Consider the following 60,948-nt stretch of genomic DNA (forward strand, 5'->3'; position numbering starts at 1 on the left):
CTGAATGCCTGAGGAGAGGTGCACATACTGTTTGCCCCCTGTTGTCCTCACACTGGGGCACATCTACCGAAGTGTCTGCTCAATTTTTTTGTCATATTCTCTCCTTGATAGCCTTTTTTTCTGTCCACACAATTTATTAACATTGTTGCTCCTGTTTTGTTGTGTTTTGCGACGCCTGCGCCATTTTAAGATTTTTTACAACAAATTCTTAAGGCGCACTTAGGTATGCTTTTTTTGACGACACATTTAACATGTGTACCTATTTGTTGGTCCTTTTTGGCGATCAAAGCGGCTTAAATCTATGACACTCTGTCCACATGTGTATGTTTTGTGGCACAGTTGAGAGTTTTTGGCACACTTTTTCAGATGTGTTCTACAATGTAATATTTGAACTTTTCCAAGCAGCTTTTTGTCTAATGAACTTAAAGTTAACTTTTTTTTTTCTAATAGGTAGGGACAGGGATAGGAAATATTTTTCTAATATACTTTATTTAGGGAAAGCCTTGATTTGTAGGAGAAAACTAGGGCAGAAATGTCCCTGCAAATAACTTCAGATGCAGGAGCAACTGGAGCCATGACCAAAGATGTGAAAACAAAATTACATACAGTACGTTGCAGAAAAACAGTTTGCAGGAAAGACGGGACAAAATATTTGTCCCACACAGAAGCTGCCTTCATTTGGGCAATGGATGCACAAAAAACAACCTGGACCACATAGACACTTGGCAGCCTGCGCCACAATAATACACTTAGGTGCAATAGTCTCGCATCACAATTGCTAAGAAATATCAGGGGTAAAACACCTGCACTGCAGACACAATTTAAGAACAGCTGTACGCCAAATAATAAATCAAAACCTAAATAAAAAACAAAAAAAATACACATCATGGGTATTGCCACATGTGAAAACGCCCATACTATAAAAAATATAAAAATATCTTACCCATATCGAAATGAAAAAAAAAAGTCAAACTGGTCAATTTGTAGTTTTTGGCCGCTTCGTTTACCACAATTTTTTTTATAAAAAGTGATCAAAAAGTCGTACACACCCCAGAATGGTATCAATGAAAAGTACAGATTGCCCCGCAAAAAATGAATGCTCACATTCTGTACATAACTACAAAAAGTTAAAGGGGTCAGTATATGGCGATGAAAACATAAAACTGATTTTTCCCAATGTTTTTTAAATTTTATCAGTATCAAAGCGCAATAAAAACTGTACATATAAGGTAATGCCGGATTCGTACTGACCTGTAGAATGAAAGTAACTGTTCAGTTTTATCACGCATCGAACATTGTAAATAAAAGACCCATAAAACTGGTGAAATTGTGTGTTTTTTTCAATTTCCCCCATTTGGATTTTTTTTCCTGCTTTGGATTACATTATATGCAATATTAAATGGTAGCGTTGGGACATACAACTTGTCCTGCAGAAAACAAGCCCTCATAAGGCTATGTGAGCAGAAAAATGAAAAGATTGTTTGCGGACCACAATACGGGCATGGACCGCAATACGGGCATGGGCCACACACGTTTGTGTGCATGATTCCTTATACAGTCCTTATTTTTTGAACCTGTGAATTATGCAGTTCATGGGGGGAATTAGTGGAGGCCTGTGTCACAGCGCGTGTGAGTAGTAAACTCCACACCGAATACAAGAGGGAAGTGAAAAGGTACTAGGCCTAGAACCTAGGGAAAGGGGAAACGTCACCACCTAGTGAATCCCTAAACCGATCCCGGACTACTATCAGTATGAACAGACCTCGATGATAGGAATGTTCATATGCAGGAAGCTAGAGCCCTATATGACCCTAAAGGGCCCTGGAAATAGTGTCAGGACAAAAGATGACCTGTTCCTTCCCAGCTGAAGGAACAGGAGACTCCCTCAGGCCTAATACCAAAAGAGAGGGGAATACAACAAAAAGGGAAATAGGGAAAAGACACTTAACTCCGAAGTACACGGACGAGCAGGAACTCAGAGGAGAATAAAACACCAGCACCTCCACAACCAGAAATAAGCTATCAAGCGCATAGCATGATGGGTGAGACCAGACTAAATAGAGGAGTTGGAATGACCACCTAAGCTACACCTGAGATAAGAGGTGTGGTCATAACCAGCAACAACACAGAAACAAGTGAAACCAAAGAGGCTGTCAGATCACATCATGTGCATCCAGTCTCAGATCTTCTGACCCCTGTCACGGAAGAGATTGTGACAGCCTGTTGCACATTTTGTTGCAAGTAGGTGGGATAGTGGGTGTGGTTAACTATGTTCATGACTTTCTTTAGATTAATTTGTGTATCGTTTTTAAAAAGTTGCAAACAAAAAATTGTAAATTCTATCTGGGGATGAAGGTTTTTTTTTTTTTTGAGGGGGCAGCGTCAGGGGTGAGATGGTGAAGAAAAACTAGAATACCATTTCTAGACAAAAGTGGTAAGCTGAGCTTAAACAGGGCAAGCCTAAATTGACACCAGGGATAGTTGTATAGTTGTGAAATATTGTTATTTTTTTCACGTAGGATGTGAGTTTTTCTTCTTGTCTTCTTGTCCGCTAAGGGAATGTATCACATATATTTTGTGCTATTTAAAACCAGATAATAAAACTTATTTTTTTCTAATTTCATTTTATTTTCTGATGGTAGATTTTTATATTTTATTCTGTCTTTTTCTGTATAAGATTACATTGTTACTGTGCCTATTATGCATGAAAAATGGAAGCTCTTCACGCACATTTTTGATCAAATGTGTGTCGGGCCCATCTACCAACATCAAGGTGGCATCTGCAGATGTGTACCTTACACTAGCAGAACTGCTTCTCCTGAGCCTAACTTAAAGGGGTTGTGCAGCCGTTAATATTGACGACCTATCTTCAGGATAGGTCATCAATATCTGATCAGGTTCGACAGCCGGCACCCCGCCAATAAGCTGTTTGAAGAGGACTCGGTGCTCCATGCGAGTGCCGCTTCCTGTTCATTACACTGCACTTTGTCTCAGAAATGCAGTGTAATACAAGTACAAGTTAATGGAGTGGGTCCTTTTAATCACACTATGCCGCTGCTACACACTATATGTGGTGTAATGAAGCAAAGCTCAGATAGACTGCTGCCTCCTCGTCAAACAGCTGATTGGCGGGGGTGCCTGGTGTCAGACCCCCGGGTGGTCATCCATTTTAACGACTGCAAAACCCCTTTAAGCCTACAATGTTCAGGGCGGTGTAGGAACCAGCTATATTTATACTCTGCTTAGGCTACTTTCACATCTACGCTTTCCCTTTCCGCTATTGAGATCTGTCATAGGATCTCAATAGCTGGGGAAAACGCTTCAGTTTTGTCCCCATTCATTGTCAATGGGGACAAAACTGAACGAAACGGAATGCACCAGAATGCATTCTGTTCCGTTTGGCTGCGTCCCTATCACAGTCAGAATAACTCTGCAGGCCGCTTTCTCAAACTTACAATGGTGTTCATGACGAATCCGTCATTACTAGTTTAGATGCAGACGGTTGTAATATCATGTGATAAATGGGAGACAGGCACACAATCTATGGAATTACAGATATCTCATGATTCCCAACAACTACATTTATTATAATAATGTATACATACAACATAAAACTATAACTTAATAAAAAGAAAAAAGATGCAATATGCAAAAATATATTGATTAAAGATATTGATAGATATCCAGAAAATTAGGCCATATAATCCTGCAAAAGGAAGATTTCTATAATCCTTCTATTAGCATATCACGTATAGTCCTACAAAAAAGGAATTATTTTAGCAGCAGTCACCTTTTTCTCATATAGCATCGGTGTCCAAACATGTAAAATTGGGAGTTATTTTTAAAAAATAGTTCTGCAAGAGGGAAGATGTACAGTTCTGCAGAAATGGAATAGAATTGTAATGGTCCTTTTACAGTGAGCACCGCTTTTTTATCACTATCCAGACATCTGGACATGAAGATAATTAACTATCCCACTTCTTGCGCTTCTTCTGGATCCGGAGCACACTCTCTATTCAGCATACATGAAATCAAAGTGGTTTACTTACGGTTTGTCTGTCTCCAACTGTGGCATCCCACGTTAGTGGGAGAACAGACTTACCAGCCCCGGCCGTATGTGATCTGCCGTGGGTATGCTTTTATATTTGTTTGGGCTCGGCGTCCCGCTTGGTTTGGCTGCGTTTCCTGTACTGTTCCGCTCACACTGGGTTTACTTGGATCTGCCGATCCACGTGATTTTGCAGTGTCTCACGTGTCTGGTCAAGCAGTTGCGGTCTCTCACACTGTAGTCTCTTGCGCTGTAGATGGCTCTATTATAACTTTCCGGGAGCGCTCCGCTGAAGCTATTTAAACATATTTTGTTATTAACAATTTGGTATACTTATTTCACCAAAGTATACCAGCTCTTTTTATTAAGTTATAGTTTTATGTTGTATGTATACATTGTTATAATAAATTTAATTGTTGAGAATCTGTAATTCCATAGATTGTGTGCCTGTCCCCCATTTATCACATACAATAGTTATTTCTGACTGGGTGAGTCAGCTTTGGACACGAGCACCAAACTCCATTGTTACCAGATAGAGAGCCATCTAATTCATATTTTTATAATTGGTTGTATTATCATGACGGAAGCATTTTTGCTGATCCATGACAGATCCAGCAAAAACGCTGGTGTGAAAGTAGCCTTAGAAGCCCTGGGCAGATGGGCAGGGAGTGCTCAATCTAAAGGAGTGAGCTAGCCTCCAAACATACTACAAGAAAAAGCATGAACAAAGTGCAAGGAAAAAGGCGCCATCCCAGAGGAGACACATAATGGGTAAATAGACTCTGTATATGATATGTATTGGACATTTATATGCACTATGCACTTGCACTTTATTATTATGTACATGTGGGATTGAGTCGCCTTTTGTGTCTCCTGATGTGGATCTCGCTTTTTTCCTTGCACTTGGTTTTATGTATGGACTGTGATTTATAAATTGTGTCAATAAATTATATTTATATTTATGCGGTCTGGTAATTTTAAATTGGGACATAGGTATATATTCTTTGCCACAGGCATGAGTGGATTGTGTTATGCATGGTATTGATATATATATATGGGAGGTTGTTCCATTTTGTGATGACTATTGGCTTACAATTCCCTTGGGTGTACAAGAAAATTTAGACATAATTCAAAGTTACACATCCAAAGTTACAGGTGTACATCCATAAAGCTAACATACAGACAGCAAACTAAATATAGAAGCACACTGTTAAAAATGCAAACAATTGAACTAGAGATTAGAGATTACTCTGGATTACATTGTTACTATACCTATTATACATGAAAAAATGTAAGGTCTTTAGTGCACGTTTTTGATCAAACGTGTGTCGGGCCCATATACCAACATCAAGGTAACAACTTTCAAAGATATGCTTTACAGCAACAACATGGGTGTCCAGACAGGAGATGTTCATTGTTGTCTATAGGAGACTTTCTTAGGTATGCTCTGTGACCTGTGCAGAGGTCATTGTGTGGATATTTAGAGTAGATACGTTTTGAAAATCACATATTGTGAATAATGGATCTCTTATTATCTATAGAGAGGTGGTATCTTTCATAGTAATCCTGAACATGATGATAATGAGATGACTACTGAGAAGCATATTTTAATTCAGATGGTGACATGAAAAATAAAAAATAAATCACAAAAAATTAATAGAAATATGTTTAGCATAAAAACTTCAGTGAAGGTAATTTTTAGAATTTTCCTTAAAGAACATTTAACTAATAAAGCTGATATCCAGTGAGGTATAATTCAGCCAAATACATCACCACACAAATTCAGAAAAAATAATAGCTTTAATGGACTATGAATAGTACTGCTTAGGAAAAAGGGGTTTTCTTGGACTTTTATACTCATGGACCTCTGGATATCTGATTAGAGGGGATCCTACGTTTAGGACCCCCACCAATCAGCTGTTTGAGAAGGCACTGGCGCTTTCAGCAGCCCCGCGGCCTTCTCTCAATTTAGCCTAGGCTATGTGATGTCACGTTCATCGATCACATGGCCTAGGCACAGCTCAGCCCCATTAAAGTGAATGGGGCTGAGCTGCGATACAAAGCACAGACCCTATACAATGTACAGCGTTGTGCTTGGTGAGCTGTCACGGGTGTCGGACCCCCACTGCTCAGATACTGATGACCTATTAAGAGGATAGGTCATCAGTATAAATTTCCCAGAAAATCCCAAAATGCGTTGGCTATGCATTCAAAATAAAAAAGAACATATTCTTAAATAAAAATCCATGTATTGTGTATACAGCTTCTATCCAAGCCTGAGTGACTTCGGATTTATAGAGTACACACAAACTCTGTGTGTAGTCTAAAGTGGCAATCATATTTTAGTTCACCCCCATATATACATTCTTGTCAACCTACAGACAGCAGAGGGGGAAGATGAAAGGATGGTACTGATATTTTGAAGGAACATGACAAATATAAAAGCTTTCTATTTCAAAACTTAAGTCATAAACATTATCAAAGCTTTTGAGAGAACATATAAGACATATTGTGCCTGTTGTTAACTAACAACCAACTCTAATTACCTAATAACTAATCACCTGTATCTAATTTGCAGTATAAAACCAGACTTCAAGAAGAAACAAGGACATCTCTGAAACTATGGCTGCCATCTTCATTTTCACCCTGGCTGCTGTCTTCATGTTCGCCCAATGTGATAGACATCCAGTGATTGTGGGTAATGACGTTATTGCTAATTACTCCTACTGGGAACTGACCACTGTACCAACAAATCTGTCCTCAGAAATTACTGTGCTGGATCTATCACACAATTACATCCAAAAACTGGAAGCAACAGACTTTGGCTATTTGTTGGTCCTTAGAGTCCTCATTATGTCCCATAACCAAATCTCTGAGATAAACTGTAATGTTTTTGACTCTAACTTTTACCTGGAATACTTGGATTTATCCAACAACCATCTTCAAAATATATCTAGCACTTTTCCAGTTCACCTTCATCATCTGGATGTTTCCTCTAATAATTTCACAACATTGTCTGTTTGTAGAGGCTTGAGGAATCTCTTGCAACTGGAATACTTAGGTCTTGGTGCAGCTAATATTCTTAAATCGGATTTGGAATCTGTTTCACACTTACATTTGCAGCATGTATTCATTGATTTGAATGGTTTAGATAAATATGAAAATTCTAGCCTTTTGGTGTTGAATATAAACCAGTTACACCTTTCCTCTCTGTATAATCAAAAAGAACTTTTCAGTGTACTTTTTGATGCTGTTAACACATCAACGTTTTTGGAACTATCTAATTTTGGTAAATGGGAAGCAGTCCATGATGAATATATTTCGGCAATAATTAATAACTCTCGGGTTACCCATTTAACAATGAGGAACCTTGGCTTACTATGGGGTAATCTTGTCAACATTCTTCAGAAAATATGGTACTCTTCTCTGGAGAGTTTACATGTATATAATTTCAAGATTCAAGGATTAATATATAATGTACAATTTGTCTATGCTAACACTTCGATGAGAGAACTTTTATTTGACCATGTTGCTGTAGAAACATTTATATTCAATCAAATCAACTTGTACAGGTTGTTCTCTGAAATGAACATTAAGAATTTGACAATTAGTAATTCCAATTTACTTTTTATGTTATGCCCTTCTAAACCTAGCATTTTCGAGTACATCGACTTTTCCAATAATGCAGTTACAGATGATCTTTTTCTGAACTGTTCGACGCTGACTATGTTGAAAACTTTAAAACTGACAGGAAATAAGTTAGAAAAGTTGTCTAAAGTAGGCCTCATGACGGAGAGGATGACATCCTTACAATATCTAGATGTCAGTCAGAATTCTCTCGAGTACAGTGAAAATAACTGCCGCTGGTCACCGAGCATAAGAAATTTAAATATGGCATCTTGTTCATTGCCCAGCTCTGTATTTCAGTGTTTGCCAAAACACGTCACAATGGTTAACTTGCAGAAAAATGAAATATCGGTTGTCCCATCCGAAATAACACATTTGACAAATTTAGAATATCTTGACCTTGGATATAATAGACTCTCCGATCTTCCAGATTGCCTGTTATTCCCCCATCTTAAGATGATAAGTGTTGAGTACAACCAGTTTCCATATCCATCCCCTGAGTCTCTCAAAAACTGCTCAGGGCTGGAACGAATGAACATCGGAAACAACCCATTCCATTGTTTTTGTGAGTTAAAAAAATTCATAAATGAGAGAAACAAGTCCCCAGCAAAATTTATTGGTTGGCCGGATCAATATGCTTGTGAAAGGCCTGATAATTTAAAAGGGCTCATGTTAAAGGATTTCTACCTGCCTGAGATTTATTGTAATGTTTTCCTAATGATTCCAGTTATTGTTGTACCAATCATTATTGGCCTTATTTTAGTTTTTGGTCTGTGTAAGTATTTTGATGTACCTTGGTTTTTGAAAACGGGTTGGCAATGGGTAAGCAACAAGCATAAGTCTGGGAATTCCAAGAAAGGCTATGAGGAACTCAGGAGAGATTACACCTTCCACGCCTTTGTCTCCTATAGTGAACATGATGCATCTTGGGTGAAGAACATTTTGTTGCCCAACGTTCAGAGCATGAATAATATGCGTATCTGTCAGCATGAGAGAAATTTTACCCCAGGGAGAAGCATAGTGGAAAACATCATAAACTGCATTGATAATAGCTACAAGTCTATCTTTGTGTTGTCCCCACACTTTGTTCAGAGTGAGTGGTGTCATTATGAACTATATTTTGCTCATCACAAGCTTTATACAGAGAACACAGACAACCTTATTCTTATTCTACTGGAACCGATCCCACAATATATTATTCCTTCAAAATATTTCAAATTAAAAACTCTCATGAAGCAAAGAACGTATCTGGAATGGCCACAGGAGAAAAGTAAACATGCTCTTTTCTGGGCAAGTTTGAGGGCAGCTATCAACATTAATTTGCCCACAGAAGAACCAGAGAGCTCTGCTTCTGTCCCAAGTGTAAGTACGTAATTGATTGGCCAGTGTGACCATACACAGTGCAGCCTGACCATGGGATCCACATGTGGATTACTGATAGTTGCTGGGCTGCTCCTCTATGGTATAGTGGATCCCGTGGCCAGGCCAGATTGTTTATGGGCTTAAGCTTCAGTACAAAACATGGCCAATGGAGTGGGGTCATTTCTAGTCAAAACAAGTTTGGCATCTTAATTCAACTCTTTGGACTGGACTGAACACTGGACCCTGGGCAAAATGAGTAATAGAAACGGTACATAAAGTGGTATCAGATATCCATCCATGGATCTACTTTTTTAATATATATCAGTACTCATGGCAAAAGTTGCTTATACACTTTGTGCTAAGTCTGAAATAGATTTCATATTCAATATTATTGCTGTAACATAAATGAATTTACATTGTGTCAGTAATCACTATGAAAATATACTCTGTTCTCTTTTTCAGATTTTAATTTGCTTTATTTTTATATTGTTTGTCTATTTTTATATGTTCTTTAGTGCCTTATAGGTTTAGTCTGTAAATTCCTAGAGTTATATTGTTGAACAATTGCTGTTATGGCTTCAATTAAAATTGTGTTTTACTTGCAATGCCTTGCTGTACTTTTAAGTGTGAACCTACCTATGCGGAACATATTTCTCAAGTACTTAATATATGTTACTCTAAAGCTCCCAGCCATTTTGTGACCAGCTGTGCAGGAATCAGATGCCTAAGTAGCAGTCAGGGGCCACTGAGATTTTTAAATATGCTGTATAAACATGATATCTGGAACATTTAAAGGAATCATATTTGACCTTTACTCATGACAAGGTGGCCACATGATTACTACCCACCTTTTTGTATTGTCTTCTTTCCTATCCCCCTTCCTCAAAGAAGGAAAATGGCATATTCTTGATATCCCAAATGAGTTTAAATTTTTTTTTTTTCAATCTTCCATTGTTTTGGAGAAGTAAGAAAAGCAAGGCTCCTATGTTTCTGTTGCCAGCTGAGTCTAGTACCATTGGCGTTACTTTCTCAGTGTATTTGGGGTACTCAGTGCTTTGGGGTACTTTAATTGGCAATAATTAAACATGCTTTTTCTCTTGAATTGATTGTGCATGTATGTGTGTTTCTAGAAAAAGAAAAATACTAATAATAAGAAGAATATTATAATATATAATAATTTATAATAATAAAAATAAGATACAACTGATAATATAGTGTTAGTTTAAACACAGAGTATATCTAAGGCTACTTTCACACTAGCGTTCGGGGCTCCGCTTGTGAGCTCCGTTTGAAGGGTCTCACAAGCGGCCCTGATCCGTACTGCCCCAATGCATTCTGAGTGGACGCGGATCCGCTCAGAATGCATCAGTCTGGCAGCGTTCAGCCTCCGCTCAGCAAGCGGACACCTGAACCCTGCTTGCAGCGTTCGGGTGTCCGCCTGGCCGTGCGGAGGCAAACGGATCCGTCCAGACTTACAATGTAAGTCAATGGGGACGGATCCGTTTGAATTTGACACTATATGGCTCAATTTTCAAACGGATCCGTCCCCCATTGACTTTCAATGTAAAGTCTGGACGGATCCGTCTGAAGCTACTTTCACACTTAGAATTTTTTCTACAATATAATGCAGACAGATCCGTTCTGAATGGATCCCAAGTCTGCATTATATGAGCGGATCCGTCTGGTCAGACCCCAGACGGATCCGCTCTGAACGCTAGTGTGAAAGTAGCCTAATAGAGAATATGCAATTCTAGACAGATTCATTGTGTTTAATATATCAAATTGGGAAGTACGAAAGAGAAGTGAAACCAGAGTGAATTTGCACGTTGATGAAGGAAGTACGTAAATCATTGTTCTATCTAGTAAATAACCCTTTATTGTAAAATGTTTTATGCTGGGCTTAGCAATTTGCTTAAAGTGGTTGTCTTATTTCAGAGACAATATGATATGCCACCAAAGTCAGATAGGTGCGGGTCCCAGAGATGGGATCCTACAGAATGGGCCCCCAGAAGGGATGGAGAGGGCATAATGCACCAGTGATCTGAAGATCACTTATTCAAGCCCCCAGGGAGGCTCAAACATCTAAAAAAAAGTTTATAAAAATATAATAATTCTAATCACCCCTTTTCTCCATAATAAAAATTATTTCAAAATAAAGATCATATGCACCGCTGCATCCCAAAAGACACAAATATTAAAAATATTAATGTATTTGTCCCGTGTGGTGAACGCCGCCACAGAAAAAATAATAAAAATGGCCGTTTTTTTCGTCACTTCACCTTGCAAAATAAAATTTATGAAAAAGTGATCAAAAAGACATACAAAAGGTGAGCCCATACACAGCTGGAAATATTAAAATGTTAAGGGGGTCAGAATGTGCCGATGCAAAGAAGAGAAAATTTCCCAAAAAGATTATTCTTTTTAAACACAAGAAAAACTATACAATGTAGTCATACTGGCCAGGAAGACTGAAGAGAACAGGTCAGATTTACCACATAGGGAACATGGTAAAAATCAAACCCATAAAACTATGAAGCAATTGTTTTTTTTTTCAATTCCACCCCATTTGGAATTTTTGGTTTTAGCTTCCCACTATAGCATCCAATATTAAATGGTGCTGTTAGAAAAGTGCAACTTGTCCCACAAAAACAAGCCATCATATGTATATCACATACATCTATGTGAACAGCAAAATATAAATTTATGGCTCCGGGAAGGCAGGAAGTGAAAAGTGAAATGGAAAATCACCATGTCTTCAAAGGGGTAGTACTTCAGATAAGGAGTCCAGACCACTATTTCTTTATTCCCTATTCCCCCTCTGCCAGCTCTCAAAGTTGCACTAAAATACACAGTCTGGACTGCTGTGCTTTGCCAACATAACAAAGAGGACTCCTGTGCGCATGCACAATGGTCCCAACAATGCATTTTAGCATAGCTCTGAGCGCTACCACTGGAGTAATGGGGGGCAGTTGGAAAATAAAAAATAGTGATCTGGAGTCCATATCTGCAGTTCTACTCAAGTATTACTGACTATGCTGATAGATTCCCTTTAAAATGTTAACTTACAAGTTACTTCTTATGAAACCTATCAAGACTGGTTTAGGAGTGGAAGCCCTTTCATGGTGGTAGTGGTGGTGGGGTTTCACAAGAACTACATGCGGAAAAGCAGTGTGGTCTTTGACTGGGTTCCAGATCTCTATGTCCAGAGGGGCAATATCCAAATAAGAATATATAGCATCCAGGTCGAAAAACAATGAGTGAACCTGCAGCCTGAATTAGAGAAGGATATCCCAAAAGGGAAGGTCCAGCAGTAAAGAATCTTCCTGAACAGAATCTTCCTAGAGTATTGGCACCAAATCTTGAAATATTGCAGTGTCTGAGTCCTTGAACTTAAAGGGACACTGACAGGCCCTATAAACATATTTAGTTATTCCTATGCAGTCATAGATCTATTAAAGTGTATTCCAATGATATAATCAATCGGACAATCTGTGCATGCGCCGGCACCCTCCCAAGCCTGTAATTGAATCCAGCGCTCTTCTCTCGGATGCTGGATTCAATTACAGGCTTGGGAGGGTGCCGGCACATGCGCAGATGGTCCGATTGAGGCCGATGCCCATAAGTATCTATCGGGCATGCGCGGCAACTGACAGGATCGGGGAGTGTAAGAGCCGCCCAGCGCAGTGAATAATAATGAGCTGGGTGGCGCTAGGAATCGACAGTTGAGGCGCGGCTGGGCACGAAGGTAGGAGAAAAAACGCCCCTTGGGCATAAAGAAATGTGAAAAAACTGCATAGGAATAACTAAATATGTTTATAGGGCCTGTCAGTGTCCCTTTAAGTGGAGTGGCCTTTCTGGCTTTAAACAAAATAAACTCTTTCTCTTTAACGTTCAGAAAACAACATACAACATCCTTTGGCGGATCTTTAACTTTAGGGTGAGCTTGAAGGCAAAGAACTCTGTGAACCCTCTCAATAATAAATTCCTCTTCATAGTCAGAGCCACCAGCGAGCGACATACAGTGGCAGGAATATTCTTTGGGGAAACAGATTCTGGAACTTCACAGACATGCAGGTCATTCCAGGTTTCTTGATCATCCAAAGCTCTGAAAGCAGCATTTAAATGTGATTGGCATAAAGTAAAACACTAGGTAACAGTCTTGTTATATTCCGCCATGGAGGCCTGAGTAGTCTCTATAGCTTCATCTCTGTGGCCAATCTAATATCCTGATGTCCTGTTTAATATTAAATAACTCCCTAATGATAAGCTCCAAAGACTTAGTAGTTGCTTAATGAATGCTCTGGAGATGGGAAGTTCTTATATTGCTGAGGTGCCTTCAGCTTCTCTGTCTTGCACAGAGGCATCAGAGTCTTGTTTCTCTTGTGTAAACTGCAGGGCTAGTGCCATCTTGAATCCTTGCAGTCCTCATAAAGCTTCTGGCTTCTTGAAGAACTTATCAAGCTCTTTGCTTGTCAAGCATACGATTTCATGATTCTCTCAGATTTTAACCATCTTTTAGGTTTGTTTGGCGAAAAATATCTGCCTTATTGCAATGTCTGTGCTAGATCTGCCCCATGAGAACTCTATTTTTCTAATACATATACTTGATTTTTAATAAAACACAATAGATGCAAACGTTATATATGGACTAAGCCCTCACTCTGATTTGATAAAATCAGAGACTCTCAGCCAATATATTTTGATCCAAACACATCTGTGCTCACCTACCCGCGCCAAGGTGGTCTCAGTCAGGCAGGTCCTACTCTAAACCTAACTATGCTGTTGGGCTGCTCCTAGTTACCTCTGTGTGCATCTAGCAACCGATGAGAGGAGGAGCACACACACCTATATGTACCACTTAATCAAAGTCGCATGTGGGATAGGTGGGGCAAAAAGTGCATAAGAATCCTACTCCCCAGAAGCGCATGCACACTTGAAGGTGCCAGAGGGAAGACTCCTACAATTCATTTATGGATATAATATGCTGACTGCCTACTACTGGCTCTAGAAGTAGCTTAGGAGCTGTGTACACCTCCTAATTTGTGTACGTCCAACTTAAAAAATTGACTAAGCCTTTATACACAATTACTGTTTTTGTATAATATCCACACAGAAATTAACTTCTGCTTTTAGCTTGTAGTTAGCATTAGAAAAATAATGAAGTGAAAGGAGAAGAATTCTATATTTAATGTGCAACCCATTTGTTGCAAAGCTCGCAGCCAAAGGCAAGGCAGGTTTCAACCACATATCCAAAACGCTTCTAAAAGTTTATATATATATACAGTACAGACCAAAAGTTTGGACACACCTTCTCATTCAAAGAGTTTTCTTTATTTTCATGACTATGAAAATTGTAGATTTACACTGAAAGCATCAAAACTATGAATTAACACGTGGAATTATATACATAACAAACAAGTGTAAAACAACTGAAAATATGTAATATTCTAGGTTCTTCAAAGTAGCCACCTTTTGCTTTGATTACTGCTTTGCACACTCTTGGCATTGTCTTGATGAGCTTCAAGAGTTAGTCCCCTGAAATGGTTTTCACTTCACAGGTGTGCACTGTCAGGTTTAATAAGTGGGATTTCTTGCCTTATAAATGGGGTTGGGACCATCAGTTGCGTTGAGGAGAAGTCAGGTGGATACACAGCTGATAGTCCTACTGAATAGACTGTTAGAATTTGTATTATGGCAAGAAAAAAGCAGCTAAGTAAAGAAAAACGAGTGGCCATCATTACTTTAAGAAATGAAGGTCAGTCAGTAAGCCGAAAAATTGGTAAAACTTTGAAAGTAAGGGCTATTTGACCATGAAGGAGAGTGATGGGGTGCTGCGCCAGATGACCTGGCCTCCACAGTCACCGGACCTGAACCCAATCGAGATGGATTGGGGTGAGCTGGACCGCAGAGTGAAGGCAAAAGGGCCACCAAGTGCTAAGCATCTCTGGGAACTCCTTCAAGACTGTTGGAAGACCATTTTAGGGGACTACCTCTTGAAGCTCATCAAGAGAATGCCAAGAGTGTGCAAAGCAGTAATAAAAGCAAAAGGTGGCTACTTTGAAGAACCTAGAATATGACATATTTTCAGTTGTTTCACACTTGTTTGTTATGTATATAATTCCACATGTGTTAATTCATAGTTTTGATGCCTTCACAGTCATGAAAATAAAGAAAACTCTTTGAATGAGAAGGTGTGTCCAAACTTTTGGTCTGTACTGTATATGTACTGTATATATATATATATATATATATATATATACACACACACACACACAGTATGTCCTCACTGCACCAAGAAGGAGTTGTAATTGAATGAAACTCTCTATGTGTGAATAGAATGATGATATACAGTATCTAAGTGATTACAATACAAAATGAGATACTGTTGGGCATGGAGGCATACAGGTTCCATATGGTGTCCTGCAACACATTTGCCCACAGATGCTATAGCTGGACCTGTAGAACCTGCACACTTGTATATTGCTGAAGCTGGCATCCTAGCTGGTCCCATAAATGCTAGATTGGTGATAAATCTGGAGACCCCGCAGCCGAGGAAGTGTTGCAATCTGGCAGAGACATTCCTGGGAAAACCCGTAGTGTGTGTAGGCACCAACGTAGCAAAAGAAAAAACACAAGGAAAATCTCTATACAGCACTATAACAAAAAAAAAAAGACATTTTATAATTTTCTATTGGTCAGCAATTGAAATCTGTAAGCAGCATTCTTTGCTAGGAAAAAAACACCATAATAAAGCACAGTGGTTAGATTTATCAAGATTGGCATGTGCTTTGCTGGTCTTGATATCCCCTGCACTGATGAAGGATTTTAGTACCACTTCAATGCTGATGACACTCAAATTTAACTCTCTATCCCAGATGTCCATGCGATCTAGAATCCCAGAGTGTTTATCAACTATATGTTGCTTCTTCTCCTCATGCTTTCTAAAACTCAACATGGAGAAAACCGACTTCATCATCTTTCCCCATCTCACTCACCCCCCACTGGAACTATCAGTTAACAGTTAATGGCTCCACACTTTCTCCAGTCTCACAAGTCCTCTGCCTCGTTATAAAGTTTGATTCTGTTCTGTCCTTCAAACCACACATCCAAGCAGCATCAACAAAAAAATGTTAGCACATGCCCTAATCATCTCCCTCTTAGACTACTGCAAGATCGTTTTCTGTGGCCTCCCATCTAACATTCCTGCAACCCTCCAATCCATCATCAACTCTGCTGCCAGTTAATCCACCTCTCCTCTTAATTCTTCTTCACCTGTGCCCTCACCTCACTGGCCCCAACAGTCCCGTAGAGGTGAATGGCGTGGTTCCCTCTCCATTAATTTATATTGGACTTCCGAAAATAGCAGAGTAAGCTAGCTCGTCTATATTCGGAACTCCCATAGAAATTGAATGTCCTGCATGTGTGGTGCACTCTCTTTCACTTTCAGGAGCCTCTTTTGGAGATAAGTGCGGGTCCCAGAGGTCGGACCCACACCTGTCTTACATTGGTGGCATGTCCTAGCAATATGTCACCAATCTCTCAGATGACACAACCCCTTTAACTTTGCGGTCTATGAGATACAGAATTAGGGCTCATTCAGATGGCCGTATGCTGTTTGCGGATCCGTTTTTTTGTGGATTAGATGCTGTCCTATTGACTTCTATGGGGCCTTTTCTTCCATTGCACGGCTCAGTAAAACAAATGAAACATGTCTTATACTTGTCAGTGAAAATCAGGACATGGTCCCATTGCATTCCGTTTTTTTGCGGACATGCTGAACTGTCCGCAAAAAAAAAAACGATCCGCATTTTTTCGGACAGCATACGGCCATCTGAATGAGCCCTTAATAGTATGAATTGCTCAAAGAATCACTTTTTTTATATGTAAACTTACAGTTGCTCATTTTTAACATTTCATTTGTGCTGGATCAATGTGTGGTCTGGCCTGGATTTTAGACATTACCTTAGTCCATATATAGAGGTGACATGTGTAGGCAATTAAGGTTGCCGGGTTTGTGAGAGGGGAGGCGGGGCATGACCTATTTATGCCGACCTCTCCTGCTCACACTCGTCGGTTCGAGTGCTTCGGATCGACACGCGTGGATCGTCACCTCAGAGCGACGGGAGGTTGAGGCTCGTTCACGCACAGGGCTATTTTGTCGTCGCGGCATAGGTAGGTCTCTGCAGACTGCTCCACTGTCACTCCGTCTCACGCTGAGCGTACTACGGTTTTCTCAGGTCCACCCGGCGCAAGCTGCTGCCCTCACCCTCCTCCCCATGTTTCATCTGCAGCGGTCCGGTCCATCCGGGCCGCGCTACATGTGTAAGCGGCGTCCACCCCCTTACCTGCTCTCGCCCTGCAGTCAACACACGCACCCTCCGGCCGCCCTCACCCGCCCCTTGTCGCTCCTCCAGCGCGCCATGTGTGGAGCAGCTCCCCATGCGTCGGGTCTAGTTCAGCTGGGTCCGACGGGATGACGGGAGTGCTGGTTGGTGGCACGCATACGATGATCGCCACCTACCGGCCACTGTTGATATTGCACCTATATAGTAGTGCCTCATGTTGGTTCAGTAGGTTTTGGTAAACCAGTTTAGGGGTTGCGGGGGGGGGGGGGTAGGGTGTTTAGGGGAGGTAGTTGTCAAGCAGGGAATAAATGTATTGATATATAAAAAAAAAAAAAAAAAAAAAAAAAACACAGCGGTTTAGCCTTACTTATACTTGGGTACCAGGCTTCTGTTGGTAAATGCAGCCTCCGTGTACTTAAGCAGTACCGGGGGGTTGAGACGAGCCACTTAGCGTTGGCGCCAGTCTGTGCTTACACACACGTGGTTCAGTGGATTACCTTCGGCATACAGCGTCGGCAGGGGTTGGCAGGAGCGCTGTTAGGTTAGGGTAGGGGTACCGCAGCAGTGATACGTTTGGTCACCTATTGTCATTACTTGTTTAGGTTTTCAGTTCGGCAAGCACTCTGCGGTGACACTTCCGGGATAGGTTGCTGTCATGGCCGCCAGGTGAGTTAGACGTGATTCTCACGTATGGGCTCCCTTTGGTGCTTGGGGGTGGCAGGGATGGTTGAGGCCACCGCCCTGGGCATACGGGCATGCAGCCACTTTTGCTAGTTCCATAGGGTGGCGCCTACTGTCGTAGCCACTGGGGGGCTTTTGAAAAAAAAAAAAAAAAAGGGAAGAAAGTTTTTTTTTAAGAGAAAAAAAAAGGAAAATTATTATTTTTATCTACAGACTCATTATAAAGCCCTGCCACGACTGCAGGCATTAGTTTGTCACGACTACAAACTCGTTATAAAGTCCTGCCACGACTGCAGGCATTAGTCTGTCACGACTACAGACTCGTTATAAAGTCCTGCCACGACTGCAGGCATTAGTCTGTCACGACCACAGACCCTTTACGAAGCCCTGCCACGACTGCAGGCGTTAGTCTGTCACGACTACAGACTCGTTATAAAGGTCCACCACGACTGTAGCTATTAGTCTGTCACGACTACAGACCCGCTACGAAGCCCTGCCACGACCGCAGGCATTACTCTGTCACGTCTACAGACTCAATGGGCCTCCGGGCACGACTCCAGGCACCCATCCGTCATGTCCATAGTTTCTGCTAGTTTCGTCACGTTCACACACGCCAGTCGGCCACGAGTTCATCAGTTAATAAGTCACGGCATTAGGCATGTCCGGTCACGCCCACAGTCTCCCAACAGGCACAAATCGCAGTGCCACCCCCGTCTACGCCCATAGCCACGGCATCTGCACTCTACCACGTCATCAGACTCGGAGCTTCACGCTGGCACGGCCATAGGCTCTGCGAGATTAAGTCCTCCTTAATGTTGTCCACTTCCTGAGTCGGTAACTGGCCAGGCCAACAGACCTGGCAGCTTTGTGGATACGACCGTGGGTGCCCTTGCTCTTAGGCACGGGTGCAGTAGCTCCTTCGTGGTGCATGTCTGAGGCTGACATGGTCTGTGGTTGATTTTTAGGTGTTGGTATGGTCACTTGAGCCTGTATTTTCTTTTAGTAGGGAGATGTCTCAGGCGTTTCTTCCCGAAGGTTCTTCCTCCTCTCGGGACAGCCGGGAGCAGCAGTCTGAGTGGATGGCGGAGTTACCAATGAGGTTGTAGACTGTCCCTAAGCTGACGGCTGAGTTGTCTAGGAGGGGAATTTCATTCCCAGCTACCGCGAGGAAGGCAGAACTCTACGGCCTTCTGTCAACACACCCGGTGGCTCCTAGCCAGGATAAAGTGTCCCTTAGCACCATCCTCACATCGCTCAATCAGCTACAGGCGGCTGTCAACATGTCCATGTCCGACATGCAGGCTAGGCTGGAGACTGTCGACGCCAGTCCTGCGGTGTTCCGCACAGGAGTGCAGACATCATCAGTCGCCGGCTCGTCAGCCTCCGGTGCTCCTGGTGGGTCCGGTCTTTCTCTCACGGTAGCACCGTCCCATTTCGTACCCGCTAATATCCGACAGGATATTTTGGAAGGCAAGGACATCAATCTGGCGTCCCTTCTTGTGGCTGCACACGAAGCCCCGGACAACAAGACCATTTCATGTGGAGGGGTCTCGGTTGTGCTTAGGTCAAGGGACGTCAGGCTGAATAGGAAGCTGAGCGTCGCTGAGTTTGTGTTGGCCTTCAGCCTCTATCGGGACGTGGTGTGCTCGGTTAACCCCCTCAGAAGGGAGGAATTAGATTTATATTTGTTTAAGGTGGTCGATTTAGGGTACAAATACGGTGGTACCGCGTTTTACGACTACCACCGTTCCTTTTCGGCCAAGGCGGCAGCCACTCTTACCCAGTGTAACCATTCCGTGGATTGGTCACAGGTTGACACGGAGCTGTTTTGCCGTCACTTTGCGGGGCTCAAGGCTCCGACCTGCTCAGGTTGCGGATCCTACGCCCATACGGTCGGCTGGTGTTCAGAGAGTGGTAGCTCGACAGGGCCTTCTGTAGCTGGCACTCCCCCGGCCCAGCCGGCTAGTAGGGGTTTCTCGTCCTGCGACAAGTTGGGTCGCCCCGTGAAGTTTCTCGGCAAATCGCCACTGTGTAATAATTTCAATTACGCAGTGTGCCACTACAATTAATGTAGGTTGCTTCATTTGTGTACACTGTGTTTCAGGGCCCACCCCCGCGCTGCTTGCACGCAGAAGGGTGGTAGTCATGCATGACTAAGCGTGGTCAACGTGGATCTCCTCGCCTGTTTTCTAGCCGGTCATCCAAACTCAGTTTGGGTACAGTTCGTACTCAACGGCCTAAATTAAAAACAAAGGACGGAAGGTATGTAGAAGAGAATAAAGGGCTAGCCGACTGCCTTAATGAATACTTCTGTTCAGTTTTTACAAAAGAAAAAGGAGAAGGACCTCCACTAGAAAGAATGACTATTAAATCGTTTGATGCATGTATCTTTACAGAGGAAGATGTTCTAAGTTTGCTGTCTAAGGTGAAGACAGATAAGTCACAGGGGCCTGATGAGATACACCCAAAATTATTAAAAGAGCTTAGTGGTGAGCTGGCAAAACCGTTAACAGATTTATTTAACTAATCATTAGTAACAGGAGTCGTCCCGGAAGATTGGAAATTGGCAAATGTCGTGCCCATTCACAAGAAAGGTAGTAGGGAGGAATCGAGCAACTATAGACCAGTGAGTCTGACATCAATAGTAGGCAAATTAATGGAAACCCTATTAAAGGATAGGATTGTGGAACATCTAAAATCCCATGGATTGCAAGATGAAAAACAACATGGGTTTACTTCAGGGAGATCATGTCAAACAAATCTTATAGATTTTTTTGACTGGGTGAATAAAATAATAGACGGTGGAGGTGCAGTAGACATCGCATATATAGATTTTAGTAAGGCTTTTGACACTGTCCCACATAGAAGACTTATCAATAAACTGCAGTCATTGAGCATGGACTCCCATATTGTTGAGTGGATTAGGCAGTGGCTGAGTGACAGACAACAGAGGGTTGTAGTCAATGGAGAACATTCAAAACAAGGTAATGTTACCAGTGGGGTTCCACAGGGATCTGTACTGGGACCGATTTTGTTTAATATCTTCATAAGTGATATTGCAAAAGGCCTCGCTGGTAAGGTTTGTCTTTTTGCTGATGACACAAAGATATGTAACAGGGTTGATGTTCCTGGAGGGAAACGCCAAATGGAAAAGGATTTAGGAAAACTAGAAGAATGGTCAGAACTCTGGAAACTGAAATTTAATGTGGATAAGTGCAAGATAATGCACCTGGGGCGTAAAAACCCAAGGGCAGAATATAGAATATTTGACACAGTCCTGACCTCAGTATCTGAGGAAAGGGATTTAGGAGTAATTATTTCAGAAGACTTAAAGGTGGGAAGACAATGTAATAGAGCAGCACGAAATGCCAGCAGAATGCTTGGATGTATAGGGAGAGGTATAAGCAGTAGAAAGAGTGAAGTGCTTATGCCGCTGTACAGAACACTGGTGAGACCTCACTTGGAGTATTGTGCGCAGTACTGGAGGCCATATCTCCAGAAGGATATAGATACTCTAGAGAGAGTTCAGAGAAGAGCTACTAAACTAGTACATGGATTGCAGGATAAAACTTACCAGGAAAGGTTAAAGGACCTTAATATGTATAGCTTGGAAGAAAGAAGAGACAGAGGGGATATGATAGAAACTTTTAAATACATAAAGGGAATCAACTCGGTAAAGGAAGAGAGCATATTTAAAAGAAGAAAAACTACCACAAGAGGACACAGTTTTAAATTAGAGGGGCAAAGGTTTAAAAGTAATATAAGGAAGTATTACTTTACTGAGAGAGTAGTGGATGCATGGAATAGCCTTCCTGCAGAAGTGGTAGCTGCAAATACAGTGAAGGGGTTTAAGCATGCATGGGATAGGCATAAGGCCATCCTTCATATAAGATAGGGCCGGGGGCTATCCATAGTATTCAGTATATTGGGCAGACTAGATGGGCCAAATGGTTCTTATCTGCCGACACATTCTATGTTTCTATGTTTCTAAGTTACGGCTTTCACACAGGTTTGCTTGCCCTTCCTCAAGCCCCGCATGAGTGCAGGAACTTGTTGTCGGCAATCAGAGATCCAGAAACAGTCACACAATTGATACGGCTGGAGCTAGACAAAGGATATTTGGTCGGCCCAGTGGCACAGCCCCCGTTCGATTGTTGGAGGGTTAACCCGATCGTGGTGGTGACTGGCAAATTTTTGAATAAAAAAAGATTGGTTTACGACTTGTCAGCCCCGCATTCCTTACCCGTTTCCAGTTTAAATTTGTTGATCCCCTCAGATGAGTTCTCAATGAGGTACGCCTCCATCAATGAGGCTATTGAGGTAATACTTAAGTTGGGCATAGGCACCTGCTTGTCTAAGGCGGATATCACAGACGCCTTCAAACTGCTCCCCATCCAGCCAGACCTGTGGCAGTGGCATGGCATCAAGTGGCAGGAACAGTATTATTTTGCCAATAAGCTGACCTTCGGGTCCAAATCGAGCCTGTGGCTCTTTGACCAGTTGGCGACCGCCTTGCATTGGATATTGTCAGATGTCTTTCGGGTCAGTCATGTCACACATTACCTGGACGACTTCCTTCTTATTGAACCCCCGACACAGCAGCCCCAGGACTTACAGCGCTTGCGCACTGTGTTTTCCGATCTGTGCGTGCCTATAGCTTCACACAAGATAGAAGGCCCTGATACCACAATCACATTCTTGGGAATTCGGCTGGACACAGTACGCATGCAAGCTAGTCTCCCTCCTGATAAGCTAGACAGGGTTAGACAGGTGGTGCATAGGTGGGCACGAGTGAGGGTGGCGACCAGAGCGGATCTTCAGTCCCTCTTAGGCATGCTCAACTTTGCCATGCGCATCATCCCCCAGGGCAGGTCATTCATATCGAGACTCCTAGCATTGCTCCCCCAGGCCCGCTCGCAGGACGACGTGGTAACTCTCGGTCCGGAGGCCATGGCAGATCTCTTAATGTGGGATAGGTTTTTAACTCAGTGGAACGGAGTCTCATTCTTTGTTCCGGTGATTTCGGACCAGTCTCCAGTAGTCCACACTGATGCCTCGTCATCAGTCGGCTTCGCCGCACTGCACGGCGATCATTGGTTTGCTAGTGCATGGCTAATAGAGGTCGCATCAATCCCGGGATTCTCTTCATGTTCCTCTTTGTTCAAAGTGTATCCTATTGTAGGGGCAGCGGTTGTATGGGGCGAGCAGTGGAAAAACCGGACGGTGCTGTTCCTGACTGACAATGCGGCAGTCGTGGACATCATCATGAAAGGCAGGTCTAGTTCCACACAGATTATGTCGTTTGTCAGGAGGTTCGTTTGGCTGTCTCTGATGCATGAGTTTTTGTTTTTAGGCATATTAGTGGACACCGTAATGTTGCAGTGGATGCTCTGTCCCGCCTTAATTTTCAACTTTTCTTTCAGGTTTGTCCAGGGGCAGATCGCTTACCTACGCCAACTCCTCACCGGCCCAGTTGCGGTTGGACTAGTCTCCCATCTCGCCGTAGCTAGGAGGCTGATGGCCAAGTCCCTGTCTACCAATACCTTGAGGGCTTACAAGACGGCTTGGCACCTCTTCCTAAAATATAAGAACACCTACCCGGCCACAGGGCAGGGGCCTATCACTCTCAACTGAATCTGGCCTATAGCACTGTTAAATTGTACATAGCAGGTGTGCAACACCATTGGTACATGCTGTGTCCGGACCTGCCGTCATTCTTCTCAGCCCACCCTATCAGAGCAACGTTGAAGGGTCTGAGGAAGATGTCCGTTAAGAAACGGCATACTCGTCAGCCGTTCACTGGTGAGATGTTTAGGTCTGTGGCTGACAAGTTACAGGATAAACCATTCGGGCCGCAGCTTAGTGCTCTACTAGAGACAGCCATGTACCTGGCCTTCTATGGGTTCCTCAGGCCAGGCGAGCTTACAGGCGCCAACACGCCTGCTAAATTCCTGCGCAAGGATCAGCTCCGCTGGCACGGCTACATATACGTTCTTACCTTGGCTTCGTCCAAGACGTCTCGGCCGAGGGAATCGGTAGAGGTCAGGAACTTCCCCTCGGCCAATTGGTGGTGTCCGGTACGGGTGTTGGACGCATGGTGGCTTATGGTTGGGTCCGAGCCTGCAGATTCCCCGTTGCTCAAGCTAGGGGCTTCACCTTTGTCTACGGTATCGTTTCTCAGGTTCACCCGTATTTTGTTAGCTGGTTCAGGTATTGATCCTCTGTCGATCACCGGGCACTCCTTCCGCATCAGTGCGGCGGCTGCTGCCTCCATTCATGAGGTGCCCGTACACGTCATAAAACGGTTGGGATGCTGGAGTTCTGCAGCGTACTCAAGTTAGGGTTAATAGTGTTCCTGGGTGTTGTAGTGCAATTGTGACCACTAACCTGAGACAGCTGACTCTCTGCAAGGCAGGTAATGATAAGTAATGTTCGTGACGCCAGTGCCAATTAAACGGTGGCACGCCATTTGCTGATAGCAGGAATAACTGAGGAACCACGTGATGTTAAAACAGAACTCAAACTTTAGTAGCCATCATACATGGACACAGATGGAAGCGCAGTTCCTTTGAAGACAGTTGGTTTCAATACATTTGATGCAGGCAATATATAGCAAGGTGACTTCAGAGTGTTAAACACAGGACTTGCAGTACAGGCGGCTTGCACTCTATTCCTGACTGATCCTGGAACATAGAAACTCTTCTCCAAGGCCCGATGCCCTAGCTCTGGCTTATATCCTTGGTTTTATAATGATCAAGTACCTCCTCTGTTATCTTTAGTACCTCTTGCTTTTCTGGACTTGCCTCTGTCTCTCTCAGTTTCCTCAGGCTGGTTAACTGTGGTGTTCCTGCTTCTGCATATATGAACTCAGGAGGGGAACCTTCTCCTTGGATCTGGAACCCGATTACAGGGACTGCAATACCCTCTCCTGGTCTGCAAGCTCCAGGCCTGGACTTAACTCAGACATGGTCTGATCTCCAACTTCAACAACAACCTCTTCCCTTCCCTGACTGGGCCTTATATATCCTAGGGCTCTCTAGCTCCCTCTAGTGACTCAGAGCTGGAATGACACCCCTAGCAGGCCTGCAAATGCACATTTCACAGTAACAGGGAAGTACATAGCATTACATTACATTATATTTTATGAAGATGACTTATACCAACCTCCCCATAAATAAGGGGAAATGACAGCACACAAGTGACCCTTCTGTAGTGACGGGCATTACAGCTCCCGTACACTACATACCCCGCTGCTTTAAGCTGAGTACGACCTCGTACTCCATCAGGGCCCGCCCAACTGGAATTTTCACCTGAAATAGAAAAAGACACATGCAGGCATACATATACGTAATTCATCCGCATTTACGTTCATATCAGGTCCAATTGGCAAAGGTGAAGGGTAGTGACAAGGGGCGTCGTTCTCTTCTCTCTAGTGAGTGGAACTGGGGCGCTGACCTGGCACAGCGTAACATTATTACCAGGATAGTCCATATGTGCAAATTGTCCTTAATAGAACAGCAGAAAAGATAAAACAGTATAAAAGTTCTTGGAGGCTCAAAGAACAAATATGAGTCCGTACCCAGGTTCCTTTCTTATAAATCACAGAGGCTCTCGTGCGGTGGAGTCCATCTCTGGGCACATTTCCTTAAAAACAAAGATCTCAGAGGCTCAGGTACTTTTGAGTCTATCACTGGGCACATATGCTTGGAATCCAGTTGCACAATAAAAATGACGTCTAAAAACAAGTGCTGTAATACCCCTGATCAACCTGAAAAGGGGGTTAAGGGTAAAAGGTGCAACAACGGAACAGGCACAACTTGGTGTGTGATAGCAGAAGCAGGCAGGAGGTCCTGGAAACAAACTTGGCTTTGTTGACTTTATTATTTCAGTGGATGACCACTACCACTGAGCCGTGGGTAAACTGGCAGCAGCAACAAAGGACCAGAAACAAAGGACTCCTGTCCTGGAAGGGTTAACTTTTCAAAATCATCCCTTGGCAAAAATAAATCAAAGGCCTAGCAGGCTAATTCACAAGGGCGCATCATAGTTGCCCAGCTCTGCTGGCAAATAAGGGCTGTAGTAGTTCTCTACAGGTGGATGTGCCCACATTACAGTGTCAGGGGGCAGCTGCAAAGTGAAGGGACCCCTAATAGGTATTGGCCCCATAGGCCTAGGGGTAAAGACTCTTGTGGACCGTACCGGTCCCGGCATAATTATAGTAGGCTGGGGTGGACTTGATACCGCCGCCGCAAGCGGTCCGGTGGGCTCTGTGCAGCAAGTCACAGGATTAGCGGGACTTCTTTGGGACCTTGACGGAGCAGTGTTAGCAGAAGGTGGTTTACGGGGGGTGACAGGCACCCTTGCCTCGTCCGCCTTAGGCGGCGTCTGGATCCTGGCGGTGGCAATCTTACGCAGCTCCCGCAACTTTTCCTCCAGCCGGACGATCTGGTCACCTATACTTTCAGTCTCCGAATCGCTGTCCTCTGCTGGCGCCGCCGGCGCAGGTACAGTGTAGGATGCGTCGGACGCGGCCGCTGCAGGCTCCGGTGGCGCATCTGGCCTCCGACCCTTCCGGATATTCTCCAGGGTAACGCGGAGTCCTTTGAGATTCTCCAAGTCCTGGATTGTCTTCTCCCGGCGTGGCAGCTCGGGGGATGGATAGGGACTCACCCATTTCTCCAACACGGTTGGCTGCCAAAACACATTAGGACCAATGAAAGAGCCCCGCTCTTGGAATGCGTGATGGGCCGGTTCTGGAGAGCGCTCAGGTGCCCGCTCGCAGCCAGAATAGTCCTCTTCTGCCTCCCAGTCCTCCGGTTCTCTCTTGTGACGGGACACGGCAGTTGCATATGGGCCTCGCAGGCTCTCGGCAGGGGTGAATTCTACCTCCTCTCCCTCGCGGAGGTTATGCAGATGCTCAGGGAGGTAACCTCTCTTGACAGACCTCCGGTTGACGAACAAGTCTCTGCCAGTAATGTGGTCTTGTATGAACCCGTAGCCACGGGTTTTGTCAAAGGACAGCACCAACCCCTTTCTCCTTTCCAGGCGGGGTTGGGTATTGGAATGACGGTCATAAATGGACTTGGTCAGTTCTTCATAATATATTTTGGTTTTAGTATTCCTCTTTATAGCGGCCTCCCGGATCTCTGCCATTAATGCGGACCACTTGAATGAGGGCTGAAAGAAGTCTCTCCAGGAGCCGTAGCAGTGCTCCGGTTCTTTCCCCTTTGGCGAGCAGGCGGGTCTCTCCGGTCCCGGAGAGTAGGCCGGTGGAGCCTCCTCTGGCTCAACACCAACGACATCCGTCTTCAATAGCTCAGGCGCAGACATCTCAGCAGAGCAGTCTTTACTCTCCAACATGCTCGATCCTTCTCCGGAGAGCGACAGGGTGGCGCCAATAAGTTCAGCCAGATCCTCCCATTGCACTGGGAGGCCGCCCCCCAGGTACTCCAGTATGGGGAAGGCGGAGTCCATGCTGGCAAACATGCAAATGTCCAGACAGGCGGTGGCGCCTCACCTTGAACCTTTTCCCGCTTTTTCAGCAAAAAGGCGCCAATTTTTACCGCCAATTCAGGATGAAGATGACGCAGTAGTAATTTTCAAGCAAGCTCAGCGGCCATCTTTTAGCCAGAAACGCTGTCTATTCACTGACAGCAAGCAGGATGGTAAAAAGTCCATAAAACCACACTCCAATGTGGCGATTTCCTTCCTCTTGATAGCACAACACTGCACAGTGCTTTTTGGAGATTTTAGGGACACTTTTGGTATGTTTTTCAGTCCACAAAGTCCACTTTAATAAAACAGGCAATTTGTCACTTTGGTCACAGGGCAACTGTATAAGGCACAAAGTTCACGCTTCTTGCACTAGAAAGCGTGCGTATCCTGTTCGTGACGCCAAAAGAGAGGTGCAGCGTACTCAAGTTAGGGTTAATAGTGTTCCTGGGTGTTGTAGTGCAATTGTGACCACTAACCTGAGACAGCTGACTCTCTGCAAGGCAGGTAATGATAAGTAATGTTCGTGACGCCAGTGCCAATTAAACGGTGGCACGCCGTTTGCTGATAGCAGGAATAACTGAGGAACCACGTGATGTTAAAACAGAACTCAAACTTTAGTAGTCATCATACATGGACACAGATGGAAGCGCAGTTCCTTTGAAGACAGTTGGTTTCAATACATTTGATGCAGGCAATATATAGCAAGGTGACTTCAGAGTGTTAAACACAGGACTTGCAGTACAGGCGGCTTGCACTCTATTCCTGACTGATCCTGGAACATAGAAACTCTTCTCCAAGGCCCGATGCTCTAGCTCTGGCTTATATCCTTGGTTTTATAATGATCAAGTACCTCCTCTGTTATCTTTAGTACCTCTTGCTTTTCTGGACTTGCCTCTGTCTCTCTCAGTTTCCTCAGGCTGGTTAACTGTGGTGTTCCTGCTTCTGCATATATGAACTCAGTACCAAAATAGATACCGCAACCATCAATTGAATACACATCAAAGTGCTAAACTAGCCTATGGCAATACATATAAATAGACAACCTACATAGAAAATGCCAGACCGCTGGTACTGAATTATGTCCTTTATTACAAAATCACATTATACAACATACATGATTAAAAAAGTCAGTGCAGGAGATAAAAGCAACATCACTGGAGGAGACATACAATGAACGGAGTCCCTATCCTAAGAAAAATGTACAAAAAACATGATCATGCATATAATGAATCATACATGATGAGAAAAGGGACATTTACCCATACAGAGTCTCCTCCAGGATGGCGCCAACCCCAACGCGCGTTTCGGCGTAACTTCGTCCAGTGATGTTGCTTTTATCTCCTGCACTGACTTTTTTAATCATGTATGTTGTATAATGTGATTTTGTAATAAAGGACATAATATATGAACTCAGGAGGGGAACCTTCTCCTTGGATCTGGAACCCGATTACAGGGACTGCAATACCCTCTCCTGGTCTGCAAGCTCCAGGCCTGGACTTAACTCAGACATGGTCTGATCTCCAACTTCAACAACCACTTCCCTTCCCTGACTGGGCCTTATATATCCTAGGGCTCTCTAGCTCCCTCTAGTGACTCAGAGCTGGAATGACACCCCTAGCAGGCCTGCAAATGCACATTTCACAGTAACAGGGAAGTACATAGCATTACATTACATTATATTTTATGAAGATGACTTATACCAACCTCCCCATAAATAAGGGGAAATGACAGCACACAAGTGACCCTTCTGTAGTGACGGGCATTACAGCTCCCGTACACTACAGTTCCTCCTGCTACATGCGTTATATCCCAGATCCCCAATGTGAGATGTCGCTGGCCTTTCGAAATTTGGTTCTGTAGTACTGTGTTAAATAAAGTATTTCAATTGCTAGGCTTTGCATTTTTTGGCCCCTTTAGGCTACCCTTCGACAGCAGTTCTGGCATAACCCTGCTGCTCTTTAGGTAGGGATGGGGTGAGTAGGTTAGTTAGGGTAACATCTCACCATGAGCCGATCCGAGCACAAGTGTAGGCAATTAAGGTTGCCGGGTTTGTGAGAGGGGAGGCGGGGCATGACCTATTTATGCCGACCTCTCCTGCTCACACTCGTCGGTTCGAGTGCTTCGGCCCTCCCAGGTACTCACCCTTCTTCTTAGGTACTCCTTATTGGTGTAGCCCCCTTTAGGCTACCCTTCGACAGCAGTTCCGGCATAACCCTGCTGCTCTTTAGGTAGGGATGGGGTGAGTAGGTTAGTTAGGGTAACATCTCACCATGAGCCGATCCGGGCACAAGTGCATATTCATTCTATATATTACTTGTTGCCACTGAGGAAGGAGCGAGATAGCTCTGAAACCTGTTTGGCAGCTTCAGGATGGAGGTGTGAATAGCACCATAATGATACATTTTACTGTACGGCACAACTAAACCAATTTTTTTACATCACTTCAAGTTATCGGCGTTTAGACATTTTTACCACGCATTGGCGTGAAGACATTGAGAAGCCTAGCAGATTGTGAGTGAAAACCAAGCACAGCTCATTCCTAATACATGAAAACCGACCAGAAGGAGTGGGTCAATAAAGTACAAAAAACACTAATAGTACTAAAGTAATCCAAAAATAGCATAATTTTATTAGAAGATCACCACACGACATGATTGACAAAAGTCACACAAAGACATTTAACACAGGTCACAATACATATTAAAAACCAAGAGGACCGATGGTGAACTGCTGGTATATATTAATAAAGAGCACGTGCAATAATCTTGATTGGTCATCAGTAAAAAGGTGTATTACAGCTAACCACTATGGCTCCAAATTACATAATACAACCCATATGCATGTATTGTACAACAGATACCAAAATTTGGGGGTGATAATACACACCACAAAGGCTAACTGAGGCAATATGGTGACTAGAATTATAATAGGCACATAGAAAATACTGACCAAACAGCTTTGGTATACCACACAGCAACACCACCGGTCCGCTCCCCAACGCACGTTTCGCATTTAGCTTTTTCAAGGGTGTCATTCCTAATACAGGCTGGCCTTCAACCAGGAGTCATCGAAACCTGTTATACCAAGGAGTGGGTCAGAAGAGCTTCTGGAGCATGTGCATCTAACATCATTCTGATCATTTTTTCAATTACCCAACGTACAGTTTGAAAGGGGAAGTATTATTAACTAGCATGTACCCTGATTTAAGAGACATGGACACATTTATGTCTAACAGTGTGACGCTATTCATTGTTACAACCGGTTTTCATTTAGATTAGAACATATGTGGACATACAATTAACCAACCTATAATAAGTGAACTAATAGGTAGTGTCGACTGCTGTGCTAATTTATCAATCAGACTTATAGCTTGCATGCGTGACACCTTTTGTAACGAGTTGATGAATACTGTGGAAATTAACCTATTGCCATTGCAGAAATGTTTGGGTCTATTTATGACCATACATACAGCCATACTCTATGCCATTTAATGTGTAAACAGCAGCCATGTATTGCAAGGGTCCTGCATTGGCGGCCATTGGACCAGGATTACATTGAGATCAGTTATTTGTATTCATATTTTATTGTATTTACTATGTTTTAAGTTATATAGTGTATTGGATTAATCATTGTACCCATTCACAACCACAACCAATTATTGAAATAGAAATCCCAGTGGCTCAACCTCTCACCGTAGATGGATAAGGTGCTCACCTTATTGGCCCACCCTCAGGCACAGAGAAAGAAGGTAAATAGTGAATCAAAAAAGGGGCACACTCAGATGGGGGCACTGAATAAGTTAAAGTATACAATTTATTAAAACATATACAAAGTAAACAAACCCCTAAAAATGGCATACAACAACCATACATAAAATAGCCCTATATGAAGGCAGCACCTATATAACCTATACTAGCTATACACCGCTTGAGGAGCAAGTGTGTACAGCTACGTCCCTAGCTGCTTAAAATCTATCCGATGATATAGATGAGATCTGTATCAGCTCCGCACTGTGATGAGTGCACCAGATGGTACGTCCCGTTTACAAATGCGCTGTAATGTGAATAGCCGTTACACTGTAAAGAGACCTATAGTAATTAGTCTACTCAGACTTATGGCTATCCCAGCAGCATAGGAACATACTTCAAATGTAGTCCAGTTCATACACGTGATAAGTTCATAATCAGTCACTTATTGCAGCTCAAAGATATGCCTCCGTAACAGTGCCCAGTGTATGCACAGCTGTATCCCAGGCGGCCGCACACCAGCGGCATCCCACGTGGTGTGCTAGACCTGAGCGTGGCGTCCCACGTGACCTGGTTGCTCGGGAGACCGGATTACGCTGAAGTGACGCCACTAGTGAGGGACGGCTTTCACCGGATCCAAATGTTACCGATTTTCTTTCTTTATCTCTTTGTATGTAGATAATGTCTCTACTGGACTAATGAGGCGAACGCTCACTCCTTATGCCACAGTGCGGAGCTGATACAGATCTCATCTATATCATCGGATAGATTTTGAGCAGCTAGGGACGTAGCTGTACACACTTGCTCTTCAAGCGGTGTATAGCTAGTATAGGTTATATAGGTGCTGCCTTCATATAGGGCTATTTTATGTATGGTTGTTGTATGCCATTTTTAGGGGTTTGTTTTCTTTTTATATGTTTTAATAAATTGTATACTTTGACTTATTCAGTGCCCCCATCTGAATGTGCCCCTTTTTTCATTCACACAACCAATTATTGTTCATTTGTATTACTTATATGTTGTAATAAACATCAACACATTTTAGACATTATTACTTGAGTCATTTTACTTATGGCAGTTTATGTTTATTGTACTTGTTCTAAACCCTTTTCTCATGTGCAGCGCCCTGATATTAATGACTCTTTAAAATGAGGTCTAGAGCAGAACATTTAAAATGCTTATGGCATTTTCTTTACAGAGGTCACAATCATACATACTATGCAGGCAGGGGAGGACTGGCCATAGATCATACAGGGAAACTTCAAGGGGGGGGGGGGGGTGCCCAGGGGTCACGTAAACCCTCCTCATGGCTGCCAGCCATGGTGAGTAATCATCTGACGCCCCCCTTCCTGACTTGTGAATTCAACTGTATTGCCATCCTAAGGCAACTGGAGAATGAGGCCAAAACGTGGCAGCTGGTTCTGGCCACCATAGAGGGGGAGTTTTTGGGATCATATTTTGTGCTGATGGTCAGTATTTTATGATGCACTGTGGTATTTGGCTCTGCTGGGGTGGTATAATTTTCTGCAATATGATATTGCTGGCCCCTCCTACTTGTGTTGACCCTTCCCTCTGTCAATTTTGGCCACACTACAAAATATTGCCACTTTTAGGGTTTTTTTCAGGGCCACTTTTAGTTCCCAGTGCACCCCTATATGCAGGTCAGCAGGAATTCACTTAAAGGGAACCTGTCCGCTCATTTTTGGAATATAAATTGACTAAGGTACCTTTTCAACCTACTAATGTTGCTTCCAATGTTCCATTTTCCCAAATTGTGCTGAAAATTAGATTTAATCCTGGCTCATGTTGTATGCAAATTAGCCTTTTTAAGTCAAGGAGGCTGGTACAACTTAATTGATGTTCCTTACGACAGGGAATGTCATCCCATTGCCTCTGTAAGTGGTGTTTGTTGTACAGCACCTGGCTTCAAGGCTCCAGTTTGCATGTGTCACACAGCGCACCAGGAAAGCTCATCTCTGGAAAGTTTGTGTGCATTGCTGGAGTACAGAGGGCTAGGAGCACGCTCTCCAGCTGCGCGGTGCTTCACATTGAAGTCTTCAAGCCAGGCCCTGTATGTTGTATTTGAATAGACTTAAAGAAGAAAAGAAAAAAAAAAAAAAGTAATGAGTATCATAATCTTTATTTTATTTCAATCTGATCCCCAAACCAGGAATGGGGCAGGTGCCCATGGCAGGGTTTCAGAATATGCCCTTGACGTTGAGTGTAAATGGCTGTTGAATGGACAGATCTAGTTGTCTCCCAGGTACTACAGCATTATCAGCAACTTGGATGCAGAATTTAATTGGTTATACAAAAAATTTTGGTGGCTGAACACCAATTCCCAGTTGTGTCGCACACTCTGCAAGCCTTAATGCAGACTATACAAGGATATCAGTTTCAGATGAATTCTTGTAAGATTGTTTTTACATTTTTACCTCTGAAGATCCCAATGCTTTATAACTTATCATCACCTCTTAGATGTAGACAGTTCCTTCAATCGTGAATATTCCTGCTTGTTGATTATAAAATACTCAATTAAATACAAACACTTCTTCATCTTCCAAAGGGATATTTGCTTGAATGGCTTCTCTGAGATTAGCCCAAAATAGCCCATGTTTGCCTTTCTCCTTTGGCCACTCTGTGTAACTCCTGTGTTTCATGATCGCTTTTAATTTACTATACTTGTTGGGAATAAGATACTGGGGTATTGGATCTAATAAAATAAGAATTAAATTATCAGACTTCTTGCCAAATAATGAATGCTGTGCAAAATACAGCTCATAATGGCACCATTCACTTTGAATAAAATTTGGAGAGAGTACAAAGATAGACTTGAAACTTCTTTCTATGCAGTTGATGATATTTTCAACTATTGTTTTACCTGGCATAAAATGTCTTTCATGGTGGCAAAGTTTTATGGAGTTATCGCCTTTTTCAAGGTTTGGAATCAATGCATTTTTCACCCACTCATAGTCTTCATGGCTGTATGAGATGAATGCATGAAAACGTTTGTCCACCATAGTTTCATCATTCTTAATACGTTTTATCCTGTACTTTCTTCGAAGCCATTGAAAAATCATTCGAATATACCATGGCAAATCAAAATATCTGCATAGAAAAAACATGACGATCAGTAGCACCACCATAGTGCCAACAATGAGACCTACTAAAATGAATACGTTGCAAGATATTTCAGAAGGATGGAAATCCTTAAGGATAACATCTTTGAATTCTTCTGGATACTCACACATGAAAGATTGAGGCCATCCTATGAGGTTCTCATGTAAGATTTCGGCAGTACTAATGAAGGCTTTTAATTCACAATTACATTGATATTTATTTTTTCCAGACACTATCTGCTTAACATTTTGGCATTTGGTAAGTTGTTCCTTGGATGGGGAATGTATTAAGTTTTCATCAATGTTCAAGTGTATTAAGTTCTTACTTATGTAACTGCAGTCCGGTATGTGGCTTAGTTGGTTGGATGACAAGTATAGCTCCTTCAAAGATTTTAAATGGTTAATGTCTTTGACGCTTGATAATTGGTTTCTGGAGAGATCAAGGACCTCAAGGTTGGTGGGCAGACAATTAAAGATGGAATCTGTGATTTTGTTTCTAGAAAGGTTTAGAAAATGAAGACTTTGTGACCATTCACATATGGCATTGAAATCACTGTACAGTCTGTTACCACTGACATCTAAGTGCTTTAGAGTGTTCATTGTGGACGTCATGGATGTTATAAATGATAGTCTTTCTAATATATTATTTTGCAAATTAAGGAATTGAATATTAGTTAGAGTCTTACAACCTGTAAAAATACCATCTACGATTCTGTTATTGGTCAGTATTAGGGACTGGAAAATACTAAGCGATGGAGGACAAGAGAAATGTGTAATTTCAGCATCTGAAATGGTGAGGTTCTCTACAGACATTTGTGAAAATATGAACAAAGGATGTATAGAAGAACTATAGAGGAAAACTAGTGGAATAATATTTTCAAATGTCAAAGACTTTAGTGAACCCTTTGAAAAGTCAATATACTCATAATTAAACTCTTTTATCAGAGTAAACCTATAGATGAACAGATGCTCGACTGTTGAACGCCAGCAAATTTGTAGAATTTTGGCCATTTCACGCCATGGCATTGTGATGTTGCTGAGAATGAGCTTGGACACCTTTGATTTCTGGATTATCATGCTGATATCGCTAACTGTAAGATCACAAGTTGCTTCACATAGTATATTAGAGATTTCTAGTTTTGTAGAAATGTTAAAATCATTGTATAAAAGTGTTGAGTCTGTCAATGTCTGAGGTAAAACCACATGTAGCTTTTCTGTATTTAACAACTGGAGGCTTCCAGATTCATATTGCTCAAGATGTTCAAACCCCAAAAATACAGTATCCAATTGTTGGTGTGCAATATTCATGAAGTTATTTCGATCTATCCTTGTCACACTCAATCCAAGATGTCTTAATTTTGTTAAGATGGCAAATTCCTTGCATAGGAAAGTGGTTTTAAAAAAATTGTATGACATATTTAGATGAGTGATACCTCTGATATACTTTAGGGTGCTGCAATTTATAGTCCGCAGCTTATTGTGTGAGATGTCCAATTGTTGTAGAAAAGTGTGATGTTGGAAGACTGAGAAATCTAATTCTTCAAGTGCATTATAAGAAAGATCCAAGATCTGGACGTTCACATACGGGTATGTCTGAAAGATACTTGGTTGGAGTCTAGTTACATTACAGTGACTTAAATCTAACTTTGTGCCAAAGAGGGAAAGTCTATAAGGCAATGAGCATTCTTCTCCAATGATACTGCCCATCAATGTATATGGCAGAAGGAAGTTCATCCAGAATCTATGATGTTTATCTGACATTGTGGATTTTCTTGCTATCTATAAAAAAAGAAGAAATCATGAAATTCTTTGCTTAGTGTATAATCAAGATGTAACAATACAACATCTTTTGTCAAAAATATTCAGCTTATTTTAAAGAGATTAATGTGAAAATCTAAAAGCATGCATCACATAGTACATGATAATATCTTTATAACACTGCTAGAACCAGCCCTGTACCCCTCATGGATCCAGAGATCTCCCCATTGATTGCTCCAATTGCTCTGCTAGATTTAGTTCAAGCTGCCATCTCAGGGAGTGTGTCCTTTCTCAGGGGTTGTGTCCTATCTGCTGTAGCTGGTGGCAGTTGAAGGATGGAACTAAGCATGTGCTTCCATCTCAGTGAGCAGGACAGAGATATTAGAAAAAGAGCAAACAGCAGGTGACGCTATACAGATAGATTTCAGTTCATAACTCGGTAGCTAGAATACAATGCAATTACAAAGGTTTCGGGGGGGATGGGGGGCTTACCGCCGAGCAGAGCAGACAGCTTCCACCGCATCTCCCTGCAAACAGCCAATATCTGTGGCCATCCATCCAATTAAACCCCACAAGCAGGCTTGTTCTGACCACCACTGCACTCTCCTCCTCACCACCAGCGTGGGGATCCCTCTCCCATCCATCGGGGCACCCCGGATTGGGACTTCGGGTCGGGGCCTAGTTCGGCGTACCGGTCCTCGGCCTAAATTTCCAAAGGAAAGGTCTCAGACTCTTAGCCATAGCGGCAAGACACACTCCTCAAATAAGGGCCGGAGAATCGTACAGAGGTCTCTGAAGTACCCGTTGAAGCAGGCCCGGCACGGATCAGTCCGACGCTCACCATCTTCAGGCAAGTGCCCTCATACTCTTCACTGCCTAACCGCTCCCGACAGATGGCCGACACACATCAGCGGCACAGACAACTGCCTCCTGCATCGGTCTCAGCTTAACATCATACCTCACCGGGAGCATTCTGTCGCGGCCAAAAATATTGTGACCTAATTGTCTGTGCAGACAGCTGCCTCACAGGGGCCCCTGCTTGGATAGTGCTCCTTTCCAGGACCCAGAGCCCTTCCAGATTACCTCTTTTGCCCTGCGCACCTGGTCAACAACCATCTGCTGCACTCACTGTGTTTCCACCCTCCACTTATGAAAGAGCCTTGCTCTAATTTATCCTGGTTTGCCCTAGGTGAATCTTTTATACAAAACCAATCGAGATCACGATCTTTCCGGGGTCTTTGGCCCAATTTTTCTAAGCCTAGAGCCGAGGAAATATGCAGGCTAACTAGTATCTTTGCCATATAGAGGGGAGACCACTTTGTTCTGTGTCCATCACACAAACACGTGTTGCCCATCACTGTGTACAAACAACCCATCTGACCCCTCACCGGGATTTCCATCACCTTGGTCCTCACTATGGTCAAAGTAGGCAAACCGGAGAGTCTGCAATCTCCCACTAAGAAAAAAGCACAACCTGAGATGGAGAAATTCTGGAAGAAAGGGGGCGCTCCTTCTTCAACTGCTTCTAAAGATAAGACATTGCCTCCACCGGGAAGTAACCATCTAGATAGTCTCACCCCCGAGAAACCAAACAGAGATGAACCCCAAGAAGTGGATCAGATCCTATCAATATCCCAATCCGCAATGCAGCGAATTATTGAAACAGCCCTTAAACCACTTAAGAGCGACCTCTCGGACATTAAATATGACGTCCGCAATATTGGCCTCAGAGTAGAGCAACTGGAAACAAATCAGGCATCTATTGTCACGTTTGGGGAGGCCAAAACAGCCGCCTTTCACTCATGTCACTCCCACCTCAACGCCGTTCTTTCTCATCTGGAAGACCAAGAAAACAGGAACAGAAGGAACAACCTTTGGATCCAGGGCGTCCCTCAAACTATTCCTCCCTTTTCTCTAATGGACACTGTTTACGACATTCTGAGATCCTTGCTTTCCGAAGAGGAGGCCCCTGAGCCCACAGAGCACTCCGCCAGAGGCCGAGGGAGGGGGACCCCCCAGGGATATAATTTGCAAGATTTTAAATTTCCTGCTCCGCGAAATTATCTTAAGGTCAGCAAGACCTATCGTCTCTGACCCTTAACAAGTGCAAATGTCTCAAGTCAATAACGGAGGTCCTAAGGAGAAAGAAAATTGCCTATAGGTGGCTGTTTCCATTCGAACTCTCCTTCACCCTCAATGGCTCAATGAAGGTTATCCGTCACCCGGAGGACCTCCCTTCTATCTGCTTGGATCTACATCTGGATGCTTTATCTATCCCTTCCTGGCTCCAATTCTCTGATATCCTGGATCTCCCTCGGTTCCCTAAGATCTTGCCGTGGCAGACCGTGAAGGGGCCAGCTTCAAGAAAGAGATCCGCAATCTCCAATGAGGACTGAATTTCTTTTCTCTCATTTCTAGTTCAAACCACAGAAGCTGTATGCTCAGGTAACACCATCTTGCTCTAAATGACCCTCTCCCCCATAGGGAGAGTAACTATCCATTTTTGAGAATGTGTGCTTATTGGCGCCTGGGGTCAGAGGGGGGCCCCCTCATTTATCGGCCCGGTGGGTCTCCCATCCCCGACCTCAGGGTGTGATACACACCCTCCTATATAGGTCCTAGTGAGATATCCCTATAGTATTGCACTGTTTCTATTTTTGTTCCTATTTGGTTCACATTGTCTACTAATTTTCCTTTTACATGACTACTGTTCACCTGGTCTCGTGGAATGTCCACAGAATTGAATTGTCGTGGTCCTCCAAGGGACTCACTTCAAAGCAGGTAAAATCCCTATACTCACACACACACCAGCTACTCACAGTGGTTCCACTCATGTCACCCCACCTCTATGATTAGAGGTGTCTCTATTGCCTTTAAAAGAATCGGTCCCCTTTACGATCTGTTCCAGCATATCCAAACCGTAAGGCAGATTTTTGTTCCTGAAAGGCACAATTGCCAACACGACTGTCTCCATCGCAGGCTTATACGCCCCGAACAGCAGTCAAGCTCAATGGTTAAAGGAGGCAATCAGACGATTCGGCTCATTCAAAGAGTGCCTCTGCATAGTGGGCAGAGACTTCAATGTAGCTATAAAACCCCATCTAGACTCTTCCTCAATGAAGTCTCACTTGTCCTTCTGGAAACTCAGATCCATGAAACTGGCCCTACAGTCGTTGGGAGTTAGAGACACCTGGCGCACCCTATACCCATCACATCGGGACTACACCTACTTCTCTACCTTACATAATTCATGCCAAAGACTGGACTACATATTTGTATCCACCCCTCACCTACACCTAGTGTCTAGAGCACGTATCGGACAGATCACCGTTTCAGACCATGCACCGGTGTGTCACAGTAGGTAAGATAAGGGAAGGAAACAGAACACGGCAAAGCAAACAAAACAACTGACTAGGCCCCAAATGCTAGGGAACAAAGGGGTCACCTCCTAGCAATGCCTAAAACACTTTCCCTAAGCTGCTATTCCCATGTGCATATCTGGATTGTAGATATGCACATGCCCACGTACCTAAGACTATAACACACTGAACCAAACCCTCAGCTGTAGGGAATAGGGAAAGAGGCACCCAGCTCCTTCTACAACCGAAGGCGCTAGCATCACCCTAGAGGCCTAGTCAAAACAGACACAGAAGGAAAAAGGGAAAAGGTCCTATCTAGAGATGTGTTGGAGAAGACGATCCACCAAAATTCCAGAGCTCACACAAGGAAGAACTATAACCCGCAAAGGCTATAGGGAGAGGGTGGAATAAATAGCCTCACCAATTACCTAAAGAACAACATCTGGGAGGAGGTGGGATTCAGCTCAAACCCACAACAAAACAAACTGTCAGATTGAGTCAGGTGCAGCAACTCTGACAGATCTCCTCAGAACACCCACAGGGCAGGGCTTCACAAGGTGTTCATTGGGATAAGGATTCAGACACTCCCTAAATGTGCTTACACTTGGAGCCTGAACGAACTCCTCCTCAATAATGAGCTCTACAAACAGAGGATCTCAAAGGTCCTCACCTCTTATTTTATTGAAAACGTGTCTGGCTCTGTGTCCCCAACAACAATTTGGGAGGCCCATAAGGCTGTGGTCTGAGGTGAATTTCTTTCCATTGGCACATATGCTAAAATTTGCAGGACCAAGGAGGTCAATTCTCTCATGTCTGAAATTTCTAGGCTAGAGAGGTCTCATAAACAATCCTTGGCCACTTCGACCCTAGTTGAGCTTACTAAATTGAGAGAGCAGCTAAGACAGCTTCTTAACTTTAACCACCTCAGCCCCCAGTGCTTAAACACCCTGAAAGACCAGGCCACTTTTTACACTTCAGCACTACACTACTTTCACCGTTTATTGCTCGGTCATGCAACTTACCACCCAAATGAATTTTACCTCCTTTTCTTCTCACTAATAGAGCTTTCATTTGGTGGTATTTCTTTGCTGCTGACATTTTTACTTTTTTTGTTATTAATCGAAATTTAACGATTTTTTTGCAAAAAAATGACATTTTTCACTTTCAGGTGTAAAATTTTGCAAAAAAAACGACATCCATATAGAAATTTTGCTCTAAATTTATAGTTCTACATGTCTTTGATAAAAAAAAAATGTTTGGGTAAAAAAAAAATGGTTTGGGTAAAAGTTATAGCGTTTACAAACTATGGTACAAAAATGTGAATTTCCGCTTTTTGAAGCAGCTCTGACTTTCTGAGCACCTGTCATGTTTCCTGAGGTTCTACAATGCCCAGACAGTACAAACACCCCACAAATGACCCCATTTCTGAAAGTAGACACCCTAAGGTATTCACTGATGGGCATAGTGAGTTCATAGAACTTTTTATTTTTTGGCACAAGTTAGCGGAAAATGATGATTTTTTTTTTTTTTTTTTTTCTTACAAAGTCTCATATTCCACTAACTTGTGACAAAAAATAAAAAGTTCTATGAACTCACTATGCCCATCAGCGAATACCTTGGGGTCTCTTCTTTCCAAAATGGGGTCACTTGTGGGGTAGTTATACTGCCCTGGCATTCTAGGGGCCCAAATGTGTGGTAAGGAGTTTGAAATCAAATTCTGTAAAAATTGACCTGTGAAATCCGAAAGGTGCTCTTTGGAATATGGGCCCCTTTGCCCACCTAGGCTGCAAAAAAGTGTCACACATCTGGTATCTCCGTACTCAGGAGAAGGTGGGGAATGTGTTTTGGGGTGTCATTTTATATATACCCATGCTGGGTGAGAGAAATATCTTGGCAAAAGACAACTTTTCCCATTTTTTTATACAAAGTTGGCATTTGACCAAGATATTTATCTCACCCAGCATGGGTATATGTAAAAAGACACCCCAAAACACATTCCTCAACTTCTCCTGAGTACGGAGATACCAGATGTGTGACACTTTTTTGCAGCCTAGGTGGGCAAAGGGGCCCATATTCCAAAGAGCACCTTTCGGATTTCACAGGTCAATTTTTACAGAATTTGATTTCAAACTCCTTACCACACATTTGGGCCCCTAGAATGCCAGGGCAGTATAACTACCCCACAAGTGACCCCATTTTGGAAAGAAGAGACCCCAAGGTATTCGCTGATGGGCATAGTGAGTTCATGGAAGTTTTTATTTTTTGTCACAAGTTAGTGGAATATGAGACTTTGTATGAAAAAAAAAAAAAAAAAAAAAAATCATCATTTTCCACTAACTTGTGACAAAAAATAAAAAATTCTAGGAACTAACCATGCCCCTCACGGAATACCTTGGGGTGTCTTCTTTCCAAAATGGGGTCACTTGTGGGGTAGTTATACTGCCCTGGCATTCTAGGGGCCCAAATGTGTGGTAAGGAGTTTGAAATCAAATTCAGTAAAAAATGACCTGTGAAATCCGAAAGGTGCTCTTTGGAATGTGGGCCCCTTTGCCCACCTAGGCTGCAAAAAAGTGTCACACATCTGGTATCTCCGTACTCAGGAGAGGGTGGGGAATGTGTTTTGGGGTGTCATTTTACATATACCCATGCTGGGTGAGATAAATATCTTGGTCAAATGCCAACTTTGTATAAAAAAATGGGAAAAGTTGTCTTTTGCCAAGATATTTCTCTCACCCAGCATGGGTATATATAAAATGACACCCCAAAACACATTCCCCACCTTCTCCTGAGTACGGAGATACCAGATGTGTGACACTTTTTTGCAGCCTAGGTGGGCAAAGGGGCCCATATTCCAAAGAGCACCTTTCGGATTTCACAGGTCAATTTTTACAGAATTTGATTTCAAACTCCTTACTACACATTTGGGCCCCTAGAATGCCAGGGCAGTATAACTACCCCACAAGTGACCCCATTTTGGAAAGAAGAGACCCCAAGGTATTCGCTGATGGGCATAGTGAGTTCATGGAAGTTTTTATTTTTTGTCACAAGTTAGTGGAATATGAGACTTTGTATGAAAAAAAAAAAAAAAAAAATCATCATTTTCCACTAACTGGTGACAAAAAATAAAAAATTCTAGGAACTCGCCATGCCCCTCACGGAATACCTTGAGGTGTCTTCTTTCCAAAATGGGGTCACTTGTGGGGTAGTTATACTGCCCTGGCATTCTAGGGGCCCAAATGTGTGGTAAGGAGTTTGAAATCAAATTCTGTAAAAATTGACCTGTGAAATCCGAAAGGTGCTCTTTGGAATATGGGCCCCTTTGCCCACCTAGGCTGCAAAAAAGTGTCACACATCTGGTATCTCCGTACTCAGGAGAAGGTGGGGAATGTGTTTTGGGGTGTCATTTTATATATACCCATGCTGGGTGAGAGAAATATCTTGGCAAAAGACAACTTTTCCCATTTTTTTATACAAAGTTGGCATTTGACCAAGATATTTATCTCACCCAGCATGGGTATATGTAAAAAGACACCCCAAAACACATTCCTCAACTTCTCCTGAGTACGGAGATACCAGATGTGTGACACTTTTTTGCAGCCTAGGTGGGCAAAGGGGCCCACATTCCAAAGAGCACCTTTCGGATTTCACAGGTCATTTTTTACTGAATTTGATTTCAAACTCCTTACCACACATTTGGGCCCCTAGAATGCCAGGGCAGTATAACTACCCCACAAGTGACCCCATTTTGGAAAGAAGAGACCCCAAGGTATTCGCTGATGGGCATAGTGAGTTCATGGAAGTTTTTCTTTTTTGTCACAAGTTAGTGGAATATGAGACTTTGTATGAAAAAAAATAAAAAAAAAAATCATCATTTTCCACTAACTTGTGACTAAAAATTAAAAATTCTAGGAACTTGCCATGCCCCTCACGGAATACCTTGGGGTGTCTTCTTTCCAAAATGGGGTCACTTGTGGGGTAGTTATACTGCCCTGGCATTTTACAGGGGCCCTAATGTGTGGTAAGTAGGTAAATGACCTGTGAAATCCGAAAGGTGCTCTTTGGAATGTGGGCCCCTTTGCCCACCTAGGCTGCAAAAAAGTGTCACACATCTGGTATCTCCGTACTCAGGAGAAGGTAGGGAATGTGTTTTGGGGTGTCATTTTACATATACCCATGCTGGGTGAGAGAAATATCTTGGCAAAGACAACTTTTCCCATTTTTTTTATACAAAGTTTGCATTTGACCAAGATATTTATCTCACCCAGCATGGGTATATGTAAAAAGACACCCCAAAACACATTCCTCAACTTCTCCTGAGTACGGAGATACCAGATGTGTGACACTTTTTTGCAGCCTAGGTGGGCAAAGGGGCCCAAATTCCTTTTAGCAGGGCATTTTTAGACATTTGGATACCAGACTTCTTCTCACGCTTTGGGGCCCCTAAAATGCCAGGGCAGTATAAATACCCCACATGTGACCCCATTTTGGAAAGAAGACACCCCAAGGTATTCAATGAGGGGCATGGCGAGTTCATTGAAAAAAAAAAATTTTGGCACAAGTTAGCGGAAATTGATTTTTTTGATTTTGTTCTCACAAAGTCTCCCTTTCCGCTAACTTGGGACAAAAATTTCAATCTTTCATGGACTCAATATGCCCCTCAGCGAATACCTTGGGGTGTCTTCTTTCCAAAATGGTGTTATTTGTGGGGTGTTTGTACTGCCCTGGCATTTGAGGGTCTCCGCAATCATTACATGTATGCCCAGCATTAGGAGTTTCTGCTATTCTCCTTATATTGAGCATACGGGTAATGAGATTTTTTTTTTCCGTTCAGCCTCTGGGCTGAAAGAAAAAAATGAACGGCACAGATTTCTTCATTCGCATCGATCAATGTGGATGAAAAAATCTCGGCCAAAAAAAGAAAAAAGGAGGGGAAAGGCGTCTGCCAGGACATAGGAGCTCCGCCCAACATCCATACCCACTTCAGCTCGTATGCCCTGGCAAACCAGATTTCTCCATTCACATCAATCGATGTGGATGAATAAATCATTGCCGGGATTTTTTTTTTTATATATACAAAGTGTTTGCCAAAGTATATGAACACCGCCACCTCCTCAGCTCATATGCCTTGGCAAACATATCTTTTACTGCAGAGGAGAAATCTCGTCTTGCAGCGCCGCATACACCGACTTGCGTGTAATCTGACAGCAGCGCAATGCTTCTGTCCGAATGCACATCAGTGCTGCAGCTGGTCGATCGGATGGTCCACCTGGAAGGTAAAAAAAACAAAACAAAAAAGAAAAAACCAGGCCGCAAAGCAATAACTTTATTAACTTTAGAACAGAACATATTAACTTTTTTAAACTTTTTTAACTTTTTTACTTACCGGTAATTTTTTTTTTGTTTTTTTTTTTTTACCTTTATAGAACAAACCTCTCCTTCCCCATGGGACAATGTGCAAAGCGCAAATCGCCCAAAGATGTGGCGAAGTACGTTATGCACTTTATCCCAGGTGAAAGGAGAGGTTTGCAGCAGCTGTGAGAGAAAGGGCCCTAATAGCCCTGTGTGCCTGTCCTGGTGAGATGTGATCCCTATGCTAGGTGTACCTGTGTGTGGTACTTCCGGAAACACTCTCCTAAGCATAGGGCAGGGTGGTCCGGACAGTCAGGACAGAAATAGCGGGTGTCACGCCTTATTCCACTCCTGCTACAGACACGACATTTTTTTCGGGGTGGCGGTTGGGTTGAGGTACCAGCAACGACACTGGGGAAATGTCGCTCGTGTAGACGGCTAACTACACTGGTGGATGGGGCCACGGAACCTCCTGGGTAAAGGAGGTTCTCGATGATCTCTTCCTGGAATTTGAGGAAGGATCGTGTTCTCCCAGCCTTACTGTAGAGAACAAAACTATTGTAGAGCGCCAATTGAATTAAATATACAGACACCTTCTTATACCAGCGTCTGGTTCTGCGGGAAACTAAATAGGGAGCCAACATCTGGTCATTGAAGTCCACCCCTCCCATGAGCGCATTATAGTCGTGGACTGAGAGGGGCTTTTCAATGACACGGGTTGCCCTTTGAATTTGTATTGTCGTGTCTGCGTGAATGGAGGAGAGCATGTAAACGTCACGCTTGTCTCTCCATTTCACCGCGAGCAGTTCTTCGTTACACAAGGCAGCCCTCTCCCCCCTTGCAAGACGGGTGGTTACAAGCCGTTGGGGGAAGCCCACGCGACTAGTTCGCGCGGTGCCACAGGCGCAAATCCGTTCTAGAAACAAATGCCTAAAGAGGGCCACACTTGTGTAAAAATTGTCCACATAAAGATGGTACCCCTTGCCGAATAAGGGTGACACCAAGTCCCAGACTGTCTTCCCACTGCTCCCCAGGTAGTCAGGGCAACCGACCGGCTCCAGGGTCTGATCTTTTCCCTCATAGATCCGAAATTTGTGGGTATAGCCTGTGGCCCTTTCACAGAGCTTATACAATTTGACCCCATACCGGGCACGCTTGCTTGGGATGTACTGTTTGAAGCCAAGGCGCCCGGTAAAATGTATTAGGGACTCGTCTACGCAGATGTTTTGCTCAGGGGTATACAAATCTGCAAATTTCTGGTTGAAATGGTCTATGAGGGGCCGAATTTTGTGGAGCCGGTCAAAAGCTGGGTGGCCTCTGGGACGGGAGGTGGTGTTGTCGCTAAAGTGCAGGAAACGCAGGATGGCCTCAAATCGTGTCCTGGACATAGCAGCAGAGAACATGGGCATGTGATGAATTGGGTGCGTTGACCAATATGACCGCAATTCATGCTTTTTTGTCAGGCCCATGTTGAGGAGAAGGCCCAGAAAAATTTTAAGTTCGGAAACTTGGACTGGTTTCCACCGGAAAGGCTGGGCATAAAAGCTTCCCGGGTTTGCGGTTATAAATTGTGTGGCATATTGGTTGGTCTCTGCCACGACTAAGTCCAAGAGCTCCGCAGTCAAGAACAGCTCAAAAAATCCCAGGGCCGTACTGATCTGAGCCGTCTCAACCCGAACTCCAGACTGGGCGGTGAAAGGGGGAACTACTGGTGCGGCTGAAGTTGGTGACTGCCAATCAGGGTTTGCCAGCACCTCAGGGATTCTAGGGGCTCTACGGGCCTGTCTGTGCGGTGGCTGCGACGGGGTAACTAGTGCACGTGCCACCGTACCAGCTTCAACTGCCCTTCTGGTGCTCGCTACTTCACCATGTTGTACGGCAGTGCTGGTACTAGGTCCAGGAAGGGCTGCGCTGCTGGTGTATGCCTCACCACGTGATCCGGCAGCGACAGCCCCACTCTGCTGCTCTTGAAGCGGATCCTGCATAACCTGTGGTCTAGCGACACGGGGCCGGGTACGCCTGGTGCTGCCAGGGACCTCAACCTCCTCGTCCGAACTTTGGGTCAGAGAGCCACTGCTTTCTACAGGTTCATATTCTGACCCGCTAGATTCATCAGATGAGGGTTCCCACTCCTCATCCGACTGGGTCAGAATCCTGTAGGCCTCTTCAGAAGAATACCCCCTGTTTGACATTTGGACTACTAAATTTAGGGGTATTCCCTGAGACTACCCAAGAAAAAAAGCAAGCCTGTCTTACAAAGGGGAGGCTAGCGAAGTACCGGAGGCCGCTGCGGTTGATAAAAAATATCAAAACTGATTTTTTTATCGCCGCAGAGCGTGTAAAGTGAATGTGCAGTGATCAAAAAAAAAAATTTTTTTGTCACTGCGGTGGGGCGGGCGTGGGTGAACGCACGTGTGGGCGACCGATCAGGCCTGATCGGGCAAACACTGCGTTTTGGGTGGAGGGCGAACTAAAGTGACACTAATACTATTATAGATCTGACCGTGATCAGTTTTGATCACTTACAGATACTATAAAAGTACAAATGCTGATTAGCGATACGCTAAACAGCGAATAAAAGTGACTGCGGTGCGGTGGGGTGGGCGCTAACTGACGCTAACTACCTAACCAAGGGGCCTAAACTATCCCTAAAACCTAACAGCCAATACTAGTGAAAAAAAAAAGTGTCAGTTTACACTGATCACTTTTTGTCTTTCACTAAGTGATTGACAGGGGGCGATCAAGGGGTTAATTTGGATGATGGGGGTGATGGATGGTGATCAGGGGCTAAGGGCAGTGTTTGGTGTGTACTCACAGTGATGTCTGCTTCTCTGCTGGATCCAACCGACGAAAAGGACCAGCAGAGAAGCAGAGAAGCCATATAACAGATCATATTTACTAATATGATCTGTTATCTGGCTTGTGATTCGATTTTTTAAAAATCAGCAACCTGCCAGCGACGATCATTGGCTGGCAGGTTGCTGATGAAATACTCCTCTAACTTTTGCCGGCCCGCGATGCGCATGCGCGGGCCGGCTGTGACCGAAATCTCGCGTCTCGCGAGATGACGCGCCGGCGCGTCCAGGAGGAATGAATCAACCACCTCCAGGACGCGTCTGTGCGTACAGCGGTCCGGAGGTGGTTAAAGCAACAAAAGCTTACCTTTACTCCGAGTATAGGTTCTATCAACACGGCAACAAAGGCTTTAAATTCATGGCCTTGCTAGCCAAGCGTAGACAGGAACAAACACACATCAAGCAAATAAACCCAGACTCGGGTCCCCCCGCCACGGACACACAAGGTATTGCACACCTATTTCAGCAGTTTTTTTGCGTCCCTATATAATATATGAGAAAAGGAACCCCCAAATGTAGTGGCACAACAAAAGTTAGATATAGCTACCTTCTTGGATCAATTGTCCCTTCCCTCGCTATCTGAAGCTCAATGCGCCGACCTAGATAAAAGGTTCACCCTAGAAGAACAAAAATGGGCCCTCTCATCATCCCCCCAGGGCAAGAGTCCAGGCCCTGACGGCCTCCTCATACAATATTACAAATCCTTTTTAGAGATCCTACTTCCCCAAATGCTAAACACCTTCAACTCACTTACGGAAGGGAGGGGGTTCCCAGCAAAAACCCTAGAAGCACACTTAACAATCCTGCCAAAAGACGGTAAAGACCCCTCTCTAACGTGGACATAAAACTATATGCAAAACTACTAGCAAACAGATTGAACGTTCTGCTACTAGGGCTAGTAAATGCCGAACAAGTGGGCTTCATAAAAGAGAGGGAAGGGAAAGACAACACGCTTCAGGTCTTACAGTTGATCCAGTTTGCTGGGTCCAACAAAATCCCTTTAGCCCTCCTATCCACAGATGCCGAAAAAGCGTTCAACCAAGTAGATTGGGGCTTCATGTCCCAAGCCTTGGCGAAGTTTGGGCTTCCTCCACACTTTGTATCCCTTATAATGGCACTCTACTCTAACCCTACAGCTTCAGTACGAGTCAATGGCACTCTTTCTCACCCCTTTAAAATCTTCAATGGCACACGGCAAGGCTGCCCTCTGTCCCCTTTATTTTTCGTTCTTACGATAGAAACCCTCATCCAGCACACATCAGCCTACGCAGACGACCTCCTGATTCTAACAACAAACCCCAAAGTGTCTTTCCCAGTGCTGCAAGACATCTCTTCCACATACCAAAACCTCTCCAATTTTAAGATAAACAGCACCAAATCATCTGTACTAAACATCTCTTGTCCTGGGGGGATGGTCGCTAGAGCCTCTACTGGATCTCCCTTCCCCTGGTCTCACACCTCTATTAAATATTTAGGTCTTTCCATCTTGGCTAACCCAGAGAACTGGTACACACTTGACCACGCACCTTTACTGTCATGCCCTGCTCAGGTTATGTGCGGAGGTCTGCCAGGTTAGCAGCACGTGTGTAGTTTGTTTTGTTTTTGGGGTTGGATTTGAGCTGTATCCGCCTCCTTTCAGGTGCACTGGGTGGGGTCGTTTGTATGAGTTTAAATTACGCCCCTTCCCAGTGTCCTGTGCGGGTTATAGCTTCTATCTTGATCTGAGGAAGGAAGGAATCACTGTTTCTGCTCAGCTACAGATAAGTTGGTTTTGTTTCTCTCTTGTGTTCTGTCTAGGCTGTTAGGGAGACACCTGCTCCCGCCTTGCTTGAGGAAGCAGGCTGTCTCTTTTCCCCTTTTCCACCATCTTAGGGATCTTTCTTAAGTCTTAGGCACGGGGGCATGTTTATTCCCACCTTCAGGGTCTGAACGTGGGCACAGAAGTCCAGGGAGAGTTGGTAGGGATTTGTCAGGAGGTGACCTTTATCCACAGCTTCTGGCCTAGTCACTTGTTTTATGGTTTTCTGTGTTTCTATTCTATCTGGTATAAAACCCCTGTTGTCCTTTCCAACCTCTGCTGGCACTGTATTTCGCACGTGGGCACCTATGTCCACATTTGGTGGGAATGCGACCTTATTAAACCATTCTGGAGAAGAGTAGGTGAGCTTATAGCAAAAATTTGCCCAGATGCCCCACACCTGTCCCCAAGAATAATTTTTCTCGACATTCCCTTCTTGCTTTAACAGACAACTTTGGGCCACATTTGTAGTTGCTGCAAAAGCATTGATACCCCTTCATTGGAGAGACACCATCGCCCCATCAGCCTCCCAATGGATTTCCAAAGTGGCTCAAATCTCATGCATGGAGGAGCTCTGTTACATAGCTTCACATAATTACCCTAAGTTCCACAGACTCTGGAAACAATGGAGAGATTTCATGTCCACACTAACCCCTGACCACTTGTCTGGAACATAAATGTGGGCCATTTCTGGTGCAGGGATTTCGCGACAATGGCTGACTGTTTAGGGAGACCCGCGATGCGCCTTCCTAACATAGGCGCTGGGGGTGGCACCCGGACCTCTTTGCTGCCTTTGTTATATTTATCTTAGCTGTCTTTGTTAAATTAATGCTCTTTCCAACTCTGCGGTGGGACAGATTCGAAATGTGCTAAACATCAGATTTTTCTGCTCATCCGGTGGTTGGAGGGCAAGTCTACTGTTGGCCAATACAGGCCATCGTTCCGTATGTTCTCATGTTCTACTCCAGGCATGCTCAACCTGCAGCCCTCCAGCTGTTGTAGAACTACAACTCCCACAATTCTCTGCTGTAGGCTGATAGCTGTAGGCTGTTCGGGCATGCTGGGAGTTGTAGTTTTGCAACAGCTGGAGGGCCGCAGATTGAGCATGCCTGTTCTACTCAATGTATGAAACACGCAATGTTTGTATGTAACATTTCTGCAAAAAATCTCATAGGACCTTTTATCCCAGGTACTGTTTTCTTTGCATGTACCATGTCCTTTTTTAAATCTAATAAAAAATTTTTTTCAACAATTACAAAAGTATTCAGATCCAAATGCTGGTTTAAATATTTTTGTGGCTCAACCCTGTTAATTTGCATGGCTCTTTTTCTGAATATGACCATCAGAGACCATAACAGTTTACAACTAATGCATCATCTATGTGGATTGGATCTTATTTAAAATGCTCCATTAGATCTAATGTAGTCATGTCTGATGGGGTGATCCCGGTCTGGACCCAACACGCACGCCTGGGCAGCCAGCCCCACCCCCTTAAACTTATACTGTCCCAGCTCCCTGGTGGCGGCGGCCCCGGCGCTGCACTATCCTGTTAAGCACGTACAGCGTCAGGACGTAGTGCGCGCACTATGACCTGATGCTGCATGCTGTCAGGTGACAGTGCAGCGCTGGCGGGAAGATGGGAGCGCGAAGAAGAGGAGCCGTAGCGTTCTAGGTAAGAATTTTAGTATGTAGTTACTGTAGTTCTGCCTGCCGCGATTATTTAAGTTTTGATGGGGGGCATTGGGGGCTGAGTGGGGGGGGGGGTCTTTGGGCTTATCTGAGGTCTGAATGGGGGCTGAGTGGTGGACTTTGGGCTGATCTGAGGTCTGATGGGGGGTCTGTGGGCTGATCTGAGGTCTGATGGGGCTTCATTTTTTTGTTATTTATTTTACCATTCTATACTGTTTTAATATTTCTATTTATATTGTAATTTTTATGTTATGTTTGGAAATCTTGTTGGCACTTGATATATGTGCAATGCTACTATTTTATGTTTCTCATATGAGAAAATGTTTACAATTAAAATGTTTTAATTAAATGTTCTATTTTACTATTTTTATTATTTGGTCGAAAAGCCAAATTGGGGGAGGGGCGATTGTAATGGCACTGCTGTAGAATATCTAAAATTAGCTGGTCAAGTAAAATTTTGCATGCAACAATCATTAAATAGGTGGCCGACAAAAAAGGGGCGGGTCAAAGGGCATGGTCAATGGGCGGAGTCAAGGGGGCTGAAAAATTTGCTTTTGCCTAGGGTGGCAAAAATCCTTGCACCAGCCCTGATTACTGTACCTGCTGTGTGGCACGGTGCCCCAAATATTGTAGTTCAGGTATAATGGTGTCATAGCTATAATTACCCCCCAAAAATAGTGTCACGTCATGATACACTGGGCCAGATGGAAAATACTAGAAAAGTGAAGAGTTCCTATTAGAGACTTCAATTGTACCTCATTAACTGTACTGTAATCACGTATATGGTCTGCAGACCGCCTGTGCAATACTACCGATGTATAGTCACTATCTGTGGAATAATACTGGTCTTTTTTGTTAAATAACAGTATGATTTTATTATTCCGTCACTACAGTATTTTATGATTTCCAAATCAAGCCTTTATTATCACACATTGATTTTTATTTAAGTGCTGCAAGAACATTTTTATTTTTTATCGCTGTTTGGCCTTTTGCTATCTCCCGTGACAACCTGGGATTCTCTTCCGTGCACTGCTTGGTCTGGTTTTGGTGAGCTAACTTTTTTCTTGTTTCCTCCTAACACAATTTCATGATATTGATAGTATTCACGGTCTGCATTACCAAGAATGGGGGCCCATTAAGAATGCAGATATGTTTTTTGGATCCCATGCTGAACTCCTAGCCAGGGCCGGCTTCAGGTTCATTTTGCCCTTGGGCAATAAAGTCTCAGTCGGCCCCCTTGTTGCATTTTCCACTGTGCTTACAGCAATGAAACTGCATGTATTATAGATTAAATACCTTACACAGAGCATGCGACAGAGCGGATATATGTGAATCAGTCCTTATGTGCCTACTTTTATTTTCTACCCAGTGTTTCACTCCCTCAGGTCTGCTCACAGATATGTGCCCCCTCACAGTAGATATGCCAAGATATGTGCCCCCTCACAGTAGATATGCCAAGATATGTGCCCCCTCACAGTAGATATCCCAAAATATGTGCCCCCTCACAGTTGATATGCCAAGATGTGTGCCCATAAATGTTGATCGCGCTGCCTATGAGTGCAGAATTCCAATCCCAGATTCTTATCCCAAATGCGCAGTTGTTTCACCTTGTAGCCAAACAATCGGTTTCCAGAGGCTGGTGCACTCGCGTACACCTGCACCAGAGAAGTTATAACACAATAGTGAAGTTCCACCAGGTAATTCCGCATAAAGCAGTTTATTCTACTTACAAAAAGGACATAAAAATTCAGCCTTCTAAAATCAATGTATTCTCATCACAAAAAGTCCACCCGACCCGGGTTTCGCCAGTCCAGTTTCGTCAGGGGCGATGGTATCCTCTCTCACAGGTGCAGTATGTATTAGTTCTAGATCACATCCACGGACCGCCCATCTATGCAAAAACCTTTTCTTTTTCTAGGATAGTCATCATAACTCCACAATCTTACTTCAAACAATAAATAAACATTAATTCCTAAAATCCACAAATGCTAGCGGTATTTTAACATAAAAATATAGCTCCTTCACTGCTTCCCAGAGCGTATAATCCACACATTTCCAATAACCCTCCCCTTTCCATTTATAGAAAGGTCACATGGTTACGCTCCAATCACATGGTTCCCTAGAGCCAATCACAACCCACTATATTCTGTTCATTCTTAATAAACTTTAACAGGTATCCAATGACAGCGGCAACACACCACCCCCCACTTACAACTCATCCTCATTCCACCAAGCACGTCTTCAGATCGAACTCAGCATTTAACCCTACTGGTTTCAGGGTCCCCAATCTATATATCCATCCAACTTCCTTGCGGTTGATATTAGCAACAGGATCCCCCCCTCGCCAATTCCTCTCCACCTTTTCCAAACCACTAAACTTCAAACCCGCTGGATTTTTCCCATGCACAAGCTTGAAGTGTAGTGGAACACTGTGGTCCTCTTTGCCCTTCCTGATATTCCCTATATGTTTCTGCAATCGGGTCTTCAGTTTACATAGGGTTCTACCCACATACTGGAGCCCACAAGGGCACTCCAGCATGTAGATAACACTCATCGTCTCACACGATATTTCCCCTTTAATCTTATGTACCTGCCCTCCCTTCGATACAACTTCCTGCTGGTTCTTTCTCTTCTTGTCCTCTCTGGTGCGGTTTCTGCAGACACTGCAGAAAGCGCACCAAGTGAACTGGTCTCTACTTTGCTTTTTATTTTTCACTAAGCAGCTACGTACCAGTGCATCTCGCAAGTTAGGAGGTCTTTTAAACAGGACTCTTGGACGCTCGGGGATAACTTGTCCCAACACTGGGTAATTTTTTTAAATTAACCAGTTTTTCTGCAAATAATTTTTTAATGGTCCTACTTGCGTGTTATATTGGGTGAGGAAGGTGAATTTAAAATCCAACATTTTATTCTCCTTATCTACTTCCTTATTTCTATTTGTATTTTTATTTAACCCCCCTTCCCATTCTTCCACTTTTTTCCTGACCTTCTCCAAGGGGTTATATCCCTTCTCCTCAAACCTCTTCTGAATCACCCTGCTTTGTTCTCTGTAATCTCAGACCTCATAAATTTTTCCAAACCCCTTACTAAGGCAAAAATCCAAACATTTGCCTTAGTAAGAACTATTTTTGGTTTGATGGTGCATTTTATCTCCAGCTGACCGGGACGGCGATGGGGGCGAAGTGCGCCCCCAGTTTCGCCAATCTTTATATGGCTGCTTGGGAGAAGCTAGCGATTGACCCCCTTCTAAAGAAAGTCCAGGAGGGAGGTACGTTGATATTGTGGAAGAGCTTTATCAACGATTGTCTAATTATGTGGGAAGGTGAACTTTGGGGTTTGGAAAAATTTATGGACAGTTTAAACCAGTATACATTCAACCTGAAATTTACCAGTGAAATGACCCCCATTAGTATTCATTTCTTGGACCTGACCATTTTGGAGGAAGGTCGGCTGAAGACAAAAACGTACTTCAAACCAACAGATGTGAATGGATACATCGATATGCAGAGCTGCCACCATGCCCCTTGGAAACAAAATATTCCTAAGGGGCAATTCATACGTGTTCGGCAAAATTGCACTGAGGTCAGAGATTACAGAGAACAAAGCAGGGTGATTCAGAAGAGGTTTGAGGAGAAGGGATATAACCCCTTGGAGAAGGTCAGGAAAAAACTGGAAGAATGGGAAGGGGGGTTAAATAAAAATACAAATAGAAATAAGGAAGTAGATAAGGAGAATAAAATGTTGGATTTTAAATTCACCTTCCTCACCCAATATAACACGCAAGTAGGACCATTAAAAAATTATTTGCAGAAAAACTGGTTCATTTAAAAAAATTACCCAGTGTTGGGACAAGTTATCCCCGAGCGTCCAAGAGTCCTGTTTAAAAGAGCACCTAATTTGCGAGATGCACTGGTACATAGCTGCTTAGTGAAAAATAAAAAGCAAAGTAGAGACCAGTTCACTTGGTGCGATTTCTGCAGTGTCTGCAGAAACCGCACCAGAGAGGACAAAAAGAGAAAGAACCAGCAGGAAGTTGTATCGAAGGGAGGGCAGGTACATAAGATTAAAGTGGAAATATCGTGTGAGACGATGGGGGTTATCTACATGCTGGAGTGCCCTTGTGGGCTCCAGTATGTGGGTAGAACCCTATGTAAACTAATGACCCGATTGCAGAAACATATAGGGAATATCAGGAAGGGCAAAGAGGACCACAGTGTTCCACTACACTTCAAGCTTGTGCATGGGAAAAATCCAGCGGGTTTGAAGTTTAGTGGTTTGGAAAAGGTGGAGAGGAATTGGCGAGGGGGGGAGCCTGTTGCTAATATCAACCGCAAGGAAGTTGGATGGATATATAGATTGGGGACCCTGAAACCAGTAGGGTTAAATGCTGAGTTCGATCTGAAGCCGTGCTTGGTGGAATGAGGATGAGTTGTAAGTGGGGGGTGGTGTGTTGCCGCTGTCATTGGATACCTGTTAAAGTTTATTAAGAATGAACAGAATATAGTGGGTTGTGATTGGCTCTAGGGAACCATGTGATTGGAGCGTAACCATGTGACCTTTCTATGAATGGAAAGGGGAGGGTTATTGGAAATGTGTGGATTATACGCTCTGGGAAGCAGTGAAGGAGCTATATTTTTATGTTAAAATACCGCTAGCATTTGTGGATTTTAGGAATTAATGTTTATTTATTAAAAAAAGTATGGGATGGTCACTCGTATATGGAATTATAGGACACTTTTATTATGCATTTTAGTTAAAAATATATGCAATAAAAATTACAATAAATTAAAATACTCTATTAAAACAATTAGATAATGTACTATATGCTTAAACTCTATCAAGGTACGGTATACTTGTTCTCACTGTGAACAATGAAATATTCTGTGGGAGAACTTTTGGGACAGGTACTGGTGGCTCCAGAACCCCCTCTCCACTGACCCCAATTTGGGCCTGGCAGGTCCTAGGTATATTGGACGTGTCACAGATTTATTTGGAGAGTACGGTTGGTGCAAGCAGTGACCGTCTAGTTAGTTAATAATTCCCCACTGATTAAATAATAAAACAAATACACCAAATTATATAAAACACTTCATAGGGTACTGTCCTATATTAATTTAAAATGGCGCACCATTATGCTGATCCATCGCTGGACAATTTGACGTTATCTTATGTTAATACAGAAATTTGTCCAAAAGTCAATGTCAAAGGAGAGCTCCAACTTGCTGCAAACTGATTTAGTTGTGTCAGTTTTCTATTCAGCCGTCTGCTGACTGTTGCAATGTTAGGCCTCATGCACACGACCGTATTTTTTTGCGGTCCGCAAAACGGGGTTCCGTTTTTCCGTGATCCATGACCGTTTTTTTGTCCGTGGGTCTTCCTTGATTTTTGGAGGATCCACGGACATGAAAAAAAAAGTCGTTTTGGTGTCCGCCTGGCTGTGCGGAGCCAAACGGATCCGTCCTGAATTACAATGCAAGTCAATGGGGACGGATCCGTTTGACGTTGACACAATATGGTGCAATTTCAAACGGATCCGTCCCCCATTGACTTTCAATGTAAAGTCAGGAGTTAATATACCATCAGATCGGAGTTTTCTCCAATCCGATGGTATATTTTAACTTGAAGCGTCCCCATCACCATGGGAACGCCTCTATGTTAGAATATACCGTCGCATTTGAGTTACATCGTGAAACTCAAATCCGACAGTATGAGGCGTTCCCATGGTGATGGGGACGCTTCAGGTTAGAATATACTAAAAGAACTGTGTACATGACTGCCCCCTGCTGCCTGGCAGGTGCTGCCAGGCAGCAGGGGGCAGCCCCCCCCCTGTAGTTAACACATTGGTGGCCAGAGCGGCCGGCCCCCCCCCTCCCCTGTAGTTAACACATTGGTGGCCAGTGGGCCCCCCTCCCTCCCCTGTAGTTAACTCGTTGGTGGCCAGTGGCCCCCCCCTCCCTCCCCTGTAGTTAACTCGTTGGTGGCCAGTGGGCCCCCCCCTCCCTCCCCTGTAGTTAACTCGTTGGTGGCCAGTGGGCCTTCTCCCCTCCCTCCCCCTCCTAATTAAAATCTCCCCCCTATCATTGGTGGCAGCGGAGAGTACCGATCGGAGTCCCAGTTTAATCGCTGGGGCTCCGATCGGTAACCATGGCAACCAGGACGCTACTGCAGTCCCGGTTGCCATGGTTACTTAGCAATTTGTAGAACCATTATACTTACCTGCGAGCTGCGATTTCTGCGTCCGGCCGGGAGCTCCTCCTACTGGTAAGTGACAGGTCATATTTTTTTGACGGACAGGATACACGGATCACGGTCTCGGCTGCAAAACGGTGCATTTTCCGATTTTTTCACGGACCCATTGAAAGTCAATGGGTCCGCGAAAAAAAATGGAAAACGGCACAACGGCCACGGATGCACACAACGGTCGTGTGCATGAGGCCTTAATTTGTTGAAGTAAAAGGTTCTTCGATAAATAGCTGATATAGTTTGTTAGTTGTTAGCTTGATAGAACAACTCCTAGTATCGTACCCACTTGTGTGGGCTTAACTTTGTCTGCGCCGTTGGTCTGGATCGGGACTTGCTACCGAATCTTTGCTCCGTTGTTTAAGCCGGCGTCCCGGCTATCGGGCTGTTCGCGTCCCACGTGTCTCTCACAGATGGTATTCAATCACAGTCTAATGTGAGGATCACGGACCTTGGATCACAGGCGCTAATAGATGACGTATTGCAGTCCTCTGTTATAGATTTGATGGATTCTTTTTCTTTATAGTGCACTAAATTATTTCCATGAAGATGGGGTATTCATCCAAGATTTTGACGGCAGACGCGTTTCGGGGAGACGCCACTGATCAGAGACTGTTTGAATTTTAGCTAAGATGTGTGCCCCCTTCACATTAGATATGTCAAGGTATGTGCCCTCTTACAGTGGATATGCCAAGATATGTGCCCAGTGCTCCCTTCACAGTAGTTATGCCCAGATGTGTCCCCTTCACAAGAAGTGAAAAAAAAAAACAATAAATACTCCACTCCTCACCTGGCTCCTCCCATGATCTGCGCTCCCCATCAGCAGCAGCAGGATACTGTGACACATCGCGCTGCTGTGTAGGAGGAGCAGAGGCTGATTTCCAGTCTGCCCCGCTCCTCCTCCTACACAGATCAGCAGGACGATGTGTGAGGACATCGTGCTGCTGCTGTGGAGAACTGGCGGCTCAATGATGGAGCGGGGAGCAAATAGTTCCCTGCTTCAGTGGCGTGCCTATGGTGTTTGGCACCCTGGGCGGGTCCTTTCTCTGGCACCCCCCCCAAATACTTTTAAAAATTGTACCCCCTCACAAGCTTCACAGTAGTTTTGTACAGATGTGTGCCCCCTCACAGTAGTTATGCCCACATTGTGTCTTCTCACAGTAGTTATGCCCTTTCTGTGCCCCTTTCACAGTTGTAATGCCATATCTGTGCCCCCTTCACAGTACTAATCCCTATTGTTCCCCCTTCACAATAATAATCCCCATTGTGCCCCCTTCACAGTAATAATGCCCACTGTACCCCCTTCACAGTAATAATGCCCACTGTGCCCCCTTCATTGAAGTAATGCCCTCTGGCTCTGTGCCCCCTCCATAGTATAAATGCCCATTATGCCCCTTTCACATTAGTAATGCCCTCTGTGCCCCCTCCAGAGTAGTAATGCCCTCTGTGCCCCCTCCATAGTAGAAATGCCCTCTGTGCCCCCTCCATAGTAATAAAGACCTCTGTGCCCCCTCCATAGTAATAAAAGCCTCTGTGCCCTCTCCATAGTAATAAAGACCTCTATGCCCCCTCCATAGTAATAAAGATCTCTGTGCCCCCTCCAAAGTAATAAAGATCTCTGTGCCTCCTGCATAGTAATAAATAGCTCTGTGCCCCTCCATAGTAATAAAGACCTCTGTGCCCCCTCCATAGTAAAAAATTCCTCTGTGCCTCCTCCTTTGTAATAAAGTCCTCTGTGCCCAGCCCACACAGGCTGGCAGCGCGATCCGTGCCTGCAAGCTGAATGGTGGAGCGGGGAGAAGTCTCCCTGCTTCACCATTATATGTGCCGCCGGCCTGAAAGAGAAGAGGAGCGCTGGGAGCTGAGTGGTGAGTGACAGGACCCAGCTCCCTGCGCTCCAGCAATGAGCGTTTCCATCTGTAATTATGGAAGCGCTCACTGCTTCTGGCCTCTGGCAGCTGTGCTGTGGGCCCCCGCAGGAGCTGTGGGCCCGAGCACTTGCCCGGGTATGCCGGGTGCTGACGCCGGCCTTGCTCCTAGCTATACCTGCTTCTATATATATAGCGTCTGGGCACCACAAAACTGATTTCCTCTACAAAGTAATATCCATGCATGGTCTACTGCTGAGTCAGCATATCTAAGCTTGCCGTTCAATCATGTGAATCATCACACATTTTATCTGCATGGTTACTCCACAAACATTGCGTAAAACTGGATATTTCTGACGCTTTCTACCTCTTCAGACATTATGGTCTGGCAACTTTTTAGGATGAACAATATTAAAAGTCGACATATTTAAAAGCTGGTGCTGAAAACTTCCTAGCAGCATCCTACAACTGCTGGTATAATTTTTTTTTATAGGAATATAAAAAAAGGGCTATCATACCATTCAACACGTTTTCTCATATTTAGGCTACTTTCACCGTTTCAGGGCTCTCACGAGCGGCCCAAAACGGATCAGTTAAGCCCCAATGCATTCTGAATGCATAAGGATCCGTTCAGAATGCATCAATTTGGCTGCGTTTGGTCTCCGTTGCGTTTTTCAGACGGTCACTAAAACGCAGCTTGCAGTGTTTTGGTGACCGTCTGACGATGCAGAGCCAAACAGATCCGTTCTGACTTACAATGTAAGTCAATGGGGACGGATCCGTTTTCACTGACACAATATGGTGCAATTGAAAACGGATCCGTCCCCCATTGACTTTCAATGTACGTCAAGACGGATCCGTTTTGACTTAGACTTTTTTTCTAATGAATAATGCAAATGGATCCGTTATGAACGGATACAAGCGTTTGCATTATCGGTGCAGATCCGTCTGCGCAGATACAAGAAAAATCTGCACCAAACGCGAGTGTGAAAGTAGGCTTACATGTACTTTTATGAAGGGCATTAGTAACACATTTCCAGGAGGCATTTAGGTCTCATTTTCCCTCACATTTTTTCAATGGACAAAGAGAAAGCTTTGAGAAGTGTCAAAGAAAAGAGCATACCTTTATTCCGCCATGAGACTTAGGTCACTGGTACCTTAGAGCTGTGTTTTTTCAGATTCTCACATCTTGTCAGTCCATTGCCTTTGTCAGGAGCTGGTTCACAAAATCTGGTTTCGGTTTCAGCTGTTGTGTTACTTGTACTGCTGAGATCATTTGCATTTTTCCCTCGGCCAATATTTCCTCTTGTACACGTTTGTATTCTCCGCCCTAAAAAAAAACATTCCTCCCTGCTCTCCCTCAGTAGTAGACAGCACCAGCAAGCAGAGCTCCTTCATGGTATTATGTGAAGCGACGGCTATTCCTGGAGCTTATGACTACCTACCAAATATCATGAAGTATACTTTATAATCTGAACACCAGAAGTGAATCATTTTAAGTAAGGTTGTGACAAAGTTTCAGGGCTCTCAGGAGCGGCCCAAAACGGATCAGTTAAGCCCCAATGCATTCTGAATGCATAAGGATCCGTTCAGAATGCATCAGTTTGGC

The 60,948-nt window shown here is 43.8% G+C and overlaps 2 protein-coding genes across 3 annotated transcripts in view; one reads left to right on the forward strand and one right to left on the reverse strand.

Annotated features, from left to right (window-relative positions):
- LOC120990274 (toll-like receptor 1) overlaps positions 1-9,642 on the forward strand; it is an 11,677-nt gene extending 2,035 nt beyond the window's left edge. The window contains exon 2 of the mRNA XM_040418986.1: positions 6,627-9,642. Within this exon, the coding sequence (XP_040274920.1) occupies positions 6,671-9,049 (2,379 nt within the window). The 5' untranslated portion in view covers positions 6,627-6,670 and the 3' untranslated portion in view covers positions 9,050-9,642. The remainder of the gene's footprint in view (positions 1-6,626) is intronic.
- Positions 9,643-32,363: 22,721 nt separating this feature from the next.
- Positions 32,364-60,605, reverse strand: LOC120990276 (toll-like receptor 1). Of its 2 annotated transcripts, XM_040418988.1 has the most exons (3): positions 60,463-60,597; positions 48,052-48,121; positions 32,364-36,202 (listed from the first exon to the last, which is right to left on the reverse strand). In XM_040418988.1, exon 3 carries the CDS (start codon positions 36,182-36,184, stop codon positions 33,836-33,838), a length of 2,349 nt encoding a protein of 782 aa, XP_040274922.1. In that variant the 5' UTR covers positions 36,185-36,202; positions 48,052-48,121; positions 60,463-60,597; the 3' UTR covers positions 32,364-33,835. The 2 variants fall into 2 exon arrangements, with proteins under 2 accessions (XP_040274922.1, XP_040274921.1); XM_040418987.1 differs by lacking the exon at positions 48,052-48,121 and having other exon boundaries at positions 60,463-60,605.
- Between the last annotated feature and the right edge of the window lie 343 nt (positions 60,606-60,948).

This window comes from Bufo bufo, chromosome 2 (assembly GCF_905171765.1).
Source record: "Bufo bufo chromosome 2, aBufBuf1.1, whole genome shotgun sequence".
NCBI lineage: Eukaryota > Metazoa > Chordata > Amphibia > Anura > Bufonidae > Bufo > Bufo bufo.

Excerpts from the sequence above, each read along its gene's own strand:
- LOC120990276 (XM_040418987.1), bottom strand. The coding sequence starts at position 36,184 with ATGTCAGATAAACATCATAGATTCTGGATGAACTTCCTTCTGCCATAT.